This window comes from Chinchilla lanigera, unplaced genomic scaffold (genome assembly GCF_000276665.1).
Source record: "Chinchilla lanigera isolate Chin_1 unplaced genomic scaffold, ChiLan1.0 scaffold00035, whole genome shotgun sequence".
Taxonomy (NCBI): domain Eukaryota; kingdom Metazoa; phylum Chordata; class Mammalia; order Rodentia; family Chinchillidae; genus Chinchilla; species Chinchilla lanigera.
The window spans coordinates 13,072,807-13,144,895 of NW_004955436.1; the positions used below are offsets into that span (position 1 = coordinate 13,072,807).

Below are 72,089 nucleotides of genomic sequence, written 5' to 3' on the forward strand. Positions count from 1 at the left end.
GAGGCTTGCTATGCTTGCGTCTTCTAGGGCCTCCCTTCCATTTGTCCAGATTTGCTCTCAGTAAACCACCATTACTCCATCTGTTTCCTGGTCACTGTTGTTCTTGTGAGGAGCACTGAGAACCTGAAGAGGGAAATCTTCGCTGCTTGACTTTTTTCTGCTGGGAGGAAGTCGGGACAGGTACAGTGTGCGCCTGTGTCTGGATAGGCTGAGCTTGGACGAGGAGGACAAGAGGGACTCAGCTCAAGATAAGAGAATGTGGAGAAACACAAATGCGCCAGAACCAAGCTGGAGCTGCGTGGGACTTAGGGAAAAGGGCAAAGTCAGAAGTGATCCCTTCTTCTGATTGCTGTGGCTTTAGTCAATGGGTAGGATTAATCCAAATGATAACGATATCTATAATTTTTCTATACTGGTACTTACTCATTTCCTTTAGGTGGCTATTTAATATAATTTTCTCTTGAAACCTACGTTGGATTCAAATGTAAACAAATCTGCAGCATCTTTCACAGGGTTAAAACTCACCAAACACATGAGACCTATTTGCAACAATGTATTAATAGAATAAAAGTAGATGTTAGAGATGCTGACTGCTGAAAAATGGAAAATATTAACTAAAAAAGGTAACAAATATGTTAAATTTTTACCTATAAAAATCACTTTGGACACATCTAAAATATCATTTTGCTCATCCTGAGTTTGCACAACCAAAAACATGATAAACTGGTTTTAAAAATCTAAAATGGAAAGCCATGAACCAACAATTTGCAGACAGAGAACAGAACAAACTACTGATGTGAATATGAAAATATGTTCATTTTTTTACACTTCCATAAATGTGAATAAAAATTGTTACTTTTTATAATTTATCAATTTAGAAAATGTTAAAAACTGAGTTTGTATTGTTGACCAGTCCTAATGGGCCTGAATATGTTTGCATTTGTTGAGGAACATGAAACTCACATTAAATTATCCAGTACAGAATTGAGAAATCTTCAAATAAACATTATCTCTCTGGTTTTAAAATATATCCATAAATCATTGATCAAAAATTCTTATCAAAGACAACCATGAGTTCAGTACTAGAGTTCAAAGACGTAAAGGAAATTTGTCATAGATAAAATGGAATCATGTTGGAATTTTTAAATTTCCACTTCTGAATATTCTTTGACCATTTTATTTGTGATAATTCCAGAAATTCTTGTTCAAAACAAATACACATAACAAACAAATCTAAGTAATAAATTTTACTTGTACATAAGCCTTCCCTTTCCCTTTGATTGCATGAAGAAAATAACTTATACTGTACTCTCCTAGTTTATTAAATCGGAACTGTTAAAATGAAACCTGCAATATTCTAGATGTTGTGATATCATTCTGTATGTTATTCCATTAACACAAAACTGTACTGGAAGGTATAATATGAAGGTATAGTAGTGATGATCATCGTGAAAATCATTCATAACAGTTCTCTAAACAATGAAAAGCCAATCTCTAATAATTAACCAGAACAAACAACATGGTTTCTAAACTCTGAGCAAAAATTTCCCACAATGTTTTATTTCAATTTCCATTTCACAGAAAGAGTAAATGTCATCAAATTAGAAGGGCATAAATTTTCTGTTTGCATAAATACAACAGTTATATAAAAGGTCCTCACTTGCATCATCTTGCAAATAGGGAATCAACTTTACAGGTTTTAAATATTTGCAATAATTAAGCTGCTCTCCTGAGGTATAAAGCATGTCTCAGACATTTCCCTAGCTTTGGTTAATTAGGATAGAACCCTAATAAAAGGTGGTAACTAAACATACATCAGACAACAGACCATTCCTTTTGAAGACAAACACTACTCAGATGTGAAGAAGCAGGTAACGAAGAGAAATACTTTTAAAATAGAAATACGCAGTGTTGCACTTTACACAACATTGCACTTAATATTGAATGTTGATTAGTTGCATGTTATTTTTTAATTAATTTGATTGTTTCTCTTTTGATATGCATCATGATATTTATCATAAGGAATTTGTACCTGTACAAAATATACCTTCATTCTTATATATTCCCCCCCTTCCCTTCAACATTTTGCTCCCTCCTTATTTACCAAAGCTTTGTTTCCATTTTTCCTTCTTCTACTTCCCCCTCCCTTCTCCCTTGCTTCCCTTCCATTTGAATATTTTCTTCCCATTTCCCAATACCTGTCATCCATTTTGGTCCTTATTTACCCTTTCTGTTTCTTACACAAGAGAAACAGTATGATATTTAAACATATGTGTCTGATTTCACTTAAACGTCTGGCCTCAACTTAGTTGTATATTAGGAAGGAAATAATTTTCTCAGATGAGGAAATTAATCAGTTCTTAAATATAGAATAAGGTAAAAAGGAAAGGGACAAAATGTACTTACAATGATTGAAGCATTTTATGTTTTTTGAGGAATTCTGAAGACTACAATGACACACTTGACCACAGAAGATGACAGTATTCTCAGGTACCAAAAGACAAAAATGATCGTTGGTGACCTGATCCTTCATGCAGCTGTCCAACTGCGCTACGAAAATGTGAACGGCTCCTGCGTCAAAGCTCCCTACTCCCTGGGACCTGGATGGCATGGACAGAAATGATGCAGCGCTAAACTGTGTGACTTTTGAGTTTAAATCCTAATTAGAATGGATTTGAATGAGATTTTATGCCAAATATTTGTGTTTGTGATGCATGGAATTTAGATTGTTCCATAAGAGTGACAATTTTGTTGGCTCTAGCTTCACAATAGAATCAGAGGGAAGAACGGATTTGTTGACTAGAGTTGCATTCCTCATGCCTTTTGTGAATAACCTGAAGAAGATTTCAGACACGCTACTGTTTATTTTGAGGTTTCACACCCATTTAATAGAATGTAAATAATAACAATATTTTGGTAAATTAGGATGCATTTTAAAATTTCTTTTATTTTCCCCTACATGATCCAAAAGAAAATTTATTCTTGATGGAAGGTTGCACAAATATGATCACTTGATTTCTAGGTCAGTATCCAGATTCCAGATTCAAACACTCCAAAACCAACAGCATATGATGTGGGTGTGGCCAATCAGATTCTACACTATCCTGAGAGATAAAGCAACACCTTGAGAAGTCTTCCTTTGCCTTATCACAGACTATATGATTCTGGATCCTAAAGCAAGTAGAGATTATGAAGAAAGAAGCAAGGTTGCATGAAGACTTAAGTTATAAGATATTTTTCAATAACTAATAAGCATTTAAACATTTCAGCAGTTGAAATAGCTGAATGCATGTATACCATCTGAAAATCAAGCTAATAGGGCACATAGTTTTACTCTTGCAATTTTGCTTAAATGTCCTAAAATGTGTATGTGAAAGATGAGCATATCAAGTTGATTAAAAAACCCAAGCAGAAAGAAGAAAGGGAATATATATATACATAGCACACACAAAAGATAGCTAAGATAATTGTACTACTATTTTCTATTGGTTTACTGAAAGGAAGAGTTAATGCTTAATTTTTATTTTACCGACTTTGCATGCCTGTATCTGGTAATCTGAACAACTACTTTGAAGACAACAATATGCAATATAACAACTGTTGCTGATTTCCCGTTATCTTGTTCTGAAATTCTGTATAATTTTTAATTTTTTAAATTTTTTATTCTCTTCAAAATAAAAAAAGAAAAAACCCAAGCAGATAAGCACACCACCCCAACAATACAGGAAGCGGCCAGAGGGGTAAGAGCTACTCTAACAGAATCAGAGAAAAACTCTGAGTTACAAAATTAGCAATCAGGGAGAAAGAAGGGATGAATATAATAAAAGGAATCTTGGAGAAATATTCTGCTGAGATTGCACTAATTGAAAACCTCAAATCCAAAGTATCTATCTAGCACACAGAGGACAAATTTTAAAAATTCAAACACTGCATTCCACTAGGTTTAAAATGTGAATCCTAAACAACTCCAAGGAGAATAGCTAGCTTAAGCGAAAGAATGAATATCATATTTTGTCAGACTTCTCATACATATTCTTGTTTCTGAAGAGTAGTAGAGAAATGACCCAACACTTTGAAAGACTTTTTCACAGAACTAAAAATCTAGTTATAATTGATACTACAATACAAGTAGTATGAAATCCTTCATGACTGGTTTAGGAATAATTGCAGTACATAACAACAATAACAGCTAATAGACAGTCATGGATCTATAGATCCAGATCAGCCTAATGTAAGGAAGAGTCTTGGAAGAGCTCAGGAGGAGAGCTGACCTTGTGGCCAGTTGCAGAGCAGCAAGGGTGGTTATCTAGGCTGCCCAGAAAAGGCTCATCTTGAGTCTGGGGACAGCCAGATACCACTGAAGTAGGGCCAACTCCCTACACATACTTACACAGTCTTACCTGGGCTAACCTATTTCCTGCATCTACAGATGATGGGTTAGATCATTCTAGCACAGATCACTCTGTGTAGTAATATTTTGTGAGTATACCATGAGTTTAATGGCTGGATGGTAAATTGAAATGGGAAAATATAACTTTCATAGTTTGTGAATCTTTCTGTCCTTGAATTCAATAAACAATGCTCTACTCTTAGAGAAGAAGGCTTTTTCTAAAAGACAGCTCAAACACAAGTCAATTCCATGAATACTCACAGTAAAATAGCACAAATTTAACATTTATAGTCTTTTCAACTTTCATAATGATAACCATTTTGAACATAATGATCCATACAGTATTTTATGTAAATATTTATATTTTATATATATTTATTAAAATATTTCCATATTTAAAGAATAAACACACTTTAATTCAGCAAGCAATTATTGATAATTAAGTAACTTAAATGTATACTGGAATATTTCTGCAGCAGACATAAAGATAAATAAGAAAGGACAGTTTTTGAAGGATCAACTTTTTGAAGGAAATAAATATGCAAAACAGATCATTAGAATGCAGATCATAATGTGATAGGATCAATAAGGTGGTTCTTAAAAAGAAGGACACTAGAAATGCATTCACATATTTTTTGTCTTAAACTTTTTACATGGAAAAATAAAAGAAAATTTCCAAGGTGGTATTAAATATGTTAGCTACTAAAGGTATATACAATTCATAGATGTAATACATTATTATTCAAAATAATGATTTGGTTTTCATAGACAAACATAAAATTCAGTTTTCAATATCAACAACTCCTAGGGGCATAGAGGAATTTGAATTTGGTAAACTTGGTGTGAAGTGGCTCAATGGAACCAGATGATCAAATAGTATTAAGTAGCAAGATCATAGTTTTGCTTTATGTGTGGACCAATGCTGCCTCAGTAATTAAAATTTAGTTTATCTGTATGACCCTCCCTTGAGTTTCAAGAGAAAATAGTCTTGTGAAAAAAAAAACACTATTTTAAAAACATGTTCAAATGACGAAGTATGGATGGATGACATAATCCTAGCTTCTGATAGACTGAGTCAAGAAAATTGCAAGTGGGAACCAAGCCTGGCTAAGAGTGACTTAGCAAGACTTGGTCTCAAAATGAATATTTTTTAAAAAGGGAGAAGGAGAAGGGGTTGGGGGATGTAGTTCAGTGTGAAGACCATGGCTTCAAGCTTCACTATGGCTAAAAGTCATAACAAAACATTTATACACTGCTGTGTTTACATCTGTGTGTAACTTTGTTTAAAATTTTCTTTATGACTATCATACTGTTCCTATGAAGTTATTTTTACAAAAGCTTCTTGCTCAAAAAATCTCTAAGTAAGTTATGTGCAATGCCTGGGCATCATACCTTTTCAAGAGGGAGCATAGTTAGAGGGAATCTCACTCATTCTGTGACTGCTGGGGTGTGAATACTCATTTCTAATTACTAAATAAGTGACTTTGGACATGAGAATTTATCTCTTTATACCTCTGTTTTCTCACTAAAAGGAATAGCATTAACTACTTTACAGGCTGTTGTCAAGAGTAAATGAGTTATTATAATTAAAGCAATCCAATGTATGGAATGAATATTCTATAAATTCACATATAATGCTTGTAAGGTTTAAATGTCTTTCTTGCTATATTTTTGCTTACAGAACCCAAGAATTGACTACTACAATCAGTCTATGCATCGTCACTGAAACAAAGGCTCACATTATAGACAGCACAGAGTAGTTCTGGAGAATTATGCAAGTGGTAGTATTATGTCTGTTATAATGAAAGTTTTAAAATACTTATAAAAATAGAGAGACAAGTGTATTCATCTTGGAAGGGACATGATAAAATTAATTGATTTTCCTAATACATTTGAAAGATTACAAACACCACAATCTATTGTAAGTATATTGAACTAGATCTTCAAAGTAATTTTTAAATTCAGAAAGAAACTTTAGAGTAAAAATCAGATATTTTAACCCTTTTTTGTTCAAATGAAGGCATCAGACTGTTTTATAGATAGAAGAACAGGATTATAAAAAGTTACTATTGGCTGGGAATGTAGTTAGGTGGTACAGGCGCCTGCCTGTCAAGGGGCAAGGTCTTGAGTTCAATTTCCGGTACCCATGCAAAAGTTACTACTTTATTTGACAAATGCTTAGGGGAAACAAATATAAACAAAAGAACATTGAACATAATCAATGTTATGTGTTTCTTTTTCCTATCAACTTTATTTAGAAAATATTACTCATACTGAAACCACTGGAATGAAAAGAAATTGATATTATTCAATTGTAGAACTGAAGAACTGTGAGCAAAGAATTCTAAGGCATGTAGGGTGCATTTAATTATCATTAAGTTGCAGAAAGACATACAGTTTCACTAAATCAAAGTAAAATCAGAAAGAGTACAGTATATAAAGGTTGCAACTCCAAAGCATTTTAATAATAAAATAATCCATGTGTTTATAATAAATGATATTGACATATGTATAAATAGGAATTAGAGAAAGTAGCAAGAAAATTTTTGTGTGCTTTTGTTTCTTCCCCAAATACATGATGCTCCTATTTGAAAAGTTTGCTGTCTATCTCTAGCATATTTTCTCTTATAATAAGAAACCCAAATATACATATAAAGATCCAAATAAAAGATAATAAGAAGGAGGGAGAAAGATCTTTTGCAAAAGAGAAAGGGGCCAAGGTATGGAAGGATGGGGTTGCAAAAAAAGAATTAAGACGTGTTATGTACATGAACCTAGTCCCCATGAAGAATGTAGCCATTATGAACTACAGACATGTACCAATAAAAATAAAAATTAATAAAACAAAAATAAAGCAAAAATAAATACATAAAATATTATGTCTAAGAGAAACTAATCTAAAATAGAATTCAGCAGCTGATTCACAGTGTTCATAGAACATACTGCCCTCTAATCTGAATACCAAGGGCAATTGAACTCTAATTACCTGGCATGTCTAATATATTGTGAATTACATAATTTAGTAACTTGGGAACTGCATTAATGAAATGAATTTTTCACCTTTGAGATTAGCTTTGTATTTATTGTTTATCTCAGTTTTCTTTCTTCCTTTGGATATAAATTTATACTTTCATGTATATCATTTGAAAACTTCTGAAAATATTTTGAATGATTCAAAAAGTAAACAAATAATAAATTCATTTATAAAAAGGTTAAATTAGAAGAATGAATGTTTACATCCTGGTATATAATAACTTGTAAAATTACTGAACTTCATGTAACATTTTTTGTGAGTGTAGTAGTTATGAGTACAAAACTCACTGAATGGGTGAATATTTTTATTTATAACACCAATCCTCTTTTCTGTTGTACACAATTTCCACTGTATATATTGTACACTAATTAGTAGATGTCTCTTGATTTATTTTTTATAACCTTAACTTCACATTTTTCGGTATACAAATCTGACACTAAACAATATAGCCTCTGTCTTAAGGCCCTCTAAATGAAGAACTATCAACTCTCTAAGTTTCTGATACTTAACTTATATTTCATTAAGGAATGCTAAAGAGAATATATACATAAGAAATAAACTTATGTAAACTAATAAAGCCAAGAATCAGAACTGCAACATATTCTCCAATAAGGCTTACATATATTCTGTTAAATATTCTTAGGGATACTACAAGGGAAAGGTTATTAATCTGACACTTAAACACAGAGAAAACACAGTAGCTCAAGATCACAGTGACAAAAGGCAGAATTGACTCTGAGGTCATGTTCCTTTCATTAAATTTCGGTTTTCATGTTATATTCACTGAGGAATATTGCATCTGAATTTCACCTGGATTTGACTCGGGTAAGTTGAAGTATAATTCAATTATTTTACAATAAGAGATCTTGTAGCATGTGGATGAGCTTTCCTTTCCCCCTGATGATCTACTGTGAATCTCTTTGGAATTCCTCCCATTGAAAAGAAGAAACTAGTCCAAAAACAAGTTTACTGTGGAGGAATTCTGTCTGAACACTTCACCTGTAACAATTAGTTTGATGGCTTTTCGTTTTTTGTTTGTTTGTTTGTTTTTGTTTTTCTTCTGGTACCAAGAATCGAACTCATGACTTTGTGCTTGCCAGGCAGGCACTTTGCCACTGAGCTAAATCCCCAGCCCCTAGTTTGATGGCTTTTCGAAACCAAGGATAAAAGAAAGCATAAATCAAGGGATTCATACACGTATGTGGGTGTGATGAAACCCAGGAAGGCATCGATGATGGAATCGATGAAGTAGGGCAACTATGGGATCAGAAATGCAATCACGGCGACTCCCAGGGTTGTGGCTGCTTTTCTCTCCTTCCTGGCCACCCTGTCTTTGTAGCCTTCTGATGATTTTGCAGTCCTGTTATTCAAACTTTCAATATTCCTAGCTTGCTCTTTAGCAATGAGGAAAATCTTGGAGTAAACACTTATCATCACAAGTGTAGGAACGAAAGAGAAGACAAAACTGACCAAGACCCAGCTTTGGTTGACTGCAACCTGACATCCTCCCACACAGGAGAGGGCGCTCACTAGTTCCTCCAGCGCAGCTTTATTTGCCCCTGTGTAAAGAAGGGAAAAGCAAAAGCTAATGGGGATCAGCTGGGAGAAGGTGATACACATGTCAGATACAGAGGAGGTGAACCTGGTGGGATAGACCAGAGGGTCGGTGACAGCAATGCATCTACCCATGGAGATAAGGCACAAGTGGAAAATAGAGCAGTAACAGAAGGAGCCACTGAAACAAGAGTGGAATTTACAGAAACTGTCCCCAAAGTACCAGCAGCTCTCCACAGACCTGACCGTGCTGAAGGGCATCACAGTCGTCCCCACCAAGTCAGCACAGGCCAGAGAGGAGATCAGAAGGTTGGCTGGGGAGTGGAGCTGCTTAAAGTGGAGACTAGAAATCATCACTAGCAGGTTTCCAAAGACAGCCAGCACAGCCCCGAGCCAAACACCAGGTAGAGAAGCAGGCGGGGCCGGGGAAGTAGGGTGTTTTGACACAGGATCCATTTACGTATTCATAGCACAGCTGGACAGCTGCAGGAGGGGTCAGGTTACTACCGCTCATGATTGTCTTTTGGTACCTGAGAAAACTGTCATCTTTTCTGGTCAAGTGTATGATTCCCTCCTTCAAAAATCCTCAAAAAATATAAAATATAATTATAATAAGGTAATAATTTTTTTACCTTTTCTTTGTACTTTATTCCCATATTTAGGAGCTTACAAGTAATAATGTCCTCATCTGATAAAAGTATTTCCTAATACACAAATAAGCAACTTTCATTAGTATATAAAATGCTGTCTGTTTCTGTTTCAAAGTATTTATCTTCATTATCTACCTCTTCATACCTGAGCAGTATTTTTCTTTAAAAAAAATGATCTGTTTTCTAATGCATTTTTGAGTGCCACCTTTTATTAGGGTTCTTATCCCAATTAAACACATGTAGGGTCATATTCTGGACACTCTCTTCCCTCAGGAAAGTAGTGTAATCATTTCACACATCTAATGCCCCTAAGATTAAATCCCTTAGTTCAAGATGAGGAAGTAAGACACTTTACTACACTTGTGCCAAAACCCAAATATATACACTTTCAATTTGCTGCTGACAGTTGGTATTTTCATACAATGAAAATGGGAATAACATGTATGCTGACAAACCTTTACTCAGGGTTTGAAAGCATATGGTTTGTTCAGATTAATTGTACGTGACCTTTTTCATCATTGTGAGATTCTATTAATTGTTCTGTTGTCATGAAAGTTCCTTCAGATAAGCTTTTCAATCCTCCTAACATGGTAGGAGGGAAATTTTGAAATGGGATTTGTGCTTTTTAATAATTTCTTTACTTAGTACATTTTTACGATACTCACCAAAAACACTTGTTACAAAGAATTCACTCATACATGCATCACATCTGGATCCTTTTTACTTCCCCTTCCCTCCTTTTCTTCCCATTCTCTTAACCCTTTCCTTCCTTTAAAGGAGCCAACCTTTTGATTCATTGATTCTTTGTATTCTTTTTGTCTCAATTTAAATAATTTCATCTCCCTCTTTCTAACTTCTTTCCATTAGTTTCAGATTTGAAACTAATTGTTGTTGTCATTTTAGGACCTTGACATGCATTATTAGGTTATTTACTTGGGAATGCTCTATCTTTTTTATGTGTAAATTTATAACTACAACCCTTATCTCCTAGATCTGCTTTTGAGGTGGCCTATTGGTTTTGGTACGTAGAGCTGCTATTGCCACCTGATTGGAGAAAGGTTTTTTTTTTTTAATTTCTTCTATGACCAGTGGTTATTCAGTAATATATTATTTAATTTTCATGTGTTTTGTGTACTTTCTGTAGCATCTTTCACTATTTATTTCCAGCCTTACTGAACTATGATCTAGTTGCACATAGGGATTATACCAAATCTCTTGTATCTATTTAAGTATGCTTTATGGCCCAAAATATGTTGTATTTTGGAAAATTCCTGTTCTGTTGAGAAAAATCTCTATTCTCTTGTTGTTGGATGAAACACTATGTAGATATCTGTTTAGTTCATTTGTCAGGGTTTGGATTACCTCTGATGTTTCATTGCTGGTTTTTCATCTGGTTTACCTCTAATTGTGAGAGGGAGTTATTTACATGAGACACTATGGTTGTATTAGTATCTGCCTGCCGCATCAAGGCCAGTAGCTTTTGTTTTTTGAAATTGGCTGCACTGACATCCAGTAAATATGCATGTATGGTATTTGCTTTCTCTTCTTGTTTAATTGTTTCCTTTTCCAGTAGATAATGGTAGTCTCTTCTAATCAGTACTGTCTTGAAGTCATCTGTCTGAAAATAAGATCACTACTTCTGCTTGTTTTGTTGGTCCCGTTGAATGAAGTCTCTTTTTCACACTTCTATTTTCAGTGTATTCACTTTGTTTTGGATGAGGTGTGTCTCCTGGATTTGTTTTTTGTTCCATTTTGTTTTTTGAGTTTTTTCATTAATAAATTGAGATCATTTACATTGAGAGTTTTTGTTGACAGATATTTCTCCACTTCAGTTATTGCATTAATTTTCCAGTGCTGATTCCTCTACTTTTTTTTCCTTTTTTTTAACCACTGTCCTTGTGTGATGTGAACCTTCCTTTGGTCTCGTTGGTACTCGTGACCTTGTGTCTCTGTGAAAGATCTGTTAACACTTATGTGATGTAGATTTAGTGGCCATGAATTTTCATTAAAAGTCTTTATTTCTCCATCAATTTTGAGGGCTAATTTTGCAGGGTATAGAAGTCTGGAGAGACGATTTTTTTCTTAGAGTGTGAAAAAGGTCTCTCCAGGTTTTACTGGTTGTCATATTTCCCAGTTTCTTTAGATCTGTGCACTGCTTTCAGGGGTTACGATTACCTTGAAGACCTCCCATTCATGGTTAAGTTCTCTGCCTTCCAGAGGTCCTGGTTCTGTCTTACCTCGTAGCATCTGGTCCCTGTGTCTGCTCAGGGTGGGCTTTACTGAGTGTCACTTTCAGCAATTTGTTTCTCTGGGCCCAATCTTTCTGAATCTCTTCATAGGCACTCAGAGTCCCATGAGTTAACCATTTCAGACTTAGGAAAGGAATAATATGTATTTTGCATGATAGCAGATAGTTTGAATGTGTGGGAAGAACCATGAGTAAATGGTGCAATTTCTGCAACAGTGATTGTCTTGAGATTAGATTGCTTTTCTCATCCCTTGATTTTTCTCATTTTAACTCTCAGTCAAAGTATAGAGCAATTTTATGCATTTGTTTCCTATAAACACAGTTTATAATAGACTTTAATTCTGGGGAAAGAATATATTACTCAAAATGTTGATAGCACATATTGCTTTTTGGAAAAATACTGTTATGTGTCTTCTCTCATAGTCTTCAGGGAATCCAAACTGATCCTTTTCCTGAGGTTAAAAAAGTTAAAAGTACATATTGCTGTCACAATTTTTCATTGGCACAATCATAGCACAAAGCCCATATGAATTCTTTTATTCATATTAATATTTTTGTACTTCAAAGTAAATGTAAAATTAAGAGTAAACTGTGAAGCCTTGAAAAACTATCAGCAGGGACCAGGGATATAGCTCAGTAGCACAAGTGTCTGCCTGGCGAGCACAAGGTCCTGGTTCAAAAAGAAAAGAAAAGAAAAGAAAAACTATCAACAGCATAAGTAATGCAAACAAAGATGAAAATCTTTAAATTTTATAAAACACTAAGACAGACCAGCACCTCAGTAGAGAAATGAATAAGCAATTTTACAAAGAAAAACTCAGAGGCCTAAGAAATCCATTAAATGCCACATCTACATATAATCAAAAAACATAATAAAATAACATAGTTTCATATTATTGAATTAATACATTGTAGAATAATAGATAATAAATAATGACAGAGTGTGAAGAATTGGGCTCCACATGAGGTGATAGTGCTGATTGATACCTCTGATGAATATGATTTAGTATCCCTTTCCTGATAAAAATTTCTAGCAAGTAACCTTAAAGATGAGGCAGATGAATATTCACAACTAAAATGATATTCCTTATATTACTCATAATAATTAATTTGAAGAGGCCTGTATAACTATAGCTAAATTAAGTCAGTTGTACTCTATCTTTTCAGTGGAAAATTATAGAACCAATAAAAAGCACTAAGAAATTTTGTATAAATTGACATGAAAACAGCATCACAGTATATATTTTAATTCTAAACAAAAAAGCACACTAATCCAGATTACAAAAGATTTTAGGTAATCTTACCTACATATGTTAATATACTTAATTAGGTTTAAAAAACTCTAACTGTAATCCTAACCCAACACATTATAATCAAAATCCTAGAAATGCAACATAACACATTATCAAGTTATTAAGTTGTAGAACGATTACTAATATGTGATAGAAATTAGAGTGTGAAGACTTGAACTCCAAATGAGTTGAGAGTGCTTACATGCATCTCTGAAAAATATGATTTACTATCTGCTTACTGATGCATATCAGTAAGTTCAAAATTTAAAACACACATGTCACCTAACACTACACTTCTTCCTAGTAAGAAACCTTAGGAGAATCAGGGGAGTAATTACAAAGAAAAGGATATGTATTGGATAACTAAAGGAATAATTACAATAAACAATAAATAAATGTAAATAAACTAAATGCATTACATTCTACTTGCATAACAATGTTACAGAGCTGTTTAAAAGCACTAAGAAGTTCTGTATAGTTGAAATAATAATAAAATTACAACACATTTTAACTAGGAACCAAAAAAATTCTCTAACATACATTAAAAAATAATCTAGGTCTATTTTATGTATAACAGATGCTATTTACTTTTTAAATTAACTCTGGAATTATACACTTGGCCATAGACTATGACAGCATTCTCTGCTACTGAAAGAGAATCCTGAACAGTCACCTGACCACGCCTGTGGTTGTTTCTGTTCTATTAAGGAACATATCTGCATCCATGGTGGCCACCCGAAGCAGAAAAGACCATCTGCTGTGGGGGAAACTTGAGATGGAGGAAATGTATTGTATGAAAGCACTAAAGACCTGCAGGGTGATTAGAGGACAGCAGCACTGAGGAGGTGCTGTAGGAAGGACACCAGCTCTCTGCTCAGGACACTGTCCCTGGGGGCACAATTGCAACCTGCCTCCATTCCCATAAGAAATAGACAGTGTTCCCGGAGTACAAAATGTTTATGGTTAATGGTGATTGATATTTCTGTCCCTAATGTTAAAGAAATGCCAAAAAGGAAGAACAAGCAAGAAGACAGAAGAGGATGCCCTGGGAGCGCTCACAGTGCCGAATGGTGCAGCCCTGCAGAGCATGGAAAGGTATCTTTGGCCTGCTGAAAAGGCATTTGAGACTCTTGAAGTGATGGGCTGCAACTTCAGAGAGACTTGTGAACTTGGTTTGCACATTATAAAGAGTAGAAGGTGTTTTTATTAATCCACCTGTCTGTCCAGTCACTTATCAATAAAAAAATAGCCCTTAACCAAGTATTCTTCCATATTCCTCCAATATTTTTTGAATGTCAGAGTTGGTGAAATGATGTCAATTTCTTAGGTAGACATACTTCTGTGCCAGGCTTTCTCAACTTGAGCACCACAGACATTTAAGTTTCAATAAACTTATGACTGGGGGCAGGTAGTTGTGTAGGTTTTGTGGCACATACACTGTCCCTTCTGTTAGATGCCTATAAAACCTCTCAGTTATGCCAGTTAAAATGTTCCCAGACATTGACAAATGACCTCAAGGTACAAAATCAACTCCTATTAAGAACACTGTTCTAAAAAATAAAAAAAGTATACAGTGACTCTTGCCATTTTGAGTAGAGAACTGACATTATATCTCCATTATTCTAAGATTTATTCTTTAACTATCACCTTATATCATATTCAGTGAGTTCCCGTAACTGAATAAAAGTAGTGAATATAACATGTGATCTCTATTCTGAGAAAGCTTAAAACCTTGACAGGGAAACAAACCTTAAACAAGTATGTGGAGAAGCGGACCTCTGAATTCAAATTCTCATAAGCCAGGGATGGCGAAACTTTTAGAGGCTGAGTACCCAAACTACCACCCTATTTTTGCACTATTTGCACTATTTGCAAAATATTTGCACTATTTATTGCAAAGTGTCATTAATGCCATCAAACTTGCATACTGAGATTTTAGCTTAGAAAGAAGCAACTCATATATTAACACCTTTTGTCTTCAAAGAAAAACACTATAACACCCATGCCATAGATTTAGCCACCACTGACATAAGTACTACTGTACAGGTGGAAGATAATGCTTGAGTTAGTATAAAAGCACAAGGATGACCAAGTGCAAAAGAAGGAGCTCCCAAAATTGGGTTAAACAAAATGCTGCTTCAGGTAATCTGAGCAACGTAGTTTAAGGTAGCAATATGTAATAAAACAACCACAGTTAATTCGTATTAGTTTGTCTTGAAACCTTGTTTCACTTTAAATGTTCTTGCTTTGTTTTGTTCATGTTTGTGATGCTGGTATGCTGCTATTGTTCTTTTTTTTTTTTCTCATTTACTACTCTCTTTAAAATAAAATTAAAAAAATAAAAAAACATGTGTCATCCAAAAAAAAAAAACAAAAACAAAAACAAACCAAAAATGCTGTTTTAAGATTTGTAGAATTTCAGGTACTTTTTTATTATATCATCAAAATGTAACAGAGAAATCAAGGGAGATTTATACTCTCACATTTGGTGTTGCTAATATAGAGCCCTATGCCTGAAGCTGAGGTGGGATGTAACTGGAGGCTCTACCCAAGGCCTCTGAAATGCTTCCCCTGTTGCTCCTAAAAGCATCTTCAGTAAATGGTTTTGTAAGAGATCAGATCAAGATTAGACAGAAGTCCTATTTGCAGCAGTTTATTATTCTGATAACCCGGAGAGAATTTACAGGTAAACATTTTTTCTTGCATCAGCCGAAGTTGTTGAAGTCATTTCTGCCTTTCTCCTTCAGTTTGCAAGAGTAAGTGACTTCAGGACATTTGTAAAATGAGAGCCCAATAACTAGTCCATCTTCCCAGTGACTGAGCGTGTGAAATATTGCTCATTATGTAATGTAAGGAAAGGTGTGATAAAGGCGCCCTGTGCTCCAGCAAGGGCCCACGTTCATGTGACTATTAATGAGAGAAAGAGAAAGGTTTTGAATCTTGTCTGTGGATTAGAGGCCAGAGGGAGTAGGAACAAGGTGTTAAAAGTAAATGAGTCTGAATAGGAACAAGGTGTTAAAAGTAAATGAAATCTATTGGGCATTTATCATATGCAATCAATCTGAGTAATAATCTAAGCAGTTTTTCAAGTTAAGGAATAAATAATCACTTCTCACCAGAACCATTACATAATTCAGTTGTATTTCTAAAGTTTTTATTAGAAATATGTTAGGCACCAGAAAGACTTTGTATTGTGACAAACAATATGAAATTGTGTTTGCTCTAATCAATCTTCAAAATAGTCTGTAGCAAAACTTTTTCAGCCTTTAGTTGCATCTCAGCCATAATTCATACCATTCTATCACCTTGGAGATTGAAAATTTCAGTTTTTTCAACTTGAATTGCAAACTTGAATCCTTACATACCTGACTATCCATGTCCTCCCTGCTGTGTCTGGAAAGCCAGGTATAAGCGTAAAAATCTTTATTTAGGGAAAGGGGAAAATCTCCGCTTCTTCATTTTGTATCCCACATTCCTTTTCTTCTTCTCTTCCATAGTGAGAAGAGATAGAAGAAAAGGTGAAAATAGTTTCATCTCACATTGAGTCTCCATGCAGCCCTCACTTGTGGGACTTGGCCTTCCTGTACTTAGCATCCAAGTCATGTCAGTGTCAATAAGGACAACTATGTAGAACAGTCTCTGTGGAAAGCCTCCCTCCTCTCTAGTGACATTATGGCTGTGGCTGGTCAGTAATGATCTGACCTTTGTCAATGTGCTCCCTCACTTGTGTTGATGTCTCACAGATGCCAGGAACACCCTTAATGGGGCACCTGCAGAAAGATCCAGGGCTTGCTTTGCCTATGTTCTTTAAACCACGTGGTCATGTATCTTTGCCTACTAAGCCAGTGATGGTGTAAGCTCCTCCCACCGACAGTTCTTTCTCCTTCCACTAGGCTTTTCAATTCTAGCTTTTGGCTGATAAAAATTAACACAGGGTAGGCCAGACATGTTATTTCATAAGGGGGCTCAAATTGGGACTAAAACCTGTGTCACTATTATCTCCTTCCATGGAGTATTCTCCTGGACCATCTGACCCCGGATACAAAAGCCCATGCTGTTTCCTCCCCAGGACAGAATTCAAGCAGTACTGCAAGCAGGTCCACTGGAGTGGCTCAGCCACATTATGGGTCTATGCACTGGCCAGGCTTTTCCCAAAGGAACAACACATGTACCTCTTCACAGAATTTATGCTTGTGTGGGTACCACATTGTGGACATTGCTCATCAAATCTACAACACTACTCAGCATGATAACAACTTTCTGTAGCAAGGTTGTCTTTACCCCACCTCTGGTTTATTCTGGTGTTGTGGGGCTGCAAGAAGAAAGGGAGAGTGGAGAGAATGGTAAACTCAGAGCATATTTTTCCAGGTCAAGGAAACTTGATGGCATGAACAGAAATGAGGTAGTGCTGACCTGGGTTTGATTTTTGAGTTTTAGTCTGAATTAGAATGAATTTTGAATGAGGCTTTAAAACCAGAAACAGAGGGGTCAGGCTATGGCACCTACCCTCAGGGTTGTTAAAGATGGAGAACAGAGAGGTACCATAGCACATTTACCTGAAGGAAGAGATGAAATTTTGAAGCCCTTTAGTGCTTGTGATGAATAGAATTTAGCCTGGTCCATGTTAGTGACATATCAGATGGGTTGGGCTTCTCAATACAACTAGAGAGAAGAATGGATTTCCTGACTAGTGGTGCATTTCTCATGATTTTGTCAATAATTTGAAGAATACTTTACACCATACAACCATACATTTTGAGATGTATCACTTCTTTAATAGAAAGTAATTGATAAATAGTATTTTTGGATACATTGTTCTTAAATTCTCTTATTTTTGTCTGCATGATAGGAAAGAAATAAAAATTTTGTGCTTAAAAATCTCTAAGCACAGACCCCACATATCAGCAGGGTCTGTGCTTCATTTTTCTTTGAGGTGAAGCATATTTAGGGGGAAATCTTACTCACCATATGACTCCTGGTGTGTGTGACTATTCATTTCTGATTATGAAATGTGAAAAACTGGACATGAAATTTGACCTATGACTGCCTTAGTTTTCTCAATAGAAGGAATAATACTGTGTACTCCACACGTTCTTGTAAAGATTAAACAAGTTATTGTAATTGAAGCAGTCCAACGCACAGAGTGCATACTTCCTAAACATACACATAATTATTGCAAAGTTGAAATTCCTTTATTCTTATATCCTCCTGGCTCTACATTGGATTGACTACTGAAACTGACTACATGGATTGACTACTGAAACCACTCAATGAATATTCACAGAAATAAAGCGTCGTGTTGCAGACACATAGCAGAGGAGTTCTCAGAGAATAACAAGAGCAGTAGTATTTTATCTACACGGGAAGAGTTCTTAAATACTTATAAAGATAGCCGGAACATTATATTGATCTTGGAAGGGGTATAGTAAAATTAATTGATTGTCTAATATATTTGAGAGGTTACAAAAAAAGAAACACAAATGTAAGTATATTTAACTAAATGTTTGCAGTATTTTTTAAAACAATTCACATTATTAAACTTAAAAAAATCTATATTATTTATCAGAATAATTCATCAGAATATGAATTCATCAGAATAAATATTCATCAATTAAAACAATATTATCAGATATCAAGATCTTTGTTTTAAAACAAGGATGTAGTATTAGTCTATAATCAGAAGAATTGGATTAAAAATTTATTTTTATACTTTACAAGTCTTCTTGGAGAAATCATATAATGATGCCAGGAAAACAAATATACCGGGCCGCAGAGCACGCAGGAGGACGCAGGCGAGCCGCGCTCCAGGGCTGCTCCAGCTCCGCTCGCGCTGCCATTCCCGGGTCGGAGGCGGAGTGTACCCTACCCGGCCCTGAGCTCCAGCGACTCTGCTCCTGGGGCCGCTGCGGGCGCAGGAGCTCGGGGGCGCCGGAGGGCAGCAGGAATCTCCAGAAATTCCTGTCCCTCTGCACAAGTCCAGTGCTAACCTAACAGAGCCTGTGTCTTCCAACGATACAAGCAAATCCAATGGTACCAGCAGCCCTGTGAAACCATTAACAACTGCAGTTTCCTTGGTCTCCATCAATGTAACAGCTGTCACCATGAAATTCACAGCGACTTCTAAAATGGCAACACCAGGAGTCTCAACCAGTACAACTCCCACCACCTCGAAGTCTGTGCCTAAAGCAACGAGTGTGTCACAGAACACATCCCGGGTGTTAACGCCCATAGTGACCACAACCCACAACAGTTTAGTGACCTCGCTAAGAACAGCCGTTCATTTTCAAGAAAGTAGAGGATCCAAATTCGATAGGAGCAGCTTTGTTGGTGGTATTGCACTGTTACTAGGAGTCTCATCTATTCTTTACACTGAATGCAAAATGTATTATTCGAGAAGAGGGTACAGAACCACTAATGAATATGATGCCATCATTTAAGGAAATCCAAGAACCAAAGAAGAAAGACTGATGCAGCTCTATACTTTTGGTTTATTAGTTTAGACAATATTCTTTTCTTAAAGTAGTATAAAAGGGACAAGTATATGATGTATGACATATTAAATAAATATGTGGAGATTCCTCATCATTACTAAAGGTAAAAATGCCTTAGTTTAAACATTTAAGTGAACAGTTGGAACTTACAAATAATGTATACAATGATTATATTCACATTTAGCAGATACATCAAAGCCACACAAGTCGTCTCATGTTTTTTGTAGCTTTGGTCACACGGGACCGGTCTCTGAAACACCACTGAAGGGCAGGGTGCCCTCTGGTTTACGGTTAAGGAGCTCAGTGGAGCACTCAGGGTTCTCAATTTGTTGCTCACGCACAGAACTTCAGTGCCTTTCAGAGCTGGATCTAACCTCATGACTAATGCAGAAGTAAAAATTATACAACTGAGTAAACCAGCTCTGAAGCATAATTCAAGAAAGTGTCAGCATTTTTATATGTTAAAGTGTGCTTTTTGGTCTAGAAACAGAATCTTGAAAATAAAACCACAAGCAATACCTGTGCTTTGCTGTATTAAGAACTCAGGGGAGCATTAGAGAAGCTTGTATTTTTATTACTAACTTCTTTTAAGATTTCAATGTTAGTTGATATAAATTTCTTTCTCTATGAAAGCAAACTGCAGTGTTAAAAATGATGTAGGCAAACTGCAGTGTTAAAAATGATGTTTTAAGGGTTCAAATATAAGACTGGCTTTATAGGAAAAACTAGATATTAGAGTATTTGCTGCTGTGAGAATATCTTTCACTAGAAATTGCTTTTATTTCCTATTCATGTGTTAATTTTATATTTAGTGAATGTTTTTAAAGAAATGTAGAGCTGCTTTCAATATCCAGAAATTTTTAATGGCATATAAAAGCACCTAACTTTAAAAAGAGATTTCCAAAACAATATTGGAACTCAGTATTGTCAGAATTATAGATTTTGATGTTTACTAAACCAGGGATTGCGGGACTCTCCCCCCAACCTACTCTACCTGCAGGGCGAAAATGCTGCATTTCATACACTGTCAACTTAAGAGAACTGGGTAAATGACATTTTTATAGTTTAAATAACTGTATTTGAGTAAATTCTTACTTTAGACAGGACATTTCCTGCTTCCTTATGTTGGGACCTTACTCCACTGCTTAAGGGGAGCTACCTCCAGATGCCCTATGTTAATGAAGAGAAAACCACAGAATTATACAAACACCAGTATTAGAGAGTATGTTTTAGAGTGGTTTTAGTTTTACAGTTTATATTCTAGAACTTAAACTCAGGGTCAAGTTTTAATGAAAAGGGCATTCAGTCATTAAATACCAAGATATTTCTATCTTAACAGGGCCAAAGTGAAACAGTTTCCACCACTCTAAAAATGACCTAAGGTGTCCTAAAGAACATGTGCCAATACTTAATAAGAATAAAATATAACCTTGTGATCAGCTTTTGGCCTGCAGAGAATGCCAGATATCAAGAATTTTGTTATGAAAGGATCATTTCTATTTGCTGTGTATTTTGGACAATTGATGTAGTAAGTGTGGATGACATCCTTTTCTAAAATATGTATATGATCAAGTTTATATAGCACATGCAGTATGGAGGAAATTTTATTTATTTATTTTTTTGGTTTTGTTTTTTCTCCGGTACCGGGAACTGAACTCACGACCTTGCGCTTGCCAGGCAGGCGCTTTTGCCGCTGAGCTAAATTCCCAGCCCCCTGGAGGAAATTTTATGAAGCACACTTGGTTAGCTTAGTTTGGAAAGAAATGTGGGCTGATGGGTAAGTTGTGCGCTACTAACTTGGCCTTAATTGGTCTTGCAACCACTGCTTTCCTTTCTTTGTGAAATGTAGTTAAAACAGACTTTATTGTGATGAGGGTTTTTACCTTCTTTGTCTCTTGCATTCTTGGTATTTCAGTACCAACCTGAAGTTTTTCTTGAACACTTTCTTGTTTAGTACTTTGCAGCTAAAAAACCACTTTTAAATTACCATTGTCATTGCCTTGAAAGTTTCCTCTTTTTGCAAGTTGGAAATAATGTAGTTATGTCTTTTCTCTGTATATAAGTTATATCATTTGTTATTTTCAAATACTAGTACTTTTTTTTAAATATTAGCACTTTGAATACAGGTTTTTTTAATCTACAGAAATGTAAAAAACTGTATTACTTTGGAATATATTTCCCGAGAATAATGTCTTCCTAACTATGCTTACGTAGCAAGCAAGTGCCCAATTTTCTTTGTATTCCTGGGGAATGTATTTACTTGAAGATAAAAACAACCCAGATGTCTAAATATCATGCAGAAGCCACTCTGATTTTTAAACATCCTTAGATAATCCATAAAAGGAATAATCCAAATAAAAACAAGTGAAAGTTGGCAGTATATTATAGTGGTAATTCTATATTTCCAGAAAACAAGTAAAGCAAACTTCTCTTACCTTTTGTTTTTTATTATAATGACCAGCTTTTTGTATTTCATTGTTTCTGAGAGCTATTTTTAAAATAAAATTTGTTCTTCAAAAAGAAAAAGAAAACAAATATATACAAAAGAACATTAAGCATACTAAATGCATACTTATGTGTTTTTACTATTAATTTTACCTGGAAACAGTTACTAAAATCACTAGAATCAAAACAAATTGATGGCATTTAACCATGGGAACTAAAGAATTGTGAGCAATACCATGCATCTAGGGTGCACTTAATTACCTGTAAATCACATAAAGAGATAAAGTTTCTCACAAACACAGAAAAGTCAAAAATAATACAATAGTCCAAGAAAGGTTTCACAATTCAAAGCAATTGTTTAATAATAGAAAAAATAATGTGCTAATAATAAATAATATTGATGTGTGACTAAATAGAAATTAGAGAAAATAGCAAGAACATTTTTGGATGTATTTGTTCCTTCTTCAAAGATATGATGCCCTGATTTTTAAAATGTAATCTGAGTGACAACTTTTTTTTTTGGTACCAGGAATCAAACTCAGGACCTTGCACTTGCCAGGCAGGTGCTTGTACCACTGAGCTATATCCCCAGCCCTAAAAATGTAATGTCTGAAATAATTAATCTAGAAGAGAATCCAATATCTTAGTCACATACTTCATAGGACATACTGCTTTATAGTTTTAGTATTAAGAGTGTTTCATCTCCAGTTACCAGGCTTGTTTAATCTCTTGTGAATTTCAAAACTAATTCAGTGTTGTTTTGTACTTTGGACATGAATTTGAGGATCCTAATACAACACATTTTCTATCCTTGATATCAGCTTTGTATTACACCCTTTATCTCAGTGTTCTTTCTTTCCTTGAATATGTTTTAGGTTAATACGTTCATATAGACCTTTGACAACATCTGTAAATGTTTGGAAAAATTCAAAAATTAAGTGAGTAATAATTTCAAAGAGGTTTATTTTCAAGACAGAATTCTAAAAATCCCTTATTTAAATATATACAGACATGTCAAGCTTCTGACTTACTAGCAAAGAAACACACTGACTAGGTTAGGATTTTTACTTATGACACCAATGTTCTTTTCAATTTTAAACAATGGAATTGATTTTTTAAAATGGAACAGATACCAGGCAATGTAGCCTATTTAAGGTTCTTTTAGTTAGTTCACATTTTACTAAGAAAATGCTAAAGAGACGTGCTGTACGTCCAGGAATTAAAAACATATAAGCTAAGAAACACTGAGATTCAGAATTTGAAACATTGTTAATTAGGTCCTATATCAGAATTTTTGTTAAATATTTTGAGAATTACTACTAGGAAATGATTATATACCTGGCATATAAGGAAGCTCAGAGAAAACCCAAGAGCCTAAAGTCACAGTGATAAATGTCAGAGCTGGCCCCAAGGTCGTGTTGCTTCCACTAAATTTGGGTTTTAATGTTATATTCACCAAGGAAGATTGCACGTGAATTTAAGCTGGATTTGAGCTGGGTCAAAGTTCAAGCATAATTCAAGTATTTTACAAAAAGAGATCTTGAACATGGATCGCCTTTTCTGCATTCTGTACTATGTCTGTTGTGAATTTCTTTTAAATCCCTCCCAATCTAAAACAAGAACCTACTCAGGAAACAAGTTTATTGTGGAGGAATTCCCCCTGAACACTCTGCCAGTGACAGTTAGTTTAACGGCTTTTCGAAACCAAGGATAAAAGAAAGCATAAATCAAGGGATTCAGTGCTGAGCTGTAGTAAGCAATCCAAATTAGTATTTCGTACACATATGTGGGTGTGATGAAACCCAGGAAGGCATCGATGATGGAATCGATGTAGTACGGCAACCATGAGATCAGAAATGCAATCACCGCGACTCCCAGGGTTATGGCTGCTTTTCTCTCCCGCCTGGCCACCCTGTCTTTATAACTGCCTGATGTTTTTGTGGTCTTATTGTTCAGACTTTCAATTTTCCTAGCCTGTTGCTTAGCTATCAGGAAAATCTTGGAGTAAACTGTTATCATGACAAGCATAGGGATGAAAAATAATAGGAAATTGACCAAGACCCAGTTTTGATTGACAGCCATCTGACAGCCTCCCACACAGGTGAGGGCGCTCACTAGTTCCTCCAGCCCAGCTTCACTTGCCCCTGTGTAAAAAACAGAAAAGCTATAGACAACTGCAAGCAGCCAGGAGAAAGCGATACACATGCCAGACACAGAAAGAGTGACCCTGGCTGGGTAGACCAGAGGGTCAGTGACAGCGATGTATCTATCCATGGAGATAAAGCACAGGTGGAAGATAGAGCAGTAACAGAAGCAGCCATCAAAACAAGTGTGCAGTTTACAGAAACTGTCCCCAAAGTACCAGCAGCTCTCCACAGACCTGACCATGCTGAAGGGCATCACAGTCGTCCCCACCAAGAAGTCAGCACAGGCCAGAGAGGCGATCAGAAAGTTGGCTGGGGAGTGGAGCTGCTTGAAGTGGAGAATGGAAATCATCACCAGCAGGTTTCCAAAGACAGCCAGCGCAGCCCCGGAGCCGAACACCAGGTAGAGAAGCAGGCGGGGGCCCGGGGAGTAGGGAGCTTTGACGCAGGATCTGTTCACATTTTCGTAGCACAGCTGGACAGCTGCAGGAGGAGTCAGGTCACCACTCATGATTCTATTTCCATACCTGATGATGCAGTCATCTTCTTTGGCCAAGTATGTAATGCCCATCCTCAGAAATCTTCAAAAAATATAAAATATTCAGTAATTCTGAGTGCACTGTTTTCCTTTCCCTTTGTACCTTATTCCATAGTTAAGAACCAATTAATGGGGGGCTAGGGATTTAGCTCAGCGGCAGAGTGCCTGCCTGGCAAGCTCAAGGTCGTAAGTTCGATTCCTGGTACTGGAAAAAAACAAAAACAAAAACAAAGAGAACAAAAAGAATCAATTAATGTCCTCATCTGATAAAATTATTTCCCTCATCATATACAGCCAATCAATACTGAATGCCAAGTACAATGCTCTCTATTTCTATTTTCAAAATATTTGTCTTCATTACCTGCTGCTTCACATCTGAGCAGTGTTTATCTTCTGAAGGAACTGGCCATTACCTGTTGTGTGTTTGATTGCTATCTTTTATTAGAGTTCTTATCCTAATTAAACTGAACTAGGGCAATGCCCCCAAACACTCTATTTCCCTCAGGAAAGTAGCTTAATTATTACAAATATGTAAAGCTTCTACCATTAAATCCCCGTAGTGCAAGGTGAGACAAGTGAAGAACTTATATAGAACTTTTGTGCCTATATTAAAAGCAAATTTATGCTCTTCTAAGTTGCCGATGACATTAATATTCCATGAGATATCAATTGAAATAGTAACTATTCTGAAAAATCTTTGCTCAGAATTTGGGAGCCATACTGTTTGTTCTCCTTCTTGTGAGAACTATTTATCAATCATTTTCACAATGAGTTTCAGTGATCGGCCTTCATTTAAGTGCTTTACCCTTTCAGAATTGTTTTGTTTGGTTAAAGGGGTAAAATGCAGAGTCATATTGTAATATCTATAATAGTGCAGGTTTCCAATTTATACTTCTGACTGAATAAACTATGAGAGTAGATTATAAGGTCTTTTCTTCACAGAATCAAACATGGTAAGGTAAGTAAAAATAAAGTTTGTCCCTTTTAAGACTGTCTGTTTTTATTAGTAATTATTGGAAATACTGCAAATGAAATATATAAAGAATTTTCAGAATTGGAATCTTCAGAGATTCTAACATGTGACTCTACTTTACCTTTGACACATTTCCTTTACCTCTTAGAACTCTAGGGCAGAATACATCTTAGACTTTGATAAGATTTTCCTGATGAATGATTTCTGGACATATTTTAAAGCCAGCTTTTAAAAATTCACATATAATGTTTACCTGAAAAGAACTCAGTTTTAATGTTAGATACTAGATATAATATATATATTTCAAATATTTATATATATATATAATTCATATATATCATTTTCATATATATCATTTCATATATATCATTCACTTTAGTCAATACGGTATATTGGTATACTTTTAATATTTACTAATTTGTGAATCACAAGAAAGTAACATGATTAGATTCACATTTATGCAAGAGCAAAAAGAATAAACACATTTTCATATTTGTAATTTGTTCTTTTGCTTAATTGAAAACTGTCTACATTATTAATGACTTTCTACTTTGGACTTTCAACAATATTTTGTCATATGCTTTTAAACTGTATAAATTCAAGATGCATAAAATGGTGCTTTAAAACATATCTAAAATGACTCCTCTAAGTAAAAATTTAACATATTTATTACCTTCACTAGTTAACTTTTTCCATTCTTTAGTGTTCAGAATACTTAGCATCTATTTTTATTTTTTCAATTTACATTTATACAGTAAGTCCCCAATTTACAATTGAGTTCTGCTCTAGGAGAATGTTGGTAAATTGTATTCACTTGTAATCTGACATAGTGATTCTTTTAAATGTTATACTTGTGATTCTTATGCAGTACTGTTGTGAAAGCTTGCAATTTGAATATTTGTAAGTAGGAGACTTATGTACTTTGTTTTTGTAAATGGATCTCATACTACTGGATGCCTTTAACCTTATAAAAGATGCTGCAGATTTGCTTACATGTAAATACAACACAAATTTCTAGGGTGAATTATACTGAACAGTCAGCTAAAGGAAATGAGTAAGTGCCAGTAAAGAAAAGTTGTGGATATCATTGTCATTTTCATTAATCTTACCGGTTGACTAAAGCCACAGCAATCAGAAGAAGGGATCACTTCTGACTTTGCCCTTTTCCCTATGTCCCACGCAGTTCTGGCTTGGTTCTGGCGCATTTGTACTCTCCCACATTCTCTTATCTTGAGCTGAGTCCCTCTTGTCCTCCTCGTCCAAGCTCAGCCTATCCAGACACAGGCTCTACACCGTACCTGTCCCAACTTCCTCCCAGGAGAAAAAAGTCAAGCAGCGAAGATTTCCCTTTTCAGGTTCTCAATGCTCCTCACAAGAACAACAGTTACCAGGAAACAGATGGAGTAGCGACGGGTGGTTTACTGAGAACAAATCTGGACAAATGGAAGGGAGGCCCTAGAAGACGCAAGCAGAGCAAGCCTCATGACACAGAATGTGCACCTTGCTCATTTCCAGTGTCATCCATGCTCGGAACCTTTGGCGAGTTCTGCATTCTAACTCCTGGTATCTGTGTTTTAGCTCACCTGTCCCTTCTGTCTCAATAGTCGAATAGAGCCAGGTCAGTGTGGCTCACTAGGTTCCGTAGCCCCGGGGCTCTGGTGACAGAAGCTTCAGCACTAATACTAGGTTGTCCTACTCTTGCCCTTCCTGCTCCACTGTGCGCAGGCCGGCTGACTTCCAAATGGCACATGGAATTCTTTTCCCAAGGTCTCTTACACCTAGAACCCACATTACGACCCACAGTGTGGGTGCTGACATGTGCTGAGTACATCGTCTTGGCAGCTGCCGTTAACCAATGAATGGCATGAACTGGATGTACATTCTCTAGCTCTGTTCCCAATGAGATGGGCTAAGCCTAAGTTCTGTGCTTACAGTGGCTGTCAGGTTCCCCTGCCAGAGGATCCTCTCCACGCTGCTGCAGCCCCTCCCACTGGCCGCTTTCCCTCCCAGGTCTCTCCCCCCACCTGCGTTCCTCTTTCCTTTTCCTCCGGCACAACCTCCTCCACTGGAATTTTGTCCTTGAGTCCCCTCCTCAAGGAAACAAACTAAATCCATCTCCCACCATTTCTCCCGATGAATTACTTGTATTTTAATAAAATGTTTGAATAAATTAAATCTCAGCAGTATATTTTATTTACTATCCAACTTCAATCTGAGACACCAAGATAGGTCTAGTGGGTAGAGGAAAGAAATCAAAGGTGAAAGGGGGGAAGGAAAGGTCTCCAGAAAGAAAGGCCAGCATATACCGAGTACCGGAGATGAGACATAGGGATCACCGGGACTGCAAAGTCTTGAGTTGCTGTCACATGCGAATCTTGTGTGGAGCAGCACGAGACATGTTCCCAGGGATAAAACTTCATCATCTCTCTGTGCACCTTTCCAAGCAGTTTTGATTCACGCAGAGGTCAGTGTATTCAAAGGAAGAGAAAAAAAACATATTTGATGACGTAAAAATTTAACTCACACATTCTTCAGTTTGCTGTAAATGTCATTTAAGTTTCTATAGTGATTTATATTTACCTATAGGGTTGCTTTTGCCACTTACATGAAATAAATCTGAGCAAATCTAGGGTTTACTCCTTTTCTCTTTTTTCTCCAGAGAATGTCCTGGTCCTCTTATTAGAGGTAATGGATGCTCTTTTTCAGTATCTTAGGCAATCCAATGCATTTCTGTAATTCTAAGACTTAGAACTTCTGTTCCTAAAGATCTTCTTCTACTAAGAAACACTTGAACTGGGTGTTGTGGTGCACATCTGTGGTGCAGACTTAACAGCCCCCTCCACCACGGAAAGGGAGGTAGGTGCTCCTCCCAGCCTTGCTGAGAAGGGAGCCTCCTCTCGGGACACTCATGCCCCAGGCACAGGTCTAGTGCTGGTGCTTTGTGCTCAGCCTCCTCTTTATAGCTGAGGAAAGGATAAGTTGTAAAAGAACTGTAAGGTCAAAGACCGGGAACCTGAAAAGTACACTCCTTGACTTTCTAACTCCTTTTCCAGCAAAAAGTAACCCGAACCCTTCATTTTGCTCTTGTTTTTAAAATTTCCTTTGCCAGTCACCTCATTTGTCTTCGTGTAACAAAAACACTGCCTAGAAGTCTTCCACTCTCGGCAATTCTCTGACATTTCTGTAATTGGCATCCATACCATTGTCACTCTCTACCAGCGCCCTCGGGACCTGTCCCAAGCAGGTGATGCCCAGGACCATCTGTGTAGGATTCAGTCACCCTGGGGTTCAGATATCCACAGCATGAGGCATCCGAGAAGACTGTGGATTTGCTCGACTTCTACTCAGGAAGCTCTCAGGTCGCACCCCAAGGCTTTGCTAATTGAAACTGCCTCACTAATATTAGGCATACTCTAGACTGAAATACTTCTCATCCACCTTTCCTCATGGAATTCTCAAACTTCTGTTCCTAAAGATCTTCTTCTACTAAGAAACATTGTTACTGGTGTTGTGGTGCACATCTGTGATCCCAGCACTTGAGAGGCTGAGGCAGGAGAATCACTAAGCTCAAGGCCAACCTGGACTACGTAGTGAGACCCTGTCTCAAGAAAAAAAAAGAAAAGAAAAGAAAAGAAAAAAAAAAAAACACTTGAGTTAATTCTTGTTGGGTACAGGAAAGGGAAATTGATTTTGGGAAATACTCTTGATAGCTTCCAAAGTCTCTAAATACAGCACATAATTAATACTTAGAAGAGTTAGAGAATCTTACAGTCCTGCTGCAAAACAGGATTAAAATAATTCAGTATCAGTAAAATGTACCACTCAATTTAATATTCAATCTAAGTTAGAGATTCCAAAATATACCAATGCTGCTCCAGTTTATCCCAGTGTGTAAAAAAAATTATACAAATAATGTATTTAAGGGAACAAAGCCAAATTCAATATCAGTTTAGAATTGAGATATATGAAATGTAACATAAATTTTGATGTAACATTATAGCAAACATTTGAATGATAGAATTAATTTACAAAGTAAATTCTCCTTGTCATACATAAAAACAGGACTTTCCAAAACTGTGTATCTCCCATTATCAGTCTAAAATGATGAATTAATTATCTTTTCAAATCATAGCCAGTTGATGCCTGTAATTGAGTATAAAGTACTGAGCAAAATGCAACCTCTACTCTCAGGACACTTGAGATTTTGAGAGGGAAGCAAACAACATGAGTGTGTGGAGAAGCAGACCTGTGAATCCAGAGTCTCACAAGCACTGCAGAGGAGGAGCACAATGCTTGTGTTGGTACAGAAGCAGGAGGATGACCAACTGCAGAAAACGGAGTTTCCAAAATTGGGTTAAACAAAACGCTGCTTCAAATTTGTAGACTTTCAAGTACTGTAATCAAAATTTAATAGCAGAAAATCTAGGAAAATCTATACCCTCGTGTTTGGTGTTGTTAAGACAGCACACCGTGCCCAGTGCTGAGGTGGGATGTAGCTGGAGGCTCTGCCCAAGGCCTCTTCAGTGCTTCCCCTCTTGCTTGTAAAAACATCTTCAGTCAATGGTTTTGCAACAGATCAGACCAAGACGACCGAAGTCCTGTTTGCAGCAGTTTCTGATTCTGATACACTGGATAGGATTTACAGGTAAACTCTTATTCTTGCATCAGCTAAAGCTGTTGGAGTCATTTCTCCAACTGACTTTAGTTTGCAGGAGTAAGTGGCTCAAAGACATTCGTACAGTGAGAGCCCCTTAACCAAACCATCTCCCGAGTGATGGAGCGTGTGAAATATTTCTCATGTGATAATGATGCCCTGTGCTCTAGGCAGTGCCCACGCTTAGAAGACAGTGAGAGAAAGGGGAGAGTGATGCTGTGTACTTTGCCTCTGGATTAGAGGCTGGAGGGAACTAAAGTCAGACTGAGGGATGAGGTGTTAAGGTAAAGAAAGTCCAGAGGGCATTTATCGCATGAAATCAACTTGAGTAATAGTCAAACAGTTCTACAAGATAATGAATACATGAGTTAGTCCTTACCTCACTCCGTATATAATTCACTTATGCTTGAAAATTGTTACTTAGAGATATAGTTAACTGAACTGCCTATAAAATACTCAATATTAGGTGATAAATAATATGAACTTTTGTTTACTCTACTCCTACAGAGATTCTGTAGCAAATTTACTCTCACCTTTTTGTTGCTCCTCAGCCATAATTCATACTATCCAGTCACATCAAGAGTTGAAAATTTCAATTTTGTTCAACATCAATCCTAATCTGTGTGAATACCCATGACCTCCTCCCTACCTCCTTCTAAGCCAGGTGCAGACTCAGGGAAAGATTTGGTTTAGGGAAAGGGAAATGTCTGCTTCTTTACTTCACATTCTACTCTCCTTTTCTGTTTCTAGTCTATAGGGAGAAGAAGAGTAGAAGGAAAAGAGGGAAGTACTTTCAAACCAAATTTGGTCTGCCTGGAATCCTCGCTTGGTGGCATTGTCCTTGCAGAAGAGAAACCAGGTCAGCGTTGAGGACAGTCCTGTGTAGCAGTCTCAGTCACAGCATCCACAAGCCTGTGACTGCTCAGTGTTGTTTTGATTTTTTCCAGCCTCCCTCTCAACTTGTGTGTGATACAACACAGACCCTAGAACCACCCTTAATGTGGAGGCTGCAGGATGGGCCAAGTCTTGTCTTCTACCTGTTTTCTAGGCTGTGGAAGATTCATATATCTTTGGTGTCTGGATCAGTGATAGGGTGTGCTCTTTCCACTGACAATACACTCTCCTTCCACTACACTCTCCAATATTAACCTTTTTCTACTTAAAATGAGCACAGGTATATTATTCTGTGAGGAGGCTTACTTGAGGACAAAACTGGAGTCCTCCATACCTTCTTCAAAGGCATAACCCCCTGGACAATATCACCCAAGATACAAAGGCTCATGCTATTTCATCTCATGAAAAGATTTTAGAGGGACATGCAAAGGGGTCCACTGGAGGGTTCACTCACTTGAAGGGTCTGTGCAGTGGGCAAGCTTCCCACAAATAAGAATACATTATTCTGGGGGCTGGGGATTTAGCTCAGTGGCAAAGCACCTGCCTGGCAAGCGCAAGGTCGTGAGTTCGGTTCCTGGTACCGGAGGGGAAAAAAAAAGAATACATTATTCTACTCAAACCATATCTATTTGAGGATATCTCCTCATCAGAGAGCCTATGTTGGAGAGGCTGCTACACTGTGGATATTGCTCATTGAGGCTGTAACACTACTAGACATGATAAGAACTTTATCCCTTTGACAATATTATCTTTATTCCATTTCTGTCCTATTCTGGCTACTGCGAGGCTCTGAGAACAAAAGGAGAGAGGAGAGAAGAATAAAAAACTAAGACTCCATCCCCTTTGTGTAGGTCCCAGTGTCTAGGCATGGATGGCATGAGCAGAAAGGATACAGTGCTAAGCTGTGTAAGATTTCTAAGTTTTAATCTTAATTTGAATGGATTTTGAGGGGGGGGTTAAACCAGAAATTGAGGGGAAGGCTATGAAATATTTCCAAAGGGTTACTAACGATGAGAAAAGGAGCGTCAACAGAGCAGATTTACATGAAGGAAGGGATAAAATGGTTCAGCCATTTTGCATTTGTGACATAGGTAATTTAGCCTGTAGGTACACATGACATGTCAGGCTTCACAGTATAGCTAGAGGGAAGAATGAATTTCATGACACTAGAATCTAATTGCTCAACTTTTGTTAATAATTTGAGGACTACTTTACACCGTAATGGCATACATCTTGAAATGTTTCACTGATTTAATAGAAAATAAATAATATTTTAGTAATATGAGAGTCTTCTTAAATTTCTTCTTTTTGTCTACACTGTCAATGAGAAAATGTACTGTTGGAGTACTATACAAGTTGTGATCACTTAACTTCTAGATCAGTACTCAGATTCTGTATTCAGACAACACAAAACCATAATAACATATGGGAAATGGTAAATCAGAATGTCCACTATCTTGAGAGCTAAAGCAAGGCTTTGAGACACCTTCCGTTGCCTTGCTTTGGTCTGTCAGATTATGGATTCTAAAGCAGGTAGAGAGGGGTGAGAAAGGAGTCAGATTGCATGAGGATTTGTATGATTTCCTCCTGTAACTGATGAGCATTTTACCATTTTAACAGGTGAGAAGGCTGACTGGATATACATCATCTAAAAATCAGGAAATTGGGCACATAATTTTATCATAATATTCCTGAAATTTCACTAAAATGTCCCAAAGTACATATCTGAAAATCGAGGGGATGAAGTTGATCTTAAAAGCCAAGCAGACATTAGCTGAGCATGGTGGTGCACACCTGTAATCCCAGCACTTGTGAGGCTGAGGCACGAGGACTGCTGCGAATTCAAAACCAGTCTGGGCTACAAAGTGAGTTCAAGGCCAGCCTGAACTGCATAGCAGGACACCGTCTCAAAAAGAATAAATAGATAAATAAATAATTAAAAACCAAGCAAACACACCACCCAATACACACAGAAAGTAGCCAGAGAGGAAAGAGTTACTCTTGCCAACAGAACTAGAGAAAAAATCCAAGTTCTAGAAATAACAATCAGAGAGAAAAAAAAGATGAATGTACGAAGAGCAATCCAGAAGAACGATTTTCCCGAGATTAGACAGGTCTAAGGCTTCAGATACAAAGTATCCATCTGGAGCACAGAGGTGGTATAGAAAGCAAATCTTAAAACACTTCCAAGAACAATGAACCAAAGAAAGGTAGCTTAAGTATAGTCTATTTCCTTCTTATAAGTATACTTGTTCCTGAAAGTTTAGAGAGAAATGATTTAACATTGTGAGACATTTTTTGACAGAATTAAAAATCTAGTTATAATTAATATTATAATTCAAGTAACACAAACTCCTTCTAGTACAGCTAGCACAGTTGCAGCTGTGGGACCATTTCCTCCGCATCCACCTGAATTTGGGCAATACCCCAGGGCCAGAAGCAGAAATAAGAATAACAAATACCAGGAAATCTCTAAAATTACAGGCCAGAGCACATGTGTGTGAGATCCTGCAGCGTGAACTACAGTAAATAACCTTTTCCCCACTGGAAATTCATGAAAGATTTGTAACTAGTGAGTGCATGTCATGCATGTGATTAAAGCAGAGTGAAATGTGGGAGAAGCATGTTACTACATGCATCTGAGACATCTCTGCACCCTGTAAGTATTTCCAGTGGTCATATCCAGACAGATGCAATGAGAGACACTCTTATTCATCTTTGTGTCACTTTCTTTTTTCTGTTGGTGCAAACCTGCACACGCAGAGCACATCTTCCCTATTAATTTCCATAAAAATAGCTGCTTTTTAAGTAATTTCTTTTTTTCTTCTTTACCATCGGGTATATTCTTGAAATCCTTTGCTACACATAAACAATAATCTGGAATCAATCTCTCAGACCTATCACTTTTATAGTGAGAAGAACTGGGTTAGAAAAATTTATTTTATATTTCACAAACCTTTTTGAAGAAATAATGTAATTATGCCAGGAAAATAGATACATACAAAAGAGCACTGGACATACTGTATGCATGCATATGTGTTTTTTTTCTATTAATTTTATTCAGAAACTGTTATTGTTATTGAAACCACTAAAATCAAAATAAGTCGATGGTATTTAACCCGGACTCAAGAATTTTGAGTAATGACATGCATCTAAGGTGCACTTAATTACCTGTAAAGTACATAAAGAGATAAAGTTATTCACAAGCACAGTAAAATCAGAAATATTACAGTATAAGAAAGATTTAGCTATTCAAAGCAATTATTTAATAATAGAAGAAATCATGCGCTAATAATAAATAATATTGATATGTGACTAAGTAGAAATTAGAGAAAATAGCAAGAACATTTTTATATGTATTTCTTCCTTTCCCAAAGATATGATGCTCTGATTTTAAAAATTTGTTGCCTGTAAGAAGCTTAAATATTGCACTGTTTCTCTTATGTTCAAACCCAATTAATTAATTAATAAAGAACAAAATAAAGTTGGGTAATAGGAAATAGGGAGAGAGGCCTTTAAGGGAACTGAGAGATAGAGGGGCAGAGGGAGAGACCAGAGGAGGATGAAAAACATGTGTGGTGTACCTGTGCCAGCTGCCCGAGAGGAATGTGATCATCATAAACTGTACACATGTCCTAATAAAAAGAAAAATTAGTAAAACAGGAAAAAGTTTGCGCATGGTGCCATATGTTTGTAATCCCAGCACTCAGGAGGCTGAGGCAGGAGGATCATTGCACGTTCAAAGTGAGCGTAGGCTACAAAGTGAGCTCAAGGCCGGCCAGAACTGCATAGTGAGACCCTGTCTCAAAAAAAAAAAAACCCAAAATAAATTAATAAATTAGTCTAAGAGAAACTAATCCAGAATAGAAGCCAGCAACTTATTTGTGTTATTCATAGCACAAAAGGTCCTCTGACCTGAACACCAAGAGCAATTCATTTCTAATTACTTGGTGTGTGTAGAGTGTCATGAATTACATAATTTACCTGTTTTCGAGCTGTTTTATTGAAAAGTATTTTTCCACCTAAGTTATTACCTTGGCATTATACACTTTATCTCAGTGTTCTTTCTCTCTTTGAATATATTTAGATTTATACTTTCAAGTATAACTTTGAAAAGTTCTACAAATATTTGGAACAATTCAAAAATTGCATAATAAATTAGCTTAGAAATGTGGTTAAATTGTAAGAATCTTATGCTTCCTAGTTTAGGCATATAATAACTTGTAAAGTTTCTGAGCTTCAAGTATTTTTTTATTTTAAAGAGAGTAAATAATTTTTAAAAAGAATTAAAAAATTAAAAACGATACATGAAAGAAATATACATATATACAAAAGATAGCTAACATAATTGTATTACTAATTTCTATTGATTTATTGAAAGGAACAGTTAATGCTCAATTTTTTGACCAATTTTGCATGCTTATATCCAGTAATCTGAGCAATTACTTTGAAGATAACAATATGCAATGTAACATTCATGTAATGTTTTTGAAGAGTGCAGTACTTGTAATAAAAAATCTCACTGAACATGTGAATATTTCATTTGTGACACCAGTTTTCTCTTTCTTTGTAAATAATGGAACTGATATTAATTAATAGATTTACTCTTGACTTATTAATCCTGACCCTGATATATTTTTCAATATACAGACCTGACATCAGCAGTGCAAACTCTAAGGCTAGTCTGAACACATCTATCACCTTTGTACCTTTCCTTTAGTCAGTTTACATTAATGAAATGCTACATAGAGAAGATATATATCCATGAATTAAACTTATCTAAACCCATAAAAGCCAATCATCAGAATTTAAAATATTCTTCAGTAGGTCTTATATCCATTTTTGGTTAAATATTATCAGGGATATAATAAGGGAAAGGTTATTAACCTAACATTTAAGAAACTCACAGAGATCTCAGTAGCCCAAGATTGTAGGAATAAATGGCAGAGTTGGCCTCAGGTGATGTGGTTCTCCTTAAATTTGGGTTTTAATGTTATATTTACCAAAACATTTTGCACTTGAGTGTAATCTGGGCTTACTCAAGATCAAAGAACCATAGCATATTATTTTACACTAAGACTCGGGACACGGATGACCATATCTTTTCCCCGTAGTGTGATTACTATGAAACTTTTCAACTCGCCCATCAAAACAAAAACTATTGAGAAAACAACTTTGTTGTTGAGGAATTCTCTCTGAAGACTTGACCTGTAACAATAAGTTTGACAGCTTTGCGAAACCAAGGATAAAAGAAAGCATAAATCAAGGGGTTCATTGCTGAGTTGTAGTAAACGATCCAAACTAATATTTCATACACGTATGTGGGTGTGATGAAACCCAGGAAGGCATCGATGATGGAATCGATGAAGTAGGGCAACCATGAGATCAGAAATGCAATCACCGCAATTCCCAAGGTTGTTGCTGCTTTTCTCTCCCGCCTGGCCACCCTGTCTTTGTAGCTGTCTGTTGTTTTTGCGGTTTTATCGCTCAGACTTTCAATTTTCCTAGCCTGTTGCTTAGCTATCAGGAAAATCTTGGAGTAAACACTTATCATCACAAGCGTGGGGATAAAAAATAATAGAAAGTCGATCAAGACCCAGTTTTGATTAACTGCAACCTGACATCCTCCCACACAGGTGAGGGCGCTCACTAGTTCCTCCAGCCCAGATTCATTTGCCCCTGTGTAAAAAACAGAAAAGCTGAAGACAACTGCAAGCAGCCAGGAGAAAGCGATACACATGCCAGACACAGAAAGAGTGAATCTGGCTGGGTAGACCAGAGGGTCAGTGACAGCAATGTATCTATCCATGGAGATAAAGCACAGGTGGAAGATAGAGCAGTAACAGAAGCAGCCATCAAAGGAAGAGTGCAATTTACAGAAATTATCCCCAAAGTACCAGCAGCTCTCCACAGACCTGACCATGCTGAAGGGCATCACAGTCGTCCCCACCAAGAAGTCAGCACAGGCCAGAGAGGCGATCAGAAAGTTGGCTGGGGAGTGGAGCTGCTTGAAGTGGAGAATGGAAGTCATCACCAGCAGGTTTCCAAAGACAGCCAGCGCAGCCCCGGAGCCGAACACCAGGTAGAGAAGCAGGCGGGGGCCCGGGGAGTAGGGCGCTTTGATGCAGGATCTGTTCACATTTTCGTAGCACAGCTGGACAGCTGCAGGAGGGGTCAGGTTACCACTCACATTTCTCTCTACACCTGACAGTGGAGTCATCTTCAACGGCTAAGTGTGCAGTTCCTGTCTGCAAAACTCCTCAGAAATTACAAAATACTCAATAATTACAAGTAATGTAATAATTTTTTCCTTTTCTTTGTACCTTATTCCAATTCTTAAAAACTTATTGTCTTCTTCTGATAAAATTATTTCCTTTCTAATACATAGGCAATCAACTTTCATTATTGCATAAATTGCTGTTTATTTATATTTTAAAGTTCCTCTTTCTTACCTATGCTTTTGTATCTCAGCAGTGTTTGTCTTCAAAAGGAAACATCTGTTTTCTAGTGCATCTGAGTGCCACCTTTTAATAGGATTCTTATCCCAATTAAACAAAGTGAGGGCAATGTTCTAAACACTCTATTCCCTCAGGAAAGTAGCTTAATGATCCCAAATATCTAATGCTGCTAAGATTGAATCCCATAGCAAAGTGGCATGTGAGACCCTTTAAATAACTCTTGTGCTTATGCCAAAATCAAATACGTGTCCTTCTAATTTGCTAATGGCATTTGGTGCTTTCCAATGATTGAGATGGAAATAATATGTCCTGACAAGCCTCTTTGGGAATTTAAAAACATATTGTTTATTCTGATTAATTATTATGCATCATCATTTTCATGTTTGTGAGAAATGCCTATTAATGATTCTCATGAGGTCATTAAAACGACTTCAGAGAAGCTCTTAATCCATTCTATCATTGATTTTTGTTTTTCAGATTTATCTACTTACTATCTTTTGTGATACTAGGTGAATGTACAGTAGGTACACTCATCATGGGGAACTGTTTCGCACGCATATTGTATCTTGGTTCTTTTCACTTCCCTCTTCCTTTGTCTCTCCTGTCTTTTCCTTTGCCTGATCCCCTTCCTATTCTTTCCAAGAACAAACTTTTTGATTCATTGGCCCTTTTATTGTCTTCCCCATCTCAATTTCAATAATTTTCACCTCAATCTTTTTTATTACTTTCCTGTATTAATTTCTGGCTTATACTTTTCTTGTCTTTCTAGGACCTTGAGATACATCATGAACTTATTTATTTGGGGGCATTCTGTTCATGTGTGCTTGAACATCTATAACCTTTCCTCTGAGAGCTGCTTTCATTATGTCCCACAGGCATTGATCTATTGTGCTTCTATTGTCATTTGATTCTAGTAACTTTTTTATTTCTTTTTGGTTTCTCTTGTGACCCATTGATTTTTCAATAATGTGTTAGTTAATATCCATATGTTTGTATACTTCCTGTGGTTTCTTTTGCTTTATATTTCTAGCTTCATTCCATTATGATCCAGTCAATACATGTGATTATTTCAATTCTTTTGTATTAATTTAAGCATGCTTTATGGCTGAAGATATGATCTACTTGGAAAATTCTCCACATAAATATTGATAAAAATCTGTATTCTGTTGTTGTTGGGTAAAACACTCTATAAATAACTGCTAAGTCTTTGTTGAATGTTGTGGCTTAACTCTGATGTTTCTTTGTTGATTTTTTTTTCTAGTTGACCTATTTGAGGCTGGTATTGAGGTCCCTGGCTATGGGTACCTATCTCTCCTATTAAGTCCAGAAGTTCTGTTTTTATGAGATTAGCTGCGCTGACAAAAGTAAATAGATGAAAATTATTTTCTTTTGGATCTGGAAAAAACTTTTGTTCAGGTTATTTAGATTTATTCTGGCTTTCAAAAACTTTGCTGAGACACCTGCAGTTATTCTGATGGCTTTTCCCTTATAGGTTACTTGCTGTTAATCTCTATCAGCTTTCAGTATTTTCTCCTTTTGTTGAAACTTTATTATAATGTATCATGGAGTGGTCTTTTCTTGTTATGACTGTTTGGGGTTCTATATGCTCTTATACTTCAATATTGCATCCTTTCCTAGATTTGCAATGTTTCCTTTTCTCTGAGTTCAATGAATAATTATTTTATACATTCTGAGTCATCTAATTTTTCTATTATTTCTACAATTCTGTGGTTGGCCTTCTTTTAGCTATCTAGTAGCTGTTGCATGCAACTTGCATATTGTCTTTTTTAGTGTATGATTATGTTTATATTCTACTACATTCATCTTCTCTTTCATTTCTGTTACTACAGCTGTCTTCACATTAGTCAAAATGTGCTACCCATGATTTCTAATAATTTATATAGGAAACCAAATTATAAAAAAAAAAGCAAAATAAAAGCTAGATAATGGGAATTGGGGAGATATATCTTTCTCAAATAAGGGAGCTCAAGAGATGAAGGGAGGGGAAATAGGGAAGGGAAAGAGGATGAAAAAGGGAGACAAGTTGTGTAGGGTACATGTAGCAACTCCACATCTGCAATGTAAACATTATGTACTACAAACATGTACTAATGAAAAAAATACTCAAACATTTTCTCATGTGTATCTCTGCTTTATTTTTTAATACATAGTGACTCTTTTAGAAATGGTCATTCATATCATATATTGTCTTGCTTAACTCAGTTTACTGTTTATTTCTTCTTTAAGGTCATTGAATATTTTACATGTGAGACACTTTCTTCTATCCAATTAAGTACTCTTTGAGCTTGTTAAGTACTTCATGCATTTGCTTATATGTTTCTTCTTTATCACTTTAAATGTTTTGGCCATTTGGTTTTTGAGTTCTTTGCCTATAGCTACCTTACTTTTGTATCCAGGAGATCAGATTTCGGGAGTTAGAGGCTTAGGGGAATTTGTTATTGCTTTGCTTTTTCACATATATAATGATTTTGCACTGTGGGTTAGGGATCAGTTAGGGTAGAGAAACACCGTCGCTACTATGGAGATCTCTTTAGTTAGTTTCTGTCTCTGTGAGAACAGTCCTGGTATTTGGTTATGTTTTGGTGTTTACACCCCTTTTCAACCTATTCAAAATAAGAGTTTCTCAGTGTATATTTTTTATTAGTGTGTGTTTGCATTACATAAGGTTTACACTCCCTTGAGGAGTTGATACATACACACAGCACGTCTCAGTCCTCTTCTCATTCTCCTTCCCTCCACTCCCTCCCCACTCCTCCACTTCATCATCTCCTTCCTATCTGAAAACCATCTATCACCCTCCTTCTTACAACCTATCTTAGATTTTGCTCTTTTATTTATATTTTGGTGTTTATAAGAGAAAGTAAGTGATACTTGGACTGTGTGTCTGATTTATTTATTTCACTTAACATTATGGTCTCAAGGTGCATCTATTTTTCTACAAATGAGTCAAGGTGTCATTCTTTATGGTAGAGTAGAAATACCAAAATGTCTATATTCATTCACCTGCTAATTTACATATGTCAATTAGCAGATGAATGACTGGAATATTGAATGAATATAGGCGGCTTCCAAGATTTAGCCATTATGAATTGTGCTGATATAAACACGGTTATGCATTTATTTCTGTAATATGATTCCTTTGAACTTTTGGGAAGATACCTGCAGGAGAATAGCTGCATCAAATACAATTATTAGTGTTAGTTTTTTGAAGAAACTCCATAGTGATTTTCATTGAGGTTGTACTAGTTTATATTTCACACCAAACATGTAAAGGATGTCTTCTTCCCCATAGCCTCACCAGAATTTGTCATTATTTGATTTCTTGATGACAACCATTCTTTCTGGAGTATATGGAGTCTCAGTACTGTTTTAATTAGAAAATTTCTAAAGGCCAGTGCTGTTGAGTTTTTTGATGTATTTACTGACCATTTTTACTTCTGAGAAGTGTCTGTTCATTTCATTTGTGCATTTTTTGATTGTGTCCTTTATTTTGTTGGACTAATTTTACTGAGTTCTTTATATAGTCTAGATTTAATCCTACATTTGAGGAATAGGGCTAAATTTTTTTCTTTTTCTGTAGACTGTCTTTTCACTGTGTTGGTTGTTTCCATTGCTGTGCAGAAGCTTTTTTATTTCATATGATCTCATGGGTGACTGTTTCTTGGCAGCACTGGGATTCTGTTTGTAAAGTTCTTGCCTATGCCTATGTCTTTAAGAGATTGATCTATTTTGTCTTCCAGAAGAGTCAGTGTTTCTGTTTTAACATTTAGACCTTTGATCCATTTTGATTTTAGTTTAGTATGGTGAGATATGTGGGTGTAGACTCAGTCCTCTGCATGTGGATAACCAGTTTCCCCAGCACTATTTGTTTTTTTGTTTTGTTTTGTTTTTTTTTTTTGGTTTTTCTCCGGTACCGGGAACCGAACTCACGACCTTGCGCTTGCCAGGCAGGCGCTTTTTTGCCGCTGAGCTAAATCCCCAGCCCCCCCAGCACTATTTGTTAAAGAAGCTATGTTTCTTCCAGTGTGTGCTTTTGGTTCCTCTAGCAAAGATAAGATGGCTGAATGTTCCTTGCTTTGATTCTAGATCCAGCATTCTGTTCCACTGATCTACGTGTTTGTTGTTGTGCTGATACCATGTTGTTTTTATCAGCTTTGTAGTATATCAAATCTGAGGTTGTGATGCTTCCTGGATTTCCAGAATTGCTTTTACTATTCTGGGTGACTTGTGGTTCTTTATGAATTTTAAGACTGCTGTTTCTAGTTATGTGAGCAACGCTTTGCTTATTTTGCTTGAGATTTTGTTAAATTTATACATCAGTTTTAGAAGTATGGCAAATATGACTGTATTGTATCTGCCTATCAAGGGACAGGGGATGTCTTTCTATTTTCTTATGAGCTCTTCAATCTCCTCTTTCAGAGTAGTATAGTTTACATTGTAGAAATCTTTCATTTCTATGGTTAGGTTAATTCCTAAGTGTTAATTTTTCTTGAGGTTGTTGAAATGTTTTACTAATTTCACAGTGAGTTCATTGCTGTTGTACAGGAATCCTATTGATTTTTGTATATTTACTTTGTACCCTGAAACATTGCTAAATTAGGTTATTAACTCCAGGAGTCTTTTGGTGGACTATTTTTGGTCTTCTACAAATGATCATGTAGTTTGTGAATAAAGATAGTTTGACTTATTCTTCCCTATACATATCCCTTTAATTTCTTTCTCTTTCTTGATTTCCCTGGCTAAAGTTCCAAGTACTATATCAAACAGGAGTGATGAGACAATAGATCTTTGTCTTGTTCCTGATTTTTGAGGGAAAACTTTCAGTTTTCTCCCATTCAATATGATTCTAGAAGTAGATTTATCATAAGTAGCTTTTATCTCATTGAAGTAGGGTTCTATAACTATTTTTTTCAATATTTTTATCATGAATAAATACTGGATTTCATAAAACCTATTTTGTGTCTATTGATATGATCATGTGATTTTTGCCAGTGCTTCTGTTATTATGATATAATACATTTATTGATTTGCATATATTGAACCTACCTTTACATCCCTGGGTTGAAGCCTAGTTGGTCATGCTGTATAATCTTTGTGATAATTTTTTGTATTCTGCTTGCCAGTATCTTGTTGCAAATCTTTGCCTCTATGTTCATTAGCAAAATTGGCGTGTATCTCTCTTGTCTGTTCAATGCCTTGACTGGTTTTAGAATGAGGATAATGCTAGCTTTCAGGGAGTACACCTTCCCTTTCAGTTTCATTAAAGACTTTCAGGCCTGTTGGCATTAGATCTTCCCTAAAGTTCTTGTGCAGTTCAGCAGTAAATTCATCAGGACCTGGGCTTTTCTTAGTTCATAGATTTCTTTTGTACTACTGTTCCAATTTAATTTCCTGTTATTGGTATACTCAGGGTTTTTAAATCTTCAATTCTGGTACTTGAAATGTATCTATGAATCATTTATTCCTTCTGAATTCTCTAATTTGTGAGAATTATTTGTGTAAATAATAATCTGGATCCTGGGGCTGTTTATTTTACCCTTTCCATTTCTAATTGCATTACTTGAGTCTTTTCTTTTCTGCTGAGGTTGGGAAAATTTTTGTTCATTTGCTTTATTCTTCTGAAGAACCAGCTTTTCAGTTCACCGATTGTATATATTAATTTTTTAATCTCAATTTCTTTAACTTTTGGTCTGATGTTTATATTTTCTATCCTTATCTCACTTTTACATTCCAATTTTTCTTGTTCTTCTAGGACTTTGAGGTACATCATTAAGTTGTTTATTTGGGCTAGTTTTAATTTTCTGATGTAGGCCTTCACATCTCTAAATTTCTCCCTTAGGACTGCTTCCATTATGTCCCATAAATTCTGGCATGTTTTGCTGTTTTGCGCAGTGTTTTCATGTCCCCTTTCATTCCTGGTTATTTTTGCAGAGTTTAAGATATGCTGTCTGAAAAATTAACTTAGTAACTTCGGATGATTTTTTCTTCTGGCACTTGTGTCTGCTCTGTACATAAAGGAAGTACCATTCTTGCATTATCTGAAACTCCATTATACAAACTGAGATAGTTTGGAGGAAAGGTTTACCCTGATAAAAATGCTAGGGTCACAGGGTTTAATTACAAACACTGGCAGTGAGTGTGCCCTAGTCTCAGCTTTGTACTTAGCATCTAAAAACTAATAGTTTACCATTAATACCTTGAGGTTGTCAAAGCTTTGCTTGACTCTTCACCTGCTCAAATGCTTCTTTTGGCATTGTTTAATATTTCTTGAGCACTTTACATCCCTCTCTCCAAATTTCCTTAATGCCTGGACAGCAAATAATTCTTGATGGACATTTTATCTTTGATACTTTAAACATTTTCAGAATACCTTTTCCAGATTTCTAGAGTCTATTCATAGGATCATTGATGTATATAATTTACTACATGGTTGCTTTAAGCAAATATCCCACATGTGCAAATTTTAATGAATGTAGTAAGAAAATTATCACTGACTAGATTTTCATATTACTCAGTACATGTTCAAAATTAACACAATTTTAGGATTGTAACAGATATTTGCACTTTCCCATAGGATAAATTTCAAGCTACCTTTGAATTTACATCACATTATAAATTGTGCAATTGGGGGCTGGGGATTTAGCTCAGCGGCAAAAGCGCCTGCCTGGCAAGCGCAAGGTCGTGAGTTCGGTTCCCGGTACCGGAGAAAAAACAAACAAACAAACAAAAAAAAAAATAAAAAAAATAAATTGTGCAATAGTGAAATCTGTAGGATATTTACTTACTGGTACTATTAAACAAATCTTTCACTTAATTTTTTCTGCTTGTCCTCTGCATTCTAAATATAGAGACTGAGCATGATAGCTTTGTAAAATCTGCTCCAGCTTGGGTGATCAATTATCATTGAATAATAGCATGAAACTTCATTTATTGGTTACTGTGATTGTAGTAGGTATTTATTGCCTTCTATTTACCAGTATTTCACCAATGGAAATTAATCCTATTGTTAAAAAAGCTTTCCATATTCCTATGTATGAAAATTTAAATATGTTGGATGTCTCATTAAAGTCTTTTTTTCTCAGAAACAGTCTCTTTTAATTGCATTTTTAACCCCTCAATTCATTGGATCACATGTGGGAAAACTTCTTGGCCTTCAAAAACAGGATTTAAAATACACTGTTACTACACGGAACTTTTTCCAAAATAGACCATGTTGATAACGGTGTGTCTCTAAGCCCCACACACTCCATCAACTGCCTAGAGGTCCTGGACCTGGTGCCCTGCCTCCAGCCACCATCACAGTGCATATTTGAGCCCCAGGAGAACTAGGTGCACTCTGTGAACTGCCTGGGATCCCAAACATGGTGCTCCACCTCCTGCCACCACCATGGGGCAAGTCTGAAATTCATGATACCTAGGAATGCTTGGGACCTTTGGAGAGCTGACCAGGAACAATGAGACTCAGTGCTCCACCTCCAGCATTGAAAATGACACGGGCAAGGAGCAAAATGCCATATCAGAACTCCACCCCACACAGAACAAATCCTAGAGACAATGACATAGGAGAACTTGGAAGTCACACACCTGAAATCTCTGAAATGAATGCAACTGAAGTAAAGAAATGACTCCATCAGGCCACAGAAGAAATCAGATCAGAAATAATCTTACAGGTAAAAAATGAAATATCAATAATGAAAGAATTGCTCAGCACATCTAAAGAAGACATATATAAAAAAATAGAGGCACATAGAAAAATGCTGGAAATATGGGATGAACCATACAGGAAAGAACTAGAGTGCATGAAAAAATTGAAGGAGACATCCAAGAAATTAAAACTTCCATTGAAAGCTGACAAAACCACTTGAATGAAGCTGAAGATAGACTTTCAGATCTTGAAGACAGCACTACAGCTAATGATTGTGAAAAGAAGGGTGTCTTAGAAATAACAAGGAACCATGAAATACCAATTTAACAGCTGCAAGATGATGTAAAGAAAACAAAGTAAGAGTAATAGGTGTCAACAAAAGAGCAGTAGGCAATAAATATGTCATAAAAAGAATATTTGCAAAGGTAATAGGAGAAAATTTCCCAAGCATGGAAAAAAGAATCTGACATACAGGTAAGTGAGGCACATAGAGCTCCAGTTACCACAACCGAAATAAATATACACTCAAACATATAATAATCAAGATCCTAGAAATCCATCAAAGGAACAGAATCTTAAAAGCTGTTAGAGAAAAGAAGCAGATCACCTATAAAAGAGATTCCATCAGAACCACGACAGATTTCTCAACACAAACCATCATGTCAAGAAGAGCTTGGAGTGAAGTATTCTAGTCCCTAAAACAAAACAACTTCCAATCCATATTGATATACCCTGCAAAACTAGCCTTCAGAATTAATGGAGAAATAAAATATTTCCACAACAAAGAACACAGAAGAACTTCATGAGTGCAAAACCAACCCTACAAAAACTACAAAAATATATTCTAGAAAGAGATAAATTTGACCAAAATTTCAAGAACAATAGAAAGGTACCACCAAGCAGAGCAAGCAATTAAACAGAGAGAAAAAGTTGGAAACCAACAACAGGTAAATAAATAACATGACAAAGGTAAGCCAACACACATCAGTCATAACCATTAATGTAAATGACCTCAATTCACCAATCAAAAGAAGAACACTGGCAGAGTGGATCAAGAAACAAAATCCAACAACATGCAGTATACAAGAAACACATTTAACTCAAAAGGAAATTCAGACTTAAAGTGAAAGGATGGAAAACAATTATCCATGAAACAGGAGTCCAGAGCAAAGCAGGGGTAGCTATTCTGTCTGCAGACAATGTGAACTTCAAAGCAAGAATGATGCTGGTTAGGGGAAAACTACAAGAGGAAGAGATAATAGTCATAAACGTGTGCACCAAATATGGGGGCACCCAACTATATAAGACAAATCTTAATAGACATGAAAAATTAAATAACTAATAACACTATTGTAATAAGGGACCCTAACACCCCATTGATACAAAGAGATAGGTCAACTGGACAAAAAATCAGCAAAGAAATAACAGAACTGAATCAAACTTGTGAACAAATGGACTTAGTAGACTTTTACAGTGTTCCACCCCACAACATCAGAATACACATTCTTCTCAGCTGCACATAGGATGTTCTCTAAAATAGACCACATACTAGCTCATAGATCATGCTTAAGTAAATGCAAAGGAGTTGAAATTATCCAATGCATGTTATCAGACCATAGTGAAATGAAATTGGAAATTAATGACAAAAGAAATCACAAAAACTCCATAAACACATGGAAATTAAATAACAGCCTCCTGAATAACCAATGGGACACAGATGAATTATAGAAGAAATTAAGCAATATCTACAAACAAACAAAAATGCAAATACAACTTACCAGACTTTGTGGGGTGCACTAAATCCAGTCCTCAGAGGGAAATTTATAGCAGTGAATTAACACATCAGGAAAATAGAATGAGAACAAATAAATAGCTTGATGCTATACCTCAAACTTTTAGAAAAAGAAGAAAAACCCCAGCCCAAAGCCCAAGGAAGGGAGGAAATTGTAAAGGTCAGGGCAGAAATTAATGCAACTGAGATGAAGAGAACAATACAGAAAATTAATGAATCAAAGAGTTGGTTCTTTGAAAGAATAAATAAAATTGATAAACCTTTAGCCAACCTTATCAAAAAAGGAAAGAAAAAACTCAAATTCATGCAATAAGGAATGAAAAGGGTGAAATCACTACAGATCTTATGGAAATTGAAAGATCACTGATAGCTACTTTCAAAATCTTTACTTCCATAAGATGGAAAACACAGAAGAAATGGACTGTTTCCTAGATGTGTATGAATTACCAAAGTTGAATCAATAAGATATAAAAATTCTGAATAAACCAATATAAATTAATGAAATTGAAAATGTGATTAAAATCTTACCAACAAACAAAAACCCAAGTCCTGATGGATTCACAGCTGAATTCCACAAGAAATTCATTGTAGATTTAGTGCCAACACTTCTCAAAATCTTCAACGAAATTGAAAAGAAAGAAATTCTCTCTAATTCATTCCTGGAGGCAAGTATTACTCTGATACCAAAACCAGAAAAAGACCCAACAAAAAAAGAGAACTACATGGCAGTCTCCCTAATGAACACAGATGCAAAGATACTCAATAAAATACTAGGAAACAGAATGCAGCAAATCATCAAGATTATACACCATGACCAAGTAGGATTTATACTAAGGATGCAAAATTGGTTCTATATGTGCAAACCAGTAAATGTAACATACCATATCAACAGAACCAAAGACAAAAATCACATGATCATCTCAATAGATGCAGAAAAAGCTTTTGACAAAGTCCAACATTTATTCATGATAAAAACCCTACAGAAAATAGGAAGAGACTGTCATTGCCTCAATCTGATCAAAGCTATCTATGACAAACCAACAGCCAACATCACACTAAATTGAAAGCTTTCCTTAAAACCACGAATATGACAAGGATGTCTATTGTCACTACTCCTATTCAACATAGTTCTGGAAGCATTAGCCAGAGCAATTAAACAAGAGAGAGAAATAAAAGGAATAAGGATAGGAAAGGAAGATGTAAAATTATCATTATTTGCAGATGACGTGATACTCTACATGGAAGACCGCAAAAACTACACCAAGAGACCCCTAGAATTAATAACCAAATTCAGTAGCATAGCTGGATACAAAGTCAACACTCAAAAGTCAACAGCATTCCTATACACAAACAACAAACACACTCAAAGAGAAATGAAGGAAACTATACCTTCCACAATAGCACCCTAAATATTGAAATACTTAGGAATCAATCTAACAAAGTAAGTAAAAGATCTATACAGTGAAAACTGTACTCTGAAAAAAGAGATCAAAGACGATTTCAGAAAATGGAAAGACATTCCTCGGATAGGAAGAACCAACAGTGTGAAAACAGCCATACTCCCAAAATTGTTATACAGATTTAATGCAATCCAAATCAAAATACCATTAGTAATGCAAAAATCTAGAGGAAACATTCCTAAAATTCATCTGGAAACAGAAGAGACCCAGAATAGCAAAAGCAATCCTGGGCAACAAAGGCAAGGCAAGAGGCATCAAAATCCCTGACTTGAAATTATACTACGAAGCTACTGTGATAAAATCATCATGGTATTAGCAAGAAAACAGACCTGAGGATCAATGGAACTGAATTAAAAATGCAGCCAGAGAAGGGAAAGAAGTAGAAATTTTGTATGTATGTATATACAGGATAGTTAACATGGTTGCTCTTTTGTCTTCTATTTCTATGCAGAAAGAAACTGTCAATGAATCTTTGGTTGATCAGTATTGCATTTCTATATCTGTTTTCATGAGAAGCCACTTTGAAGATATCAATATGTAATACAACAACCATTGTTAATTCCCTACCACTTTGTTTGTAACTCTGTGTTGTCTGTACTGTTCTTTTGCTATGTTGTAAAATGTTGTCTGTCTGTTAATGTTTTCCTCCTTTTATTTTTAAAATTAAAAAAAAATGCAGCCAGAACCACCACCTTATCAACTCCCTTATCATAACCACCAGCCACACTCAACCACCTTATCACAAAGGGGACAAAGGGGCCAAACAAGTTTACAGAAAGAAAGGATAGCCTCTTTACTAAATGGTGCTGGAAAAATTGGCTTGCCACATGCCAAAAACTGAAACTAGACCCATGTCTATCACCATGTACTAAACTAAAGTCAAAATGGATTAAAGATCTAAATATTAAAACAGAAACAGTAAATCTACTAGAAGCAAAATTAGGTAAAACTCTTGAAGATATAGGGGTAGGCACCGAGTTCATGAACAAAAACCAAACTGCATGGGAAATATTTCAAAGAATCAACAACTGGGATCTCATCTTATTGCAAATATAAAGAAATCACCAACAGAGTAAAAAGAAAATCCACAAATTGGGAAAAATTTTAGCCAACTGTCCCTTGGACAAGGGAATTCTATCTAGAACATATAGAGAATTTTTAAAAATCAGGCCCCTCAAATTCAAAGACCCAATACAAAAACAGGCATCTGAGATGAATACGCACTTCTCAGACAAAAAAAAAAAAGAAATGGCGAATAAATATATGAAAAAATGTTCAACACCATTAATCATTCGAGAAATGCAAATTAAAACAACACTGAGTTTCCATCTCACCCCAGAAACAATGGCTGTCATCAAGAAATCATCCAATAACAAATGCTAGAGGGGTTGTGGTAAAAATGGAACCCTTCTCCATTGTTGCTGGGAGTTTAGACTGGTGCAACCATTATGGAAATCAGTCCGGAGATTCCTCAGAAAATTAGGATTAGAGGTTTCATTCAACCAGCTATTTCCCTTTTGAGTATTTTTCCAGAAGAACTGAAAACATACCACAGCGATATATGTGTACCCTTGTTTATAGCAGTGCAGTTTGTAACAGCTAAATCTTGGAAACAACCAAAATGCCCATCGAGGGGCTGGGGATTTAGCTCAGCGGCAAAAGCGCCTGCCTGGCAAGCGCAAGGTCGTGAGTTCGGTTCCCGGTACCGGAGAAAAACCAAAAAAAAAAAAAAAAAAAAAAAAAAAATGCCCATCAACTGAGGACTGGATAGATATTGTGAAAAGGAAAGAAAATCCTCCAAAGGAAAAAATGACTATGATGAGGGAAAAGAGAAAAGAAAAAAAAAAGTAAGGGAAAAAATATATATATACAAGATAGTTAAGATAATTGTACTACTAATTTCTATAGCTTTATGGAAAGGAACAGTTGATGTTTAATTGTTTGATCAATCCTACAGGCTTATATTTGTTTATCTGAGTAATCAATTTGAGGACAACAGTAGGTAATACAACAATTGTTGTTAATTTCCTATCACCTTGTGTGAAATTCTGTATTGCTTTTATTATTTTTATGTTGTTTTGTTTATGTCTGTGTGTTTGTTAATTTGTTTTGGTTCTTTTCTCTTTAAAATAAAAGATTTTAAAAAGAGTGAAATAGACCATGTTTTAGATCATAATGCATGCTTAATAAATATAAAGGATTGAAATAATCTCTAGCATACTTTCAAGAGAGAGGAATGAACCTAGAAATTAACAGTAAAAGAACCCCCTGAAACTATACAAACATATGGAAATTAAATAAAACATCATTGAATAATCAATGGATCATAGAAGAAATAGAACTGTTCTTTGAATTGAGTGATAGTGGAACCACAACAGGCCAAAACATATAGCACACAAAGAGCAGTCCTAAGAGGGAATGTTACAGCTGTAAATGCACACATAAAAAGAATAGAATGATCCCAAATAATAAATCTGAAGTGCTTAGAAAGACAAGTAGAATCCACATCTTAAACTACTAGAAATTAAAATGGTCAGAGTAGAAATCAATGAAATTGAGACAAAATTCCCAAAACAGAATGAATGGATCAAAAAGTTGGTTCTTTGAAAGGCTGGAAAGGAGATCTTGATTTGGGGGAGCTGGGAGGGAGGGGAGGTAAAGTGGCAGGAGAAAGAATCAAGATGTGATGATTACATGAACCAATTCACCCTGATGAATTTACTCATTATGTATTGCAAAATACAGCAATAAAAATTTGAGAAAAACATAAATACAATGTGTTGCTAACATTCCTCTCAATCTTATTTTCCTTAAGGAAAATACTATAACACTATTTTATTCTTAGTCATTGCTGATACGAATACTTGACACATAATTGTGCTCTACAAAACAAGTTGTTTGAAAAACATTGGAAACCAATGAAAAAATACTTCAATAATTTTAATTAATGACTCCACAGAAGAACATACAAAAAAGAGAAACAAAGGTTATATACCACTGCTGTTCTACAATTTAGGTTCATTACACAAGATATTCTAGATGTGAATTCCAAATTGACTTTTATTGAATCACATACGTAAATTATTCCACAGAGCAAAATGTAAAATTATAGGGTGATTTTTTTTTTTTTAATGTAATGCCTTTTAGTTTCACGACTGGTGCATAAGGTTTCACCCCAGAACATTCTGGGAAATTTAAATTCAGTTGTCCTTCCCATGTCTCCCCAGGCTTCGTTTTTGCAATTCAATTATCTGCTGTCAACTTGGGTTGAATGGAAAATTTCAGAAATAAACAATACATAAGCATTAAATGGAGCGCCATTCTGCGTGTCATGAACCATCGTACTGTGCAGTATATGCCCTCTGTATAGCTACCAACCCACCCATTACTAAGTAACCAACTTGGTTTGTGAATTCATATCTTCATGTAAGATTTGTTTCATCTAACATCACAGGAACAAAAAGGATGAGTACAGTGTAAGATAATTTGTGTCAGAGATCATACTGATCTAAAATTTATTATAACATATTTTTATGATTGCTTTGTTTTATTATTAGCTATTATTATGCTTAAGTTATAAACTTGGTCATATATATGGAAATTTATGCTATATATAAGGTTCAGTACCAGGGGCTGGGGATTTAGCTCAACAGAAAAAGTGTCTGCCTGGCAAGCACAAGGTCGTGAGTTCGGTTCCCGGTACCGGAGAAAAACCAAAAAAAAAAAAAAAAAGGTTCAGTACTATCTAGAGTTTCAGGATCCATGGGAATCTTGATCTGCATCCTGCACATAAACGATGGGACTATTGTATTCACAAATTTTAGGTGAGAAAAACTGAGAACAGATGCATAAATTTATTTCTATTTCAGATGATAAAAGTTGTTGAAATGAAAACCACTGGTGACAACAAACCACTTGCATTTCACTTTGTTAATAATCACTGTGGTTGCCCTTTGTGGTAGATTTCTCCACCTGCAAAGTTTCTGCAGTTCACAGGCTGAACTGTTGCTCCCACAACACCGTGGTGGAGCACTCAAGATTCTGCACAGCCATTAGCACAAGGAGCTTACTTGCTGCCCTCCCTCCCTACTCCTGGGAGACACAGACATTGAGGGGCAAGGGAAGAACTTCAGGAAAGCAGCAGATAAACAGCTTGGTGCAAGCGTCATCACAACTGGGCTGTGGCTGTGGGTTGAATTGTGTCACCCTATATTCATGTGTTAAACTCCTAGCCCCAGTGCTCCAGTCTTTAAAGAGGTAATTAAGTTAAAATGGGGTGTGTATGGTGTTCCCTATTCAATAGGACTGCTGTCCTGCTAAGAAGAAATTAGAACCCAGACACACACACAGGAAGAGCATGTGAAAAAAGAGCCACCTGCAAGTCAAAGCGAGAGACCCTCAGAAGACACCACCACTCGGAAACCTTCATCCTGGACTTCTGGGTTCTAGAATTCTGAGAACACGAGTCTTGGTTTGAGCGACCCAGCTGGAGCCACTTGATTCCAGAAGCCCTAGCAAACTAACAGACAGAGAAAGAAAACATTTGAAAGTGACCTAGAGATGAGCATAGAAAAAGACAAGAAGCATCACATCTGAAAATGAAATTTAGAAGTCAGCAAATTGGGCAAAAAAAAAAGGCATGTGGCAAGTACATGTACAAAATACAATACAGGTGACGTGTAAAGTGCTTTATTTTTTACTATTTAATGTAGCAAATATCTTTGCAATAATTTAAAGATTTTACTTTCCCTTGAATTTCTGTTTGGGTAATTTAAAAAATACTATATTCCCCCAATTTTAATGGTTGTATGTGCTTCTTAATTTAAGTTCATTGTAAATTCTTAATTTTGAAAAATTTTTTTATTTTCTCAATACAGTGCTCACAGTTATTCTTAAAATAAACTTGCAGTTGATGAACTATGCTTTAAAATTTCCCCACTTAAAATAAGTTTTATGACTTTCCTAAGCCAAGGATAAAATAAAGCATAAATCAAGGGATTCATGGCTGAGTTATAACATGCACCCCAACAGCAAATCTCATAAATATAGGCAGGTGTAATGAGCCCCATAAAAGCATCGATTAATGTGTCCACTGTATATGGTAACCAGCAAATATTAAATGCTACCACCGCGATCCCCAGGGTTTTGGTAGCTTTTCTCTGTCTCTTGGCTACTCGGGCTTTGTGACTCTCTGAAGATGACTCTGAGGAAGGACCCCTAGTACTTTCAATTTTTATAGCTTGTTGTTTGGCTACCCAAAAAATTTTACTGTAAAGGACTATCATAACAGGGGTAGGTATGAAGAATAACAGAAAGTTTATCAAAACCCAAGTTTGGTTGACAACTATTTGACAACCCCCTACACAGTTGAAAACACTTACTAAACTTCTCATCCCATCATCATTGACACCTGTGTAGAACACGGCACCACTATACAGGATGGGCAGAATCCAGGAGACAGCAATGCAAATGTCTGACACAGACACTGTGAACTTGGTGGGACAGACCAGGGGGTCAGTAACAGCCATGTGCCTGTGCATGGAGATGAAGCACAGGTGGAAGAGAGAAGAGTAGCAGAATGCCACGTCACAACAGCTGTGAATGGTACAAAACTTAGCTCCAAAGTACCAGCAGCTCTCCACGGACCTGACCATGCTGAAGGGCATCACGGTGACTCCCACCAAGAAGTCAGCGCAGGCCAGAGGGTCGATCAGGAAGTTGGCTGGAGAGTGCAGCTGCTTGAAATGGAGGACTGAGATTATCACCAGGAGGTTTCCAAAGACAGCACAGCCCCAGAGCCAAAGGCTGCATACAGCATCACCAGGCAGCCAGCAGAGTAGGGAGTCTTACTGCAGGACCCGTTCACATTCTCATAGCAAAGCTGCAAAGCCGGTTGGGAGAGGTTGCTGCTCATGGTTCTGCTCTGTCGCGCTTGCTGTATTCCTGCCCTTTGCTGGTGGAGGGGATAATAACAAAGACATCAAACTGCAGGTCTGAGCAATTGCTTTCAAATATTGCCTCATATTATATCCTTTTTCCATTTTAATCATAAAAAATTTTTAAAGCTCAGATTATAGTCTTCAAATCAGAAAATTCAACTCAAACCTCATAGCCAATGACAAGCAAATCCATAAATGTTCATCAAGTCAGGAATCCCATAATCTAAGTAATTGAAGGTATTTCATATTATACCTGATTATTTACATCTGTGAAATTTTCTTTGCAAATAATAATTACATATTTGGGCAGCCACTTTAGTAGACTTCTAGCTCCCAAGACACCAGGGTGTCAACCAATCAACTTTCCTCAGTCTAAACTCCTCACAAACAGTCCCTACATTCTAAGGTGTGACTCATGAAAAGAAATTTACTTTGAAAATTATAACTAATAAGATGTTCAACAAAACTAGTTTGAGCTCTAATATTTTGGAGTAACACTTCTGATTTTTCATAAGCAATCCCAGTTGGCTATGAAATACTACCAATTCCCTATTTACAAGACTGCACAATTTTTAAAACTCTGGGAAAAACAAAAAATTAACTAAGGAGAAAATATTTTTTTCATAAGTGTAGGAAAAAATTGGCTAGAAATGCTCTAAAGCATTTTCCTTTCTAAAGCATTTCTAAAGATTTTCCTTGCTTTTATGATCTCCATGACACGGCACATTTGGCATTACCTATAGAGTGTCCTGCTGCAGGGCGAATGAAGACACTGACAGATGTCTGCATGGGTTGCCCTGCAGCCAAGCATGCATGTGGCCCACACACTGCCAGGCTCCCATCCTGCTGCCTGCTGAACTAAGCATCTCGGCCTAGGGGCAAGGAAGCTGAGCCAGGCATCTGCCCTTCTAACAGGGCATCCATCTCAACCAGAGGCAGGTAGGCAGCGCTGTTATGGTCACAGCCTCGACACTAGGAAGCACTCGATTAATGGATTAGGGTGTGAGAGTCCTGGCCCTGCAAATAAGCCCCTGAAAGTACTGTGGCTCCCTGAGCCTGGTGTGGGGACAACAGACCATGCCCAGCCCGGAGACTACAGACAGCAACCAACCATGACTCTCTCCTATCTGCTTCCAGACCTGCATTATGGTGGGAAGGGGATGGCAGAGTAGCCAGAAATGGGAATTGGGCCCAAGTTGCCATGGGTTGGAGAGCAGGTGGCTGAGAATATGTCAGGGAGGAGGACACCTGGTGTTATGCAGGACCACAGGTGATTCTAGGTGTCAAGTGTCCCGCACGCATTCCATTGTCCCTTTGATTTATGCAACAAAGCATGAATTCAAAGATAACATCATTAAGAAATTCAAGACAACCACTACATGCATCAAACCACAACTCAGGCTCTGTTTCCTTTCAGATGTGAATTTATCATCTCATAATAGCTTCTCATGAATGTGATAGGGCAAGAGAAACTCCATTTTTCTGGTTTTAACTTCATAGTAAGAGAGGTCACTTAAAGCTCACTTAAGCTGCAGTTGACACCACCATACCCCATTCCCCTTATCAACTTGCTTAAGGCAGAGCAAAGCCCTAAATTGGGAACAAAACAAACAGAGCAAATTGGGAAGTAGCTTAAAGGCTAACCCACTATGGTCATTGGAATTTGGTTATCTGACCTCCTGGTAGAAAGGTAAACTTTATGCTAATTATGTGACATTCTTGTGAGATCCCTGAAAATGAAGTTATGGTTACTATGGAAACCTGAAATGTACTAAAACCGAATGTGAGGCCCAGAGTGGGACAGACATCTTCTCTGACTCTGGGTTAGAGGCGATCCATCAATCAGCTCCAAAAAAGCTCTGTTCATTCATGCTTTCTTTTTGGTGTTCTTGTGAGTGTCTTTCACAATGGACTTGCTTGCCATAACAAATGAAGCAAAGATCACCCTCCACGAGGTAACTACAAAACAGCCAAATCCAAGAGTGTGTGAGCTGCAGGCCAGGCAGTTCTGACAGTTCTCCAGATCCTGAGTTTTGCTTTGACACTCTTATCAAGAATTTAAGGAGCTGAGGAAGAACATTAAGGACTGAAATCTCTAAAACAGATTTCAGGTCTGGTGCCATAATTAAATTTTATTCTATAAAGAAACCAGAGGTGGTAGTGTAGCCAGGGAGAGAAGTGTGAGTTCTGTTCCTCCCTTCCTCCATTGACCCAAGACCATGCGGCTGGTGAGAGAAGTCTGAGACCCACGCCTCCCTCCCTTCACTGGCGGGACTCAGGGCCTGGATATGTGCAGGAATACCAATGACACAGTAGGACCCTGTCTAAGGCACACACAATGGACAGGCGGAACTAGAGGCACAGAAATATCCCAAGTAGCATTAGCAATATGAGCCAACAGGTGATCCATAACCTTTCTATTTTATTGTACTCATCTTCCTCTCTTTTATCAACTATCTCGCTTGACTTTATGATACTTTCATGCCAGTGAATATTGTCTCTTTCTTTCTGGTTCACTTCAAAACTCCTAGGCCTTCTCTTCCAATCCTTCCCTCCTGTGTCTGACAATTACCGAAAATTATCCTGGTTTGACTATCTATCCTGGTTGACTATCCTGTGTTCTCCAACCTTGCTCCTACTATATTTAATCTCATTCATTTCTCCATCCTAGCCTTTACCCCCTCCACAACAGTGTAAAATCACTCCACTAAGTGGGAAATCTTTGCATACAAGTTCCTGGTATAAGTTCCATTCCTCCTATGATTATTATAGATATCAGGCTAATAGTTACCAGTTTGTCAATAGCCAGGTTGTACTTGAGTCTGTTGTTATTGCCAACTGAAGTACTTTAACCAGGATGTCATACATGCTATAACCAGTTATTCCCCCTTGTATGAAAACACTGTGTTTGTAAGGGGTCATAATCATTACCATAGTCCATCCAGTACCAAAACAATGGATCCTAAGTCAAACTGATAGCAACTTAAGATACTGGGAAGGTAGGTTCTTGGGACAGACATAAAGACCAAAAACTACCTATATCTAGGAGACATCCAGGGGGGAAAACACCTCTTAGGAGAGCTGTGACACCAGTATAAGGCTATTAAATATACCTTATATATATATTTATTAAGGCTAATAAATATACAAGCATCAACACAGAAATCAAAGTAAAATAGAAAATACAAAATGACAAGACAAGCAAAATAAAATCCTAAACACCAAGTTCACTCAGGACAAGTCCAGAACACAAAGAGACAGAAGAAATTGGAAGCAAACAAATGGAACATTCTGAAATGATAGTAGCAGAAATGAAAAAACAAATGGAAGAAGCCATAGAAAAAGTAATCTCTAAAGTACAAAAAGAAATAAATATTAAAATAAAAGACATTAAAGTAGACCCAGATACACAGATAGAGGAGCTCAAGAGAACAATGGAAACCATGAATGCCAAATATAGACAAGAAATGGAATCCATGAAACCAATACAAACAGAAATGCAGGAGATTAGAAACTCCATGGAAAGTATATGCAGCAGATTAAACAAAGGTGAGGATAGAATATCAATCTACAAGACAGGAACATGACCAGTGACCAGGAAAAGAAAGATATCATAAAAGTCACAAGATACCATGAAAAATCAATCCAACAGCTATAGGATGAAGCAAAGAAGAACAATATAAGTTGATTGGAATCAGTGAGAGCTGGAGACAGTTCAAAAGCCATTAAAAATCTCTTCATAGAAGACTTCCCAAGCATGAATTAAGAATTTGACATACAAATAAATGAAGCATATAAAGCTTGAAACAGCCATGACTAAAATAAATCTACAACAAAGCATGAAATAATCAAGATTCCAGAAATTCAGCACAATAAGAGAATATTAAAAAGTAGTTAGAGAAAACAAACAAATCACCTATGAAGGAAAGCCCATCAGAATCATAGCAGACTTTTCAACACAAATCCTCAAATCAAGGCGAGCTTGGAGTGAGGTATTTCAGGCTCTAAAGGAAAACAACCTTCAACCCAGATCAATGTATCCCACAAAACTATCTTTCAAAGTTGATGGAGAAACAGGATACTTCCATGACAAAGAACAACTGAACAAATTTATAGCCACCAAACCAGCTCTACAGAATGCTCTGAAGAACATATTAGCAAGAGATAATGAAGACCACAAACACAGAAACACCAATAGAAAGAAACTGCCAGGCAAGGCAAACAATTAATCAGAGCAGAAAGATGGGGAACAAACAACACAAAAACAACATGAAAAAGAAAAGCCAATCCATATCAGTTATAACCATCAATGTAAACGGTTTCAACTCATGAATCAAAAGAAAAAGACTGGCAAAATGGATCAAGAAGCAAAATCCAACAATATGGTGCATTCAAGAAATATATTTAACCCAAAAAGAAATTCATAGACTAAAAGTAAAGGGTTGGAAAACAATATTCCACATGACAGGATCCCAAAAAATAGCAGGGTAATTACTCTATTTGTAGACAGTGTAAGCTTCAAGCCAAGAGTTAATATCAATTGTCTTAGTTCACCAATTGAAAGATATAAGATACTTTGGATCTACTTGTTACATCACACACTTCGAGTGGCTTTACTATTATCTCTACTTGAGCATGGAAACTTGCCTTATTCATCCTCCTTCCCCTACTTTTACAATAAGTCAAGCATCCAAGTACATCCCATATCTTTCCACTCAACTTCCAGATTTAAAGCCCACTCAAAAGTCGACTCTAACTGTGATTACAAGTTTGAAATTGTCTCTTCTCATCTTTCTTGTTCCAGCACCATCCAGACCCCGTTGGTGGGACTTAAAGGAGGGAAAGATACCACCCAAATTTCACTCCTCCCTCCCCTCTCCTTAGCTTCATGCAGCACCACTCCCCGTCCAGAATGGAGCAGGGATCGAATAAGAGAACACTGAGAGTGAAGCATCTACCATGATCAGCTGTGAAGGGGGCTCGATGGTAATGCTCTGTGACAGCCATACAAATGAAGGTGGGTGGTGTGGTGTGGGTCTCTCCTCTGGGGAAAGCCTGCTCACCATACAGACCATGATGTGGGCGAGCCACTCCAGCTGCCCACTTCCCACTCCTGATTACAGTCTCTGTGTGTGGGAGGAAATCAAAAGGGCTTTTGCATCTGATGTCACTCCATCAGCGTACCATTGCACTGAAGAAAGCAATGATAGAAAGTTCCAAGTGAGTTTCCCTGTTTAGGTTTCCTTACTCAGTAGTCTTTTAGAGCTGCCCTGTGTTCCTCTTGAGCAGGTGGAAGGTAGAAGTGGGGAGATTGCAGGAGCAAGAGTGGACTGTTGGGAGAAGGGGAAGGAACCTGATGTTGTCATTACCCAGTGAACAAAGGTGCTATTCTACATGGCCTAGAGAACAGGTGGGAGGCTGTCAGGTTCAGCCCTTTCTGCAGATGCCCCACCTCGAGGTACACCAAGTGTCTGTGACACATCCCATGGGAAATCAGGAAGATCTTCAAAGAGCGCAAACCAGAATAACCACAAGCTTCAGGTTCCTGGAGAGTCAGGGTGGGTCCTGCAAAGATTACTGACGAATTCAGATTTGTAGTGTGTGGACCAATATGATTTGGATTTTTAATACACAGAGGCTCTGTCCACCAAGTAAAGGTCATAGGTTGTTGCAGAACAAATGTGTATAGAATTATTTGGCTCTGGGGCTGGGGATTTAGCTCAGCGGCAAAAGCGCCTTCCTGGCAAGTGCAAGGTCGTGAGTTCGGTTCCCGGTACCGGAGAAAAACCAAAAAAAAAAAAAAAAAAAAAAGAAAAAAGAATTATTTGGCTCTTTTTCTCCCTTTTCTTTCTCCATGTGAAATAGAAACAGGAAAGAAGGGTTAAATGAAGAACTGAAAAGAATACACAGCACATGTATTTCCTTAAAGTTAACCCTCTTAAGATTATAATTACCCCTCTGCCCAGGGGCAGAAAAGGCAGCTATAGTCACATAGGGATACATTGAAGTTTTAACCTTGAGACCCCTATGATTGAAATGTTGAACTTTTGAATTCCTAGACTTGTAACTTTGTATTTACCAGACAAATATGAGTTTTTCATCATGTGTGTAATGTTTGATACATTGTGCCAACTTAAGAAGTTTAGAAGTTTAACTAAGTAACTCAGCAAGGGGCCACTTTGTAGACATCCTCATCCTGTGCAGGAGGAGGGCATAGAGATGATGTGGGGGCTATACCAGCCCTAGGAGGTGGTAGCCGGCTTACAATATAAGGGAGGAAAAGAGGCTTACTCTCCCCCGCCTTCTGCTCTTGCTGCTTTTGCTGTCTTTTGCCACCTTCAACTGTTGCCCCTGTGCCATGTGCCACCCTGCCTTGGAGCCAGGTGATTATGGACTGAAACCTCCAGAAACTTTCCTTCCTGAATTTTGGGTATCAGGTATTTTGTCTCAACAATGAGAGAAAAGTAACTAAGACAATGTGTAACTAGGAGATGAATGAAAGATTTGGTAGAGGTATGAACTGGAGAAAGATGATTTCTTAGCATGTCCAATCATACTCGAAGTCCTCCATAAGCAGTTAACTTATCAAATACTTGTCACACTCAAATGGGTTAGGTAGGTAATCAGGTTGAGTCAGTATACACTAGTTGTTGAACTGCTTAGACCACTGCTCAGAAAACTTGATTACATATAATCAGTGCTCCCTGCCCGTCATTTACAGTTTAACACTTTGACCCTACTTTTTGTGGTTTCTCCTAGCTTCTAGTCCCTAGAGCCAAGAGTAAGAAACAATTCTCTCCCCTACTTCTCATTAACAATCGTCTGAGTGTGGGCATTGCCATGACAACAGGGCATCATTATCACATCTTTCATCTCTTGGTCATCATAAGGAATGGTTCACACTCTAAGTCACTGGGGAGATGGTCTAGTTAGTGGGCTTTTATTTTAGAAATACCTTTGGGAGTTACATCAACCTGCAAACTAAAGCTCAAGTGGACAAATAAGACAAAACTTTGTCTGATGCAAGCACCAAAAGTTTACTTGTGAATCTCCCCTGGATGATAGGATCAATTACCTCTGGGCACAGAACTTCTGCCTAACTTTTGATGGGATGTTTTGCAAAAATAATTTACCGAAGATGGTCATATGAACAATTTTGAAAGAATTGTATCTGTTCAAGAAGTTTAGAGCCTTGGGAAGTGTCTTGGTTACTTTTCTCTCATTGCTAAGACAAAATACCCAATGCCCAAAATTAAGGAAGGAAAGGTTTATTTATCTTACAGTTTGTGGAGGTTTCAGTCCATGCTGGCTCTGAGGCAGAAGATAGCAAAGCAATAAGAGCAAAGTGGGGAATGGCAGCCGAACAGTAAAGCAGCCAGAGCAAAGGGGGTAATGGCAGCAAGCAGCCTCTTTCCTTCCTTTACATTGTAAGCAGGCTACCCCCACCTAAGGGGCTTGTAGCTCTCACATAATCTCCATGCCCTCCTCTTCCACAGGCTCAGGATGTATACAAAGTAAGCACTCTGGCTTCCTGCTGAGTCACTTAGCCAAACCTCTACACTGCCCAAGTTGACACAATGTATCAACCATAACAGGAAGAGGCTCTAATTATAGCCCGCCTCAGCACTGGACGAGTACAAACATACAAATATAAATTAATGTACATTGCTCTATTAAATTTAGATGGTATAATAAAAAATAGAGTACTTAATATTTTACAAGTATTGAGGCAGCATTTTTGTTTAACCCAATGTGGGGAGCTTCTTTGTCTGGAGCTGCCATCACTATGCTTACTGTGCTATCACAGGCCCTGCATTTCACGTTCCCAGAGCTAATCAGCAGTTGAGTTTGTACCTCCATTTCTCTACTTACTTGTTTCAGGTTTGTTTCTTGTACTTGTCAGCTTCAACACTGAAGCACAGTGCCTGACACCCACGACTTAAAACAGGAGAGGTTTGATTTTCTTACAGTTTCAGCCCATGATCTGCTGGATCAAAGGCAGCAACATCACGGAAGAAGGGTGCTGTGGGGGAGCAGAGCTGCTCAGTTCATGGCTGCTGAGAAATAAAGCAAAGGAAGAGGCCAGAGCAGAAAGGGTGAGGGTCTCCAGATGTAGACCCCAGGGCCATGCTTCCAGGACTCTCCGAGACAGACCTAAATGTGTGCTCTACCAAGCCCTGGGGCAGACTCTAAGGCCAGTCAAATTGAGCTCCTCCCTGACCACAACTTCCCAACCTTCTTCAGTCTGATACTCAAACATATCTCTTTGTACTGTAATTAATCTCCAAAGAAGGATAATCACAAGTACACAATTTTGCTGAACAAAACAGCTATCCCATGTATAACCAGAAACCTCATATTCTCCTCCTTAAAGACTCAACAGTTCTAGCATCTCAGGAAAATTCTTCTCTGTGAACCTCTGTAAAGACAAAAAACAAGTTTCATAATCCCAGTGTATAACAGCAGAGTGCAAATAGTCCCATTCCAAAAGGGAAGAATGGAGGAATAGAAAAGGATTAGACCAAAAGAAGACAGAAACCAAGCAGGAAGAAGAGAACATTAATTCCTGTAGCTCCATATCTGGTATTTGGGGCACGTGGTGGTAAAATGTGAGTCCCAAAGACTCCGGGAGACCCCCAGCCTTGTGGCCTTGCCAATGACAGCCCACATGACCTCTCTTGGATGTGTTCTTTTCAAGACCTGCACCTTTCCTCAGCAGATGTTCCACATTTGTGGTATCTCAAATTTCCCAGAATCTCCCCTGTACCTTTGGCTTCATTCCCACACCTTCGTGCACTGCCCTCTCCAGGACTCCCTGCCCGGGCTCCAAGGCCTTCCTTTAAAATCCGGGTGGAACAACTCTCCCATTCTGCATGCCAGTTAAGCCAGTATCACGTGGAAGACAGCAAGGTGTACTGTCAGCAGAAACAGTATCAGGGATCCCTGGAGACCATGGTACAGGGGTCTCTGAGTGCCTGGGTGCCCGAGACCAATGAAATGAATCTTCGAAATCAATATTCTAGAGTGCCTTCTTGAGCAGTGATTCTTTTCCCAAAAGAATTGCTGACATTTTTGTAGACTTGGTCCTGCAGTGGGCGGGGTCTTACTGATTTCTAAGATGTCCTCAAAGCATCTTTTCCTTGACCCTGTACAAAGGGTATGGTGTCTTTTTAATGACACCGATCTCTTTATTACTCATACTCTCTTTGGTCCCAACTTTACACAAGTGAAGCCAAAATAAGTTTTTCAATTTTTTTTATTCTGTGTTCTATCCCTTACTCTCACTATGCTCACAGCCAGCAGTACCCATAACACAGCCTAAGTGTTAGGCTGGCCTGTAATTTTTCTGCCTGGTTAATTAGTCTAATGCTCTCAACCTCAGTTGCCTGCAAATGTTCAGCACATGGGCAAAATACACACAAAATTTCTGATGGAGCATAACACACATGCTTGTAGTCCAACTCCCAGTGGAGTCCTTGCTCCCGTTCAAACCTCCTCTGCCTGGCCTTTAATATTTGAATTCCTATCAGCATTCCGGTCTTCTGAGCTCTGACCAGAAGCGCCTGTCAGGCTCTGCTCATAGTATTCTAAGGCGTCCCTACCCCACATCGCCAAACTTTTCCAAATTCTCCCCTGCAATCCAGTTCCAAAGACCTCAAACACATGGTTGGGTATGGTCACAGCAATGACCCCACTTCTTTGCTACCAATTTTTTGTATTAGTCAGTTTTCTCATAAGCAAGATATAATACTCAACATAAACAACTTAATGGAGAAGAGGTTTAATTTGTTTGGAGTTTCAGTCCACGATCAGCTGCCACCATGCAGAAGCATCGGGGCAAAGGGAATGGGGCAGGGGGCAAAGTTGCTTATTTAACGACATCTGGGAAGCAGAGCAGGGGAAGACTGCCCATGCACAGGGGGTGAGAGCTAGACATAGTCCCAAGACCATGCCTCCGTGACCCCCCAGGCACAACCAGAAGCATACTCTACCAGTCCCGAGGACAAATCTAAGGTCCAGTCCAGGTGAACCTCACACTAACGTCATCTTTCCCTGAAGTCTCATGAAGATGAGGATTGTGTTTCGTTCTTTACTTAAGACCCATCAAATGCATTTACTAAGCATGTTTAGAGTAATGAATTAATGACTAAATCTCCGAGAGATGGGAGGGAGGTATAAAATTATTTCTAGAGATAGTTATCCCTGTGTCCTTTTTACAGTAAATACTTAGAACAATGGACCCAATGGTGATTAATTTTTCACTCTGAGGTCATTTGTCAATGTCTGTTGACATTTATGGCTGGCAAAAGGGGAAGTTTTACTGACATCTATCAGCAGTAGCATGGATGCTGCTCAGATAACAACCCAGAAAACAGCTTCCTGTTTACAAAGGCTATTGGAACTTAAATGTCGATAGCACTCAAGTCAAGAGAGGCTGGCACAGACTGTTGCTTACCTAAGCAATTGATATCATCTCACAAAATCAGATGCTCAGAAAATAGTAGGAGGAATATGAAAAAATATTTGGTTAAAAGTGTTCATTTTATTAATTAGTGATCAGACAGTCAGTCGAATTCATAAAAATACCTCTCAGTTTTTACAGTGGGCAAAGAAAATTCACAAGTGTCTCTGAAGTTGCAACTTTGCACTGCCAGAATCTTGAATTCATCTTCAGGAAGGCTGGAGATGCTTTTTCTTGCTCTGCGGTGCTCCACTATTCTGGGGTTGTGAGTGCTTCTGATGAATTCTTTTTATCTTCCTACTTTCTGGTCATTATTTTTAAATACTTCTTTAGCATCAGGAACAGCAAGTCCAATCAATAAGAAACACAAACAATTGTGTAAGCAGAGTTCATTGTTCATTTGGCACAGGATGGAGACAGGTTGCAGGTGTATCCAATGTGACAATTCCCTGAGAGAGGAACTGATGTCCTCCCTGCCGGCGCCTCATCACTGTTGCTGCATTTAAGGGGAAATAGGAGACAGATGTTCCTCAAAGGGTAAGGGAATCAAGAGACAGAGGGAAGAATGAGAGAAGGGAAAGTGAGAAGATGAAGAAAGAAATGAAGATGTATTATGTACCTGTGACAACTCAATACAAGCAAAGTAACCATTAGGTACTGCAATCATGCACCAAAAAGAGAGAGTGAAAAAGGGGATGAAGAGAGAAAGGTGAGGAAGGAAAAGAAAAGGGGTTAGAAAAAGGAATTAAGATGTATTATGTACTGTACCAATTTCCCAAAAGGAATGTAAACATTAAGTACTCAAACACGTACTAATAAAAAATATTAAAAATTTTAAAAACACTGTGTTTCTTAAGGATTTTGTATAATACATTTCATCAATCTCCAATCCCCCAGCCCTGCATTTGATCTTTCCTTTTTGTGGTGGCTACTGCAGATGCAGATATGTTTCTTAACAGGATAGAAACAGCCAAGTTGGCCTTGAAAGCTTGCACCCTATTGTATCTTCATAATAAAAATCCAGTAAGGTAGTTAGGTTGTATATTTTGGAAGACATAGGAGGGATTCTAGTCTATACAGGAAGAAAAAGAAATCTTTACCTGAGGTACACAAATGTCATTGAAAGTATTGTAAAACAGAATTATTTTTGTTTATTAGCTTCCCTGACAATCAGAGTTAAAAATAATCTTACAAGTTCACGCCTTGCACTACAGGGATTTCATTCCCGTGGCGGGCTTCTATTTAGCTGGATGGGTGGCATCCTTTAGGCAGTAAAGGCATAAATCCGGAGGAAGTGATCCATCGACTGCAGAACTGCATCGCAAGGCAGTGACTTTTGCTCAGATAAAAGCATATTTATGAGCGAAAGGGAACTTTATCAAATGAATAACTGAGATACTTAGTATTTGAAGCCAGTCTCCATTAGTCTTGTAGAAAATAGGAGGTCTTTTGGATTTTATGTTTCTAGAAAACATTTTGAATTTACATGAAAATGAAAACTTGAAAAATTTTATTGGTATGAAAGTCTGTTAATTTTTTCAGTCATTGTGCTGGATTGGTGTGGACTTCTTTTCCTAAAAGTATTGAAAAATTGCACCCCTCTGCTCTCTTCAGTGTCAAAGGCAGAACTTCTGAACATGCAAACAGCAGCATCATGAGCAGCAATTCGTCCCCACCTGTGGCTCTGCAGCTCTGCTTCCCGAACGTGAACGGGTCCTGTGTGAAAACACCCTACTCTCCCGGGCCCCGGGTGCTTCTCTATGTGGTGTTTGGCTTTGGGGCTGTACTGGCTGTCTTAGGGAACCTCCTGGTCATGATTTCCATCCTCCATTTCAAGCAGCTGCACTCACCAACCAATTTCCTCATCGCCTCTCTTGCCTGCGCTGACTTCTTCGTAGGCGTTACTGTGATGCCCTTCAGCATGGTCAGGTCCGCGGAGAGCTGCTGGTATTTTGGGAGCAGTTTCTGCACTTTCCACACGTGCTGTGATGTGGCATTTTGCTACTCTTCTCTCTTCCACCTGTGCTTCATCTCCATTGACAGGTACATTGCAGTTACCGACCCTCTGGTCTACCCCACCAAGTTCACAGTGTCTGTGTCAGGCATTTGCATCGCTGTCTCCTGGATTCTGCCCCTGGTGTACAGTGGTGCCGTGTTCTACACAGGTGTCTACGACGATGGGCTGGAGGAATTATCCAGTGCCCTCAACTGCGTAGGAGGTTGTCAGGTAGTTGTAAATCAAAACTGGGTGTTGATCGATTTTCTGTCTTTCTTTATACCTACCCTTATTATGATAATTTTATACAGTAATATTTTCCTCGTGGCTAGACAACAGGCTAAAAAGATTGAAAATACTAGTAACAAAGGGGACTCATCCTCGGAAAGTTACAAAGCCAGAGTTGCCAAGAGAGAGAGAAAAGCAGCTAAAACCCTGGGGATCACGGTGGTAGCATTTATGATCTCCTGGTTACCGTACAGCATTGATTCATTAATTGATGCTTTTATGGGCTTCATCACCCCTGCCTATATTTATGAGATTTGTGTGTGGTGTGCTTATTATAACTCAGCCATGAATCCTTTGATTTATGCTTTATTTTACCCATGGTTTAAGAAAGCTATTAAAGTTATTCTTAGTGGTCAGGTTTTCAAGAACAGTTCAGCAACCATGAATTTATCCTCAGAATAAATGTAAGGAATTGAGCTGAGGAAGTCGATGATCCTTCTAAAATTTCCAAATGAAGTAAATTTTTTAATAATCAAGGAAGAATAATAAGGAAGACTAAATTGTTCTTCCAGTTAGGGTAAATCAGCTTGCTCAGTCTTGTTAAGTAAGATTTGCACTTTGCTATCTCTCCAAAAATATTAACTGGTGGAACAAATATTAAGTTCTCATTTGCTAATTACTTTGTATCTGTGGACACCCCACTCCCCACGGAAATTTTTTTCTCTCCCTTTTTTAATCCCCTGACTTTCCCTTTGTTCTGATTTTCTTCTTGGAAATATCTTCTTTCTCCATTGAGTCCCTTTCTTCTTTTCCTTACGAAGCTTTATTGTAACCTACTAAAAATGTCACACACTACTATCCTTCACTTACTTACTTCCTTTGTGCTTTATGCCAAGTGGAATAAATCTGGCACAAAGGGTTAAATATTGTATGCTTTCTCCAATCTGAGAAACCCAAAATATCAATAAATATTGGATATTTTGGGAGCAGAAAAAGGATGTTAGAGAAAATGAGGAAAAGTGAGTAATAAACATTGTTCATTTTTATGGATGTACCATACTAAATAAGATGGTAACAATGGGATAAACCGAGAGTGGTATATGGGCACTCTCTGTATTATCTCTTCATATTTTCTGTGAACCTAGAACTATGCTAAAATTAAAAAATTATATAAAAATATAAGGTACTCAATTCCTGTGTGATGAAGTTTCCAACTTATCTGATGAGGACAACAAGGCACAAATCTTTTTATATTTATTTATTTATTCATTCCACGAATGTCTTTGAAGAATTAGTGTATGCTAATTTATACATTCAATGTGATCAGAAGTAGAAAGTAAAAGAACTTAGAATGTCTTGTGGGGAAAACCAAGATGCTAGTGATTGTGTCTTGTAACTTCTGAAAGTGTCCACCGTAAAGATTCAGTTGAGGAGGGTAGAGGAAAGGAGAATTCAGATATGGATGGATGACCTGGTAGATATATTAAAGAAGTGGCGTTTAAGTTAGAGCATAAGTTATGAGACAGATTTTGTAGAAGGAGAACAATGGGATTTTTCAAGCTAAGAGATTAGCATGAGCAAAGAAATGAGACAGAACATAGAATGTTCAGAGGACATTGAGATAAAATAACTAAGAATTACCAGAGGACTAGTCACCATCGAAATCTTCCTGAGGTTGGCATCAACACCTCCCAATCTCTACTTATCCCCACCTCTCCTGTGAGAATTTGGAAAGTTGCACTGTCACCCCTCTACTCAGGTTTTGATTCCTAAAACCATCATTGAGTTCTAAGTGTTCAAATTGTGGTTTTATAAAACTGTCATCATTAAAGTTGTTCCAAGGAAAATGGTTTCTTTCTCAACAATGATACAGAATGATCGCATACTGTACTTGCACACTGATGCTAGAGAATACCATTCTACATTAGCGTACTGAAGACTCAGAGAAGTCCTGTTTCAACAAAAATCTGACCAACCTTCTTAAAGTACCCTTTCTAAAAATTTATTTATCCATGGAGATGTCTTTGAGGTGAGAGGCTGAATTGCAGAATTATTGTCCCAGGAAAACATTTAGGCAATATTGCTTTATATCATTATTAGGTACTTATTAAAAATATTCTTTATATCATATTGGTCCTCTGGTCTTTCTCCCTGTAGTCTACCAAGATCATTGCATATTTCTAAAGGATAGAGATGGTTTTATAAGACACAGCATAATAACGAGTAGACACTCCTGCGCTTGGAGCCAATTATGGCAAAGAAGATAAACTGTGAAGTGCAGCGTGAGATAAGGGGTATGACTCTGGAGGAGGGAAAGATGCAATGGGATGAGGAACAGAAGAGGCTCTGTGGAGCATGCAGAATACAACCTGAGCATGGAGAACTTGTTGAAACAGAAGATAAGAAAAAAAGAAATTTTAATTCACAGTAAATATTTCATGAGATATATGAAGCTACTGGCACATCAAATGCAGTAAAGCATTCAAAAAGAATGGTCAAAAAACCAGTATGCCTAAAGCACAGCATATGGATAAGAAAGCCAAAATCAAAATATTGGCCCTTGAACTACTCAATATGGCCTGGTTAGTACAGTAGCCATCAGCAACATGTGGTTATTGGGCACGTGAAAGATGTCTAGTCTGAATTGAGGTATGGTGCATGTACAAAATAGACGATTACAAAGATTTTGTACAAAGAAAGATGTTGAGTAAGTTTGTAGACTAGCTGCATATTGAAATTATCAGTGTTTGACATATTGGGTTAAATAAAATATATGATTCAAATTAACTTCTCTTTTTTATCTTTTTGAATTTGGCCACTAGAAAGAGGTTTAAATTATCTCCATGGATCATATTTCCATAGGGAAATAGTGCTGTATAGAAAATAACAATGAACTGTAAGTCCTGATTCTAGCCCACCAGAGCTTCAAATTTAGGACTCTAGCCCTCAAATTCATAAGCAACTAAGTAAAAATATATGCGTTATGATAAAAGTGAAATGATAGTTACTTAGAAATTATGTATAAAATCACATGTAAGACTCATATTAATCTCGCATTCTTCTCATTTCATATATATGGAAACCATCTTAGAGAATCAAAGCGACTTGCATGAGATTATATAGCTTATAAAAAACCTTTTTGCTATACTTCAGACTCAAATCATATGAATTTAAAGCCCACATTTTTTTCTTTGCATGGAAATAGAATTTAGGACAGACAAGAGGGAACATCAAAAGGGAGTACAATTGAATAAACACTAAGAAGACAGCATTTAGAGTTTATCCTGTAAATCAATGGTTCTTAATCTTTAGATCATAATCTCTTGAAAATACACTAAAATCTATGCATCCACTTGTCAATGAAATGCTCATCAGCACACGTTCACTATATTTAGCATACTATTCTTGGGGTTCCCAAGCCCCTGACCCCAGTTATAGGACACGAATACAGTTCCCCCAAACAAGCTAGAGTTGGTTGAAGTGGTTTAACACAAGATTTACTTCTAGCTCAGGTACTGCAGTTACAAAACTGGCTAACGATCGTAGGCAGCTGTCCTCAATGACTCAGTGACTTGGGAATGCAACCTACTTTGATTTCATGGCTCCATCTTTTCAGCAAGAAATTTTTTTCTATGCTTTATCCTAAAAGGACACGTTGCTAGAACAGGTTATCAAAGCCAGGAGCAGGTCAGATACCCCCACCTAGTGGCCAGGGAACGTAGGGGGCGAGCGGAATGTTGGCGTGGGATGGGGTGGGGTTTCCTCCTGCTGCAGGATGCTTTGGTGAATGGAAGGTCACGCTGCGTTCCAGACCATCTCTCAGGATTTGCTTAAGGCAAGACGCCTTAGTCACACGAGAGCTCGCTTCACTGAAGTAGCAATAGTTTCAGGATGGTGACTGGAGTATGTGAGATCAGAGAGTGCTGACTATCCTGGTGTGTTCTTTTTTTACTTTATTTTATTTTATGAGTACATGTTTGTTATTCATGTAGTGTACAATCCTCTGGGGGAGTGGTTACACCTACATACCACAGCTTGGTTTTTCTTTTATCCTCGTCCGCTTCTCCTCTACTTCCCCTCTGATTCCCAATCCCCTTTTTCAGACTTGTTCATACTGTCTTAGCACGCCTTATGGCTTGTGATGTTTACATCGGTTAGGGTTATCAGGCTCCTGTACATGGCATGTCTTTATTCCTCTCGTTGCCCTTTCCCCTGTCCCTTACCATGGTCTGTCTTTAGTGGTTCCAAAATAAAGCCTGGAGCTTCAGCGAAGTCACACGTATTCCCTGGCACAGGGAGGGACAAAAGAAAAGAGGAATTTCCACCAAACTGCTTCAGCTCCACAAAGGAAGAGGAGATGGGTAACAGGTGAGAAATAAGCCTTTCTGTCACAGGAAGCAATTTTGAAAATGAAATCTAAGAAGAGAAAACCAGCTCAAAGCGGCTTCTTTACAAATCCACAGGACAGTGAACTGAGCAAAAGAGGTGGGAAAAAAATAACCAGTTTTCTCAATGACCTCTCCGCCACTTTCTTCTTCAACCTTTTCTTCAGTACTTTTCATTTTTCAGTCAATAAGTCACAGAGCTGGCGCTGGTCATCCTTGATGTCTGAGCTTTCACTTTCTTCCTTAGGAAAATCTCTCTCTAATACTGGCAATTCTGTTTTATTTTTCTATTTACCTTAGTTTCCTTCCTTTCTCTGATTATATTTATCAGAATGTGTTACAAATGTATATTTGGTTATTTGTGCTTTATCTGTTTCTGTCAATGACATATATACT

At 37.2% G+C, this 72,089-nt stretch overlaps 4 protein-coding genes and 1 pseudogene across 4 annotated transcripts; 1 reads left to right on the top strand and 4 right to left on the bottom strand.

Annotated features, from left to right (window-relative positions):
- Positions 1-8,373: 8,373 nt before the first annotated feature.
- Positions 8,374-19,397, bottom strand: LOC106149031 (annotated as a pseudogene).
- A 4,330-nt stretch (positions 19,398-23,727) lies between these two features.
- Positions 23,728-24,759, bottom strand: LOC102022116 (trace amine-associated receptor 7b-like). The gene has a single exon (XM_005389211.1). The coding sequence runs from the start codon at positions 24,757-24,759 to the stop codon at positions 23,728-23,730; it is 1,032 nt and encodes a 343-aa protein (XP_005389268.1).
- An 11,706-nt stretch (positions 24,760-36,465) lies between these two features.
- Positions 36,466-37,527, bottom strand: LOC102004852 (trace amine-associated receptor 7a-like). The gene has a single exon (XM_005389306.1). It carries the CDS (start codon positions 37,525-37,527, stop codon positions 36,466-36,468), a length of 1,062 nt encoding a protein of 353 aa, XP_005389363.1.
- A 16,048-nt stretch (positions 37,528-53,575) lies between these two features.
- LOC102022422 (trace amine-associated receptor 8b-like) lies at positions 53,576-59,970 on the bottom strand. The gene is given in 3 exon segments (XM_013516594.1): positions 53,576-54,462; positions 54,465-54,606; positions 59,944-59,970. Coding segments are annotated over 2 exon segments (1,020 nt in total). The 5' UTR covers positions 54,598-54,606; positions 59,944-59,970.
- Positions 59,971-66,738: 6,768 nt separating this feature from the next.
- On the top strand, positions 66,739-67,770 carry LOC102022737 (trace amine-associated receptor 6). Its single transcript, XM_005389212.1, has one exon. The coding sequence runs from the start codon at positions 66,739-66,741 to the stop codon at positions 67,768-67,770; it is 1,032 nt and encodes a 343-aa protein (XP_005389269.1).
- The last annotated feature ends 4,319 nt before the right edge of the window (positions 67,771-72,089 follow it).

Coding starts and splice junctions, on each gene's coding strand:
- LOC102022116 (XM_005389211.1), bottom strand. CDS start 24,759: ATGAGTGGTGACCTGACTCCTCCTGCAGCTGTCCAGCTGTGCTACGAA.
- LOC102004852 (XM_005389306.1), bottom strand. CDS start 37,527: ATGACTCCACTGTCAGGTGTAGAGAGAAATGTGAGTGGTAACCTGACC.
- LOC102022737 (XM_005389212.1), top strand. CDS start 66,739: ATGAGCAGCAATTCGTCCCCACCTGTGGCTCTGCAGCTCTGCTTCCCG.